Here is a 72,089-nt window from a genome sequence, read left to right as displayed (position 1 = left end):
GCAAATAACCCCCAAATATTCGCTAATTAATATAAGGGTTCGGTAAGGGATGTGTTGCCAGGTTTACGGGCTGAGCATTGTTGATTTATTTTAATGATATGCCGTTGTAATAAGTTTCGGTGAAGTTTTAACAGAATCTTGAAGATTTAACTTTGGTAAAATATGAGCTAATCAGTGAAAGTAGGCTAAGGCCAGGGTTACACTCGTAAGTTTTACTTACGTAAGTAGGGACAAAGCTATTTGCTAGAATGAGATAACGATATTCATATCTCATTCTGTAGTATAGCTTTGTCCCTACTTACGTAAGTAAAACTTACAAGTGTAATCCTGGCCTAATGTCGTTGAAAAAGTAGGGGATTGAAAGGTAATACGAATAAAGTAAGATTTTATTTTACTTGGTCACGTCAAATAACCATTATGGCTTGGGTTCATTTGAACAGTGTTGGTTTTTTTAGGGTTCCGTACCCAAAGGGTAAAAACGTTACCCCATTTCTAAGACTCCGCTGTCCGTCCGTCTGTCACCAGGCTGTATCTCATGAACTGTGATAGCTAGACATTTGAAATTTTCATAGATGATGTATTTCTGTTGCCGCTATAACAACAAATAGGTAGGTACTAAAAACAGAATAAAATAAAAAGTATGTAAGTGGGGCTCCCATACAACAACTGTTATTTTTTTGCCGTTTTTGCGTAATGGTATACGGAACCCTTCGTGCGCGAGTCCGATTCGCACTTGGCCGGTATAGATGGCAAACGAGCAGACGAATCGCCTGATGGTAAGCGATTACCGTCGCCCATGGACACCCGCAACACTACTACTAGGGTTTGTAAGTGCGTTGATGGCCTTTAAGAAGTTCAAAGATCCACTCAGTTCAATGTTTAATATCTAAAGTCCCTAATCATCTCAGTAGACTGAAGAAGGTGCTCAATGTGCTTTCCGTAGGCAATAAGCACTCAAGCGCCGGTCAAAGCAACAAATGCGTGGATTAACATATGTTTGAGCAAGTCCCCGGTGACCGGCCATTCATTATTCAAGGGCTCGCTTGCCCGGGGAATAGAATAGAGGAGATATAGTATGTCAAACCAATTTTGTCAGTAGAAACATCGGAAAATTTGAGGAATTTTGAATTTCGCGTCTGTTTCTAATGAAATGAAATGAAAAATGAATGAAAAAACTTTATTTTCAGGCAACTAATTGCTCATATACATAAATACCTTGAAACTAGCAAAGGTACATATTATAAGAAATATATTTTAAAACTAAAAACAGCATTTAACTGATTTGCAAGACCGAAGTGATCCCATAAGTGTTCCGTTTGTCAAAACAAAGTTTTGCACGGAACACTAAAAACTAGGTACGCGTTACCTATTACGCAACTCCGCAGTGACACGCAGCGTAGTACGTAGGTAGGCGAACAACACGCGAACGCGAAGCGAAGCGATGCGGCGCGGGGTGAATCAATCCTTTGATACCTACCTAATATAGAAGTGTACGTCCTACGTGGGCGATCTCGTTGCGAACGCGAACGCCGTGAGCCCGCCGCGCCGCGCCGCTTCGCTTCGCGTTCGCGAGTTGTTCGCTTACGTTATCGTTTTTAAAGCCAGTTCTTGAGAATAGGTTGCCCAAGTGGACCCCAGGCTGCAACCGGGTAGAGGCAATGAGGTAATAACTTCAAACGAGGGGAAGTATTTAGTTCCGAAATTAGGCATGTTGTCGACAATACTGTACCGTTTAGGTATATTCGTCCCCTTATTTATAAAAAAGAACTTTGTTAAATTTTATCCCTAATAATAATAAACACAAATAAAATAAAAATCGCGTATATTGAATTTATAATACATCCCGACGTTTCGAACCCTTTACAACGTTCGTGGTCAACGGGTGACCGGAGGGGGGGGAGTAGTTTTGTTTCATGAGTAACTATCGCGGTAACCGAAGACAATATTAAATAAACACAAATGACGCAATAACGCCATTACATCATATTCCATTTTGATCTACGGTCTGTTTTCGGTCGGTTACCGTATAGCCTATGAAGGCTCGTTATTACGAGTCTCTTTTATTGTTTCCCATATAGTTTTAAGTCATAATGTATTGTTTGTCCTCATTTTCGTTAGTCATAATTTGGGTTTTCTGAGAAACGCGTAACTTTTCAGGACTGCCATAAAACAAACCTAACCTAACCTAACCTATTATCTATAGGATAACCTTACGAAAATCCTGAAAAGTTAACGGTTTAAGAATTATAACTAACCATAATCTGACAATCATTACAATTATGACTTTCAATGATTGTGACGTTTGGTTGAAAATGGCACAATTATGCCAAATACAGTATGGGGTTCTTAAAAAAAGGAGTGTACAGGTTTTTAAAGGGTCGGCAACGCGCATGTAATATCTCTGGTGTTGCAGGCGTCCATAGGCTACGGTGACTGCTTACCATCAGGCGGGCCGTATGCTTGTTTGCCACTGTCGTGGTATAAAAAAAAATAACGGGATCTCCGTTATTATTACAGGTGTGACACATTTTCTAGCATTTAATCTGTACATATACACTCCTGTTTTGAATAACCCCCATACTGTTAGACTTTTGAGAAAACTTCGTCAGGGAGTTCATTCTGAGTTTTTAAAATAGTAGCTTCTGCTCACGACGTCGCGTGCGTAGAATTATTATTTTCATTTACCACTTCCATAGTAACTTCCATCCCCCTTTTCACCCCCTTAAGGGCAAAATTTCAGGGTAAAAACGATCCTATTATACGAAATTTTATCTAAATCGGTTTAGCGGTTAAAGCGTGAATAGGTACCTAACAGACAGACTGTTACCAGACCAGTGTTACCTTCGTATTTATAATATTAATATGGACTTAGGTTTCTTTCTTCGGTACTAATACAGAATACCTACTAATGCAGGCATACAATAAAATGTTTATGAAAGAACATGTTATGATGTCAAACAACATGATATCTAGGCTCGCCCAGGTGCACTATCCTAAGCACTAAGCATTTTTCAGCCATCGATCCACTGCGGTCACAGCTACACTTAATGAAATAGAAATCACTCGAAGAAGCTCCTAACCCTCTCCCGTCCCGCTCCCACCCACCGCAATCCACCCCTCAAGTCCCGCGCGACAGAGACAAAATATATTTATACAAAGTCAAAGACGACCGAGTGGGATAGCTGTATTCATTATGAATATAATGCGGTCACGGTTGTGTCCGTGCGTCTACACGTGGTGGCTTCTATGTGTGCGTGGAGCTTTTCTCAAAGCTGAATCAATATTCCATCTTTGTGATGAAGGACGGTGGCCAGTTCAGATATTATCTGCTTATTAAAAGTTAGGGCGTTGTTTTAAATTAGTTTCTATTCAAACTTTTTAATTTGAAACATGTAGTTTAATACTGGCTGATAAGAAAATACCATTGAAATTGAAAGAAAAAAAGAATGACTGTAAATAACCAACCGTGACCAATTTGAAAAAAGAACGCGGGTTGACTTGAATCGATAACGAGAAGTGAACGTCTCGCGTTGTGGTTGGTTTGCGGTTAGAAGGGCGTGGTCTGTGGTTTTATTTACGACCGCTGATTGGTCGATCAGCTGACCTTTGTGGTTAGTCCTGCGGTTTCTAAGATTTTCACCCTTGGAAAAATAGATAGAGGAAAATATATGGTTAGGCGGGCTGCGATTGGTCGGCCGATAATTTTGCGGTTAACCGCGATACGCGATTCGTTAAGATAATAATGGGTTGTGTGGGCTTATTGGGAGGATTGTCACGGGTTGTTTTAGGTGCCGCAATCGCGTTGTTGCCAAAAGGGAGGTGTTGATTCGCGGTTTTGCTAACAAATCGACACACTACAAGACCCCTTCTCTCTCATTGGTCCAAAAATCTTAATAACTATTATTTCGTCTTCACCCTCATTTTATCACACAGAACTGTTGTAATAAATATTTTTATATAAAAAACGGGAAGTGCGCCCTCTCTGGGCATCGCGCCGAACTCTCAAGTTACTATTTTTAACAAAACTCAAGTGCGAACCTTTCCGCTTTCTTCGTGTTCTTAAGAACGCAAACGTCTTGTAAGAAAGCTCGCTAGCCACCCTAAATGGCACACAAAGACATCTCCACTAAGGGGAATCGCAGTTCAATTCTAAACAGTATCTTTCTACAACTTACTTAGACACTCTTAAGTCTTATTAGTTCTAAGACGTTTGATCAAAAGCGTTTTATTCACAAACGTTCCATTTTTGAATATAGAGCGTCAACTTACGCCGTTTCGCTTTCCTTTACAACTTTTCCTTCTCCGAAACTCATTCCAAAACCATTATCTCCGTAGTCGCGTTATTAAAAACAAAACCTTAACAGCATTACTTTAAGTTTAAATTTCATTGCGTAAAAGCTGAAGTTGCAATGAAAAGCGGCCAGTAACATTTTTGGCTTCTTTTCCACTACGTTAGTGTGGGTGAGTGTACGTATAGGGGGTTTTAAAGAGTGGTGTGCGGTGGCGCTAGTGTGTTGGCGGTTCTGCGTGAAACCGGGAGATGGCGCCACGGGTCCTCTGTGGTCGCCGCGGTCGGCCCGTCTACAGATATTGGGTAGCTTTTTGAACCAAGTGGAGTACTTGGAGTATTGAGAATTATTACGAGAGGTTTTTTTTTTGCATTGATAGGAGATTTGGGAGAGTTTGAATGTACTGTACGTATATATGACTTTTTGGCGCGCTTTGCAACCCAAACGTTATTTTTATTAGTTTTTTCGTCGACGGCGAAGGCCTTTCTTAAGGATAGCTGGGTATCTACGCTGCGTTTAGGTGCATCCACACCGCAGTTAACTTAACTTTTGAAGAGCAACTGTGCAACACGGTAACATTTGGTAACTTACCTATAGTTGGTCAAGAAAATCTTGTCAGTAGAAAAAGGCGGCAAATTTAAAAAATATATGTGCGAAGGGATATCGTCCCATAGAAAAATTGAATTTCGCGCCTTTTTCTACACAAGGTTTGTTTGACCATACCTATGTAGTTAGTACTGTTACACAGTGTTGCTCCACAGTTGCTCCCAGTTGCTCCACAAGTTAATTTATTCCATTCATTCATTCATTCAAAAACCCCATACTCTTAAAATATATGTATACCTAATAGTGTGGTAGATAACTGTGCATGGCAGTTGCAATGTCAAAGTGAGGCGATGTCATCATTAATGTCAAACTATGAAAATATGTCGTTTATAATGTCAGTAATGTCACTCACTCTGTTCTACTTAAAGGCGGGGCAATATTTAGCTTAGGTACCTACTGTACCTAGACGAATTCTATTAAGGACTCTATTGTCCCAATTCGAACAATACTAATTAGATGCCACAGCGATACGAGTTGAAGAGATGTCTCTTTTTATACTGCCAGATCGGTATCGTATCGCTGCCAAATCTTATAAGCATTGTTCGAATTGGGCCGTATATCATGTCTAGTTCCATGATAGTTACAGCCCGGTATAGGTAGAAGTATAACGGCGTGGATATGGGATCCGAGTATAAAAGGCACTTAGTATAACATCGGGCGGCCGAGGCCGGGGTTGGTTCCCCTTAGCACTGGACTCGCACGGTGAAAGCGATTTGAAAATAATTGTATCAGATTTAGCTTAGACTGAATCTTCTAAATAATACTAGTTCCATAATAGTTAGAGCCCCTGTATAGGTAGAAGTATAACGGCGTGGATATGGGATCCGAGTATAAAAGGCACTAAGTATAACATCGGGCGGCCGCGGCCGGGGTTGGTTCCCCTTAGCGCTGGACTCGCACGGCTGAAAGCGATTTGAAAATAATTGTATCAGATTTAGCTTAGACTGAATCTTCTAAATCATACTAGTTCCATAATATTTAGTTACAGCCCCTGTATAGGTAAAAGTATAACGGCGTGGATATGGGATCCGAGTATAAAAGGCACTTAGTATAACATAGGGCGGCCGCGTTCGGGGTTGGTTCCCCTTAGCACTGGACTCGCACGGCTGAAAGCGATTTAAAAATAAACGTATGAAATAAAGACTGGTTTTAACTTACTTAATACATAAATAAATAAACAAGGCGTCTCAATAGTCGAGTGCAAGCGTCAGTCTAATTCTTATATCTGACCTTTGTGTTGCTTTAATGCCATGAGTTTTATATAGACAATTGATCCTCAGGAAAATCAAGATCGATTGACATAATTTACAAAAATCTGTCAAGTGGCCAATTATGGCATTGGCACACTTTGTCATTGCAAATGCCATGCACTTGCAATTAGCTTGGCCTGACTCTATGTTTAACTGAATGATATGGATATGACTACAATTGGTTTATTAAGGGAAAACATACTTTTAGTTACTAAAAAGTTCAAAGTATCGATTTTATTTTTATAAGTTGGAAGTAAATAATCATATTTTTTCTATATTACATGTTTTCAGTCCGTTCCGTTTATAATTGACTATCATAGGTATCCACTCAAAGAGAGAAAATTACATCTTTATATTCGTAAAGTGATATTTCAACATTATCTGGAACTTTATTACCATGCATTATATATTTTTAATAAAAAAATACATAAATATTACCCGAAAATTATAAAAAGTTTTATTCATGTTCTGCTTTCGTCATCCATCGGCCGCCCTTCGCTTCTCATTCATACATAGATAAAAAACACATTTATATTAGGTTTTAAGCGAGCTTTGCTAAAACTTTTTTATTACAAGAAGCTAAGAAGAAGTAAGTATAAAGTTTTAAGCAAGTTAAAAACTTATTTAGGTAGGTAAGTTACGTAGGTACACCTCGCATAAGTACAAGGAAATCCATACATGGAGTGAGCAGTGAAAATGAAAATGAAAATGAAAAGCGTTTATTCGTTACAATATTGTGTACAGCAAATTATGGTTGGAATCTCCAAGTAAGTAAAATTATACTTGTGGCAGGAGATCCCGCTCTTCCTACCAAAGTTACATACAAAGTAACCGAACATATACTTAAAATGAATATCTTACAAACTAAACTAAAATTAATTAAAGCTAAGAGTCTTGTCACAAGTAGAGAAACGGGAGCCAAGCGGAGCGCGCCAGACGGGCGAACAAGTAATTTTCTGGACTATTTATCCGCTCTGGTCGCATTAAATCGCGACTCGCATGTTTTAGTGCCGAACCCTCATTAAAGCCTTTGTCTGAACCTCTTTGTTTAGATCTACGCAAATCTACGAGTTTAAAGGATAAACCTTTGAAGACGTGATTAATTTCACTGTAAAAGTAATGTTTATGGCCGGGTATAATGAAACTTCTTGAAACCTACCATTTCAAATAACTAACAACTATATTATGTATGTAGAATAAAAACTAAATTTAATCAATCCTTTTTAAATCATAATTTCCCGCCGTTATCATCTTACCAGTGTCATTTCTAATATCAGACGGTGAAAGGTTTCTAACAAATTGGAAACAAATTTTTCCATGTGGAAATTTCGCAAATTTGGAAACTTTCAAATTCTTAACTCTTTTTTTTCATAACTCTTTGATTGCTTTCATAGAGTACTTAAGTAGTATATTAAGTTCTGATAGGAAACAGCGCAACTATAGTCTTACCTAAATCTAATTAGGTATGTATGTACGATTGTGTAAATTAGGTAGAACAATAAAACTTTTTATTTAAATATAGCTTTATCATCCCCACAACTGAGACGAACTAGCTGACACCTTAGCCATCGGGTAACTATTTATGTTTTCGTGAATATATATAGCTTATTTTCATTTATATTTTTCTTTGTACATACTAATACTTAACATACAACAACATAGGTTCTCATTAGCAGAGCAACAAATTACCATACATGAATTGTATCGACGCGTCTTCTGCCTAATCACAGTTTTTAATACCGTTTAATGATGGATGTCAATTGAATTCATGTCAAATAGCGACCAAAAGATAGTTTTTTATTTTGTTATTATATATTCAAATTTACAACTTACTTACTAAACATTTATATTCTCGCCAAGCTGTTACGTTTTATAGCGAGATGCGCTCAGTTTTCATACACTTAACCTATTAAACTAATTTTACATGTAATGATTTCTAATTTTATATGTAGTGATTTCGCACGACTTGCCGATTTTCACAATCTCTCACAAAAGCAACTTCAGATGTTTTGTTATTGGTGCAAACAATAAAAAATACGTTTAAACCGAAGAATATTTACACTCAACAGTATCTTATTTCATTAAAAATGTGTAAGAACTGCAAAATACAAGATAGAACAAGGTAATTTCTCATTAGTAAACAAATTACCAGACATGTATTGTATCGACACGTCTTCTGCCTAATCACACTGTACCCTTTTAATTACCGGCCTTTGTGAACGGCAATTATTGCAATAACGCGACGCTCGTCTCCGGTGACAGTTCAGTTCTTTGTTCTAATGAACATAATTAGGATGTTGAAGAATGGAGTTATTTGCACAGGTATAATATAAAGGATCTGTCACGGTGGTTGGAGACAGTATTGTATGTTCATTTTGGATTTAGTTTGCTTATTTGCCTACTATTTCATTAAAAAAATGTATGTCCATTTTTAAAATAAAGAAAAAAAAACCGAGTCGTACTCGCCCACCGAGGGTTCTGTATTTTTTAGTATTTGTTGTTATAGCGGCAACAGAAATACATCATCTGTAAAAATTTCAACTGTCTAGCTATCACGGTTCATGAGATACAGCCTGGTGACAGACAGACAGACGGACAGACGGACAGCGGAGTCTTAGTAATAGGGTCCCGTTTTTACCCTTTTGGGTACGGAACCCTAAAAATGAATACAGAATTGATGCAAATATTCTACGCTACCGAGTACTGATGTGCCGTCAGAAAGTTTACGAAATTGAAACCTTCCACATCGAAAAAATTCTTAAACATCTCATATTTTGTGTGGAAATTAAAATTTTCCAAAATGAAAGTTGCCTTTGTTTCCCGTGAAATTTTCCTGATATTTCAGAAAAAGTTTAACAATATGAATATCTGTACTATGGGGTAAGCTTTGGTCAGTTTGGTCACTCAGTCAGAGCAATGGGTCAAAAGTCTCAGATGGTCAGATGGGTGCAACGTCCCAGATGGTCAGATGGGTCAAAGTCCCAGATGGTCAGATGGGTCAAAGTCCCAGATGGTCAGATGGGTCAAAGGGCCAGAGTCGCGAGTTTGAATCACTTTCGAATCAACAAATTTTTTGATTTTCGTTTATTAAAAAAATGCTGGTTAAAACGAGCTAACTGTATTTACTATGCCACAGATTTTCGATCTTTCATCCATTAAGTAATTTGTAGTTAATATAAAAATATCTTCTTCGCTATTTTTAGGACAATAAAAAGCTCCGTTGAATTGATTTGCAAATACGGTATAATAAATATGCTTGTATTGTGGCAATTAAGTAATGTAGTACTGAGGAGTTGGCAAATCCCTAGACGAAATGTGCATTATCCGTAAAGGTACTCCGTGTGTGTTAAGGGAAAAGCTAAGGAAGTATTCCTCCCCTTTCGCATACTTGAAGATTGTGAAGCGTTCCCACGTTCCAGGGGACTGAGTAAAGAACAAAAGATTTACCGTTTTACTAAATTTTTCTTGTATATTACTCATATCGTTTTTTTACTTATTAGGTTAAGTGAGAAAAGTAAATCTAACTGCAATAGATTTGACGTAAAATTGATGTAATTTTGTACTCATTCGCCCGTGCGTCTTGTTCGCGCTAATACATGTACGGAATGATAACTAAAATGCATCATTTATAATATAGTTTTTTGTGTTTTCATAAATAAATAAAGGAAAAAGAGAGTAAAATTTAATTATAGTATTTATTTTCCCCCTGGTTGGTACCTAAATAGATTATTCAAAAACCAAAAGATATACCCTAAGCATGTAGATATCGGTCGGTACCTACCAACATAATATTATCTATTTCTTTTATATCTTGCTCTCTTTCTCTCCTTAGCAATAATTAAAACCAATGTAATGAATAGAGATTAGTGTATTTAATCAAGAGCGGTGTCATGAACTGTTTGAATGGGGATATTTTAATTACGCCCGTATTTCCCACGGCTGCGATAAAGAATAAACGGCTGTCTTGAGCCTCTGCTAAAAATTGCGGGGGCTAGGGTTGACACTCGCTTTGAAATATTTCTTCTTTTATTTTTTACAGTAGTTTATTTACGTTGTTTAAGGGGCACACTGATTGCCAGTCCGCCGGACGATATCGGCCTGTCAGTTGTACGGAACTGTCAAATTTTTGTTCTACCCGACAGGCCGATATCGTCCGGCGGACTGATAATCAGTGGGCCCCTTTAGTCGCCATAGCCGGCACGTTTAGGACAGTATTTTTTTTTTTTTTTATTACAAAAAGGCAAGCATTTGACCGCAATCTCACCTGATGGTAAGTGCCGATGCAGTCTAGGATGGATCATGCTTACCTAAAAGATGTCTATTTTATTATTTTTATGAAATTAGGATTAAAGACAGTTAATGCCAAGAAACGTTTAGGACTACTCAGTTTTAGAACATCATTACAATATGGCATATTAATGTTATGACTAGGTATTGAGCACTAGGAAATAAATAACAATTTTGTCCCTTTAGGACAGAACAGAGTAGGTGAAGTGCTTTAAGATAAAGTTATTAGGGATTGCGTGCGATACCCGTACTAATTTACCTATACTTTAATGTTACTGTGGTAATTACGGATTTTGGAAGCCTTCAAATTCGTCACTTGATAGTTCCTACAATTATCATATTACTGCCCACATATAAAATAAAGTAACTGCAAGACCGTGGAGTTAATACATACCTAGTGATACTAAAATTATATTTTTCGGCACGAACACAACGAATTAGCTTAATAAAATCAAAAAACCGGCCAAGTGCGAGTCGGACTCGCGCACGAAGGGTTGCGTACCATTACGGAAAAAAACAGCAAAAAAATCACGTTTGTTGTATTTCCCATTTAAATATTTATATTATTCTGTTTTTAGTATTTGTTGTTATAGCGGCAACAGAAATACATCATCTGTGAAAATTTCAACTGTCTAGCTATCACGGTTCATGCGATACAGCCTGGTGACAGACAGACAGACGGACAGACGGACGGACAGACGGACAGCGGAGTCTCAGTAATAGGGTCCCGTTTTTACTTGGGTACGGAACCCTAAAAAGGAAAACGTTGCAAGCGTAACTGAACACGCTTTTAGTGGAGGCCTTAACTTGTCAATGAAAACAATATGAAATCTCTAGCAGCTTTTGTATTTATTGGTACTGTAACAAGGTACGAAATGAAACAGAAATCAAATGAGGGCTACCGTTTTTGTGCTCACCAGTTGGCGCCACTGTAGATGTAGGTCCAGAAAAACAGATCTCAAAATTCTTCTATGCTTATTTTTATAAAATCAATACGTTCTAATATACACAAAGGTAGTTTATCGTCTTAGTGTGCCATTTTTTCAACATGTTTAATTTTGCATATATTTTAGTTAGCACTTTTTTTAAATCACTTAGGTACATTTATTGAGCTATATCTATTGTTTACCATGATTATTCAAAAATTTACCACAATTATGAATAAGGAGTGAAAATTCCCGATAAAAAAGCTTGAAACCCCCAAAACTTCTATGCATTTGACATTTTTAAAGACCTCCATCTACACTAGCGCCCCTAGCGGAGAAATTAAACGCGGTAGCCCTCATTCCTTGACTTTACCAGTTGGCGCAGCCCTAGCAACCGTCTCAAGTCGCGGGTCCCTCGGGCGCGCTCCGCGGTCGCCGCCTTATTACCGCCTTGATTCAACCCTTCACTACCCGGTTTACTCGCTACGCCGTGTCTGAATATTTATACCGCCTAGTCTATGAGGAATGAAATAACGTACGTAAGAACAACGAAATATTACAGTCGTCTTTCTATGGAAAGGCAGTGTTCCATAAGTAAAGTTACTTATTCCAGTCATAAGTAAATTTAAAAGTGGAAAAATTACTGTCTTGGGTGAGACTTGAACTCACGTCGTCTGGATCGATACTCCAGCGCTCTGCCAACTGAGCCACCAATCGCCAGCTATCCATCGCAACCGTTTCTGCTTGTTAAAAATTAATTTAGTCATAAAGTAATATTGAAAACTTCACTTCTTAAACTTGCAATTGAATGAGTTTTCGAACATCACTTGAACTTTCTACGAGGCATAACAATCGCAATCATATATATTTACGGAAACGGAAAAGGTGCTTAAAATATATGAGCATGCACTAAAATAGCTTGACAATAGGGCGCTTTTCAGATATTTGTGAGCAGCTTGACAGCATCTTCATCATTGCCACTCTATTTACTTCCCATTGCTGAGCACATAATGTTTCTTATACGTGTACAGCCAGCCAATTTGATTCCTAGGCCACTTACAACCATGTAATAACCAATCAATTTGTTTATCTTCTACGACTTCTACGACAGTGTTTATTGAGTGTTAAAGCGACAAGGTTCTATAGTGGCCTAGGAATCAAATTGGTTGACTGTACAAGAGGGTTTGTGGTATAGTCCCAATGCTAAATACGGATTGGGAACTTTTTTTAACAAAAGTATTAAAACACAATTACAATAATATGGTTTCGCCAAACTGCTTTACGGTTTGTTGACATTCTTTACTCTTTACTTAAAAAATATATCTATTACATTAAGGTCTAATTTGGGTAGATTATTTATATTCCCAATGTTTTATTTTTACACTGTAATTTTAACTTAACCTAACACGCTTCGAGTGTCTGAACGGGGCGCGTAGCCAACATGCCAATCGTTAACGCATCGTAGCGTATCGTAGTCTTCTCTCTCTATCACTCTTCCCCACTAGTGCGATAGCGGCAGTTGCGTTTCGATCGCTTCGGAGCGTTAACGATTGCACGTTGGCTACGCGACCTGGGGGCCTAGCCAAGATAACAATCGTTGATACAAAACTAATAATGTATAGAAATAATCATGACTTTTCTTAGTCGACAGATGTCTTCCCGATACATTTTTTCTTTACGTTTGGCGTTTATCGATATACGATTGTCATTTTGGCTAAAGGCGCCCTGATGTATGACACTCGTATGCCTAAGTCCTTTTATCGTCCGATTTCATAATTGTTAATTTGATTGTCTTTAGAAAGCATATCAAACTGCTAATATAAAAAGAAATACATTTCCAACTGATTACCGCTTTAATTTAACCCTTTACTATCTGGCTAACCCTTTTCGCCCGCTCGCGTAAAGCAACGACGTATAAAATATGTATTACCGGCCCACACCAACACAAAGCATACCATTGTGTCTGTTTCATAATATTCATTAATTATAGTCTTTTTTTTTATGAAATAGGAGGCAAACGAGCAGACGGATCACCTGATGGTAAGCGATTACCGCCGCCCATGGACACCCGCAACACCAGAGGGGTTGTAAGTGCATTGCCGGCATTTAAGATGGGAATACGCTCTTTTCTTGAAGGTTTGAAGGTCATATCGGTCCGGAAATACCGCAGGCGACAGTTCATTCCACAGTTTAGCTGTGCGAGGCAGGAAGTTTCTAGAGAAACGCACAGTTGATGACTGCCAACCATCTAAGTGGTAAGGATGGTAATGTTGTCGCGTAGGGCGATGGCGAAAAGAAGCGGCAGGGATTAATCCGAACAATTCCTCGGAGCATTCCCCCCCGTTATACACGCGATAGAAAATGCAGAGCGAGGCCACATCTCTACGCAGCGCCAAGGAGTCAAGCTTTTCCGGAATACGCTGGCAGTCGACAATTCGAGTCGCTCTTCGCTGGATGCCCAAACTTACTCGTATCCATAGGCTTGTTATAAAATAATTTAAAATTATCGATTTAGATATTTGGTAAATTTCAAGTTACACAAGATAACTTCTGAAATAATAACAGATTTAATTTTGGAGGAAAAAAGCAACCAATAGTTTTGAGGTTATAAAAATTCTAATCTGAAAAAATAAACTGGGTACCTATAGTCCTTATAACACTGGTACGTTGTTGCCCCGGAAAACTGGACTATGCTAATAAAAGTCGCCTTTATCCCATTCCGATCAATTTATTATTATTTACGAGCTGTTGAGAGAATTCCAACATAAAACAGGATCACCACAGCTAATAACTGCTTTTAATACATAATACTATGTAATATTAAAACATAAGTATGCAATAATAGTGAGCACATTATTTCGTTATCAGGCGGCGAGCAGTTTGTGATGTTTTCGCTCGGCGGAGCACGAAATTATTGATTTTGCAAACATTCGACTGGACGGGTGATATTAATTTTGTAGGAATGGGCATTTTAATAAAAAGCTCATTATAATTTACATCACATCATAGGTATGGAGTTTATTGTTATTTTGTTTAAGGTGATTCTCTGTTGTACAGTCGCCATCAGATATATCGGAGCGGCGGAGGTGCTCAAAAATATCTGAACATGCACTTAACGCCTTGTCAATAGAGGCGTGTTCAGATATTTGTGAGCACCTTGGTCGCTCCGATATATCTGATGGCGACTGTACCTACAACAAATGTTTGATTTTTAATTAAACATTGTTACGCATTAGTTCCATACACATTTGTATTCACCCATTGGCCTTTACCAGGCGGGCCGCATTCTTGTTTGCCAGCGGCATGGATATGGTAAAGGTGGCAAAGCTGTGCTTAAAAAACCGGAGTGCGAGTTGGACTCGCTCACGAAGGGTTCCGTACCATCACGCAAAAAACGGCAAAAAAATCACGTTTGTTGTATGGGAGACCTACTTAAATATTTATTTTATTATGTTTTTAGTATTTGTTGTTATATCGGCAACGAATATACATCATCTCTGAAAATTTCAACTGTTTAGCTGTCACGGTTTATAAGATACAGCCTGGTGACAAAAAGACGAACAGCGGAGGTCTTAGTAATAGGGTCCCTTTTTTACCCTTTGGGTACGGAACCCTAAAAAATGTAAATTAATATAGATATTAAAGAAAAGGCAGACCAAATTTGCTGCGGTTTGTCTAATGGACACTCCACTGCAGCTTAATATGTAGCATCGACGCGCTTCACCAAATGTTAATGTCGTAGAGCTATCAATGATAATATTTGAATAATGTGTTCAGTTTGGATTATTTACAACTGAAGGGTACACGGAAAGAACATGTCTAGTCACTTTTTTCGGAAAATCATATTTTCATTTCAAAATGTAGAGCTCTTAATGAACTATTAGTTATATAATATATTTTGCTACCACTGTATAATATATGTAGGTAACACAACTTTTTTTTCAGTTAAAAATGACCTCGTCACGGAATTTGACATGGTTCTAAATTTTAAAACCGCGATTACTCAAAATGTTACTTAAGTGACTAGACATGTTCTTTCTGTGTACCCTTTAACTGTGCAATAATATTTTCGTTTTGATCGAAGACAAAAAAAAGTGTGTGCGTGTCTTTAAGAGCGATTTGAATGAAAACTTCTTTGACAATGACGTGACGTTTATCGCTATATTGGCACTTTGACGTGTGTGCTATTGTGCGTGTGTCACTACTGAGCGTGACCTCCGTCAGAGAAAGAGACCCTCTAGTCGCGCCTAAAGAAATTTTACTTCAAAAAAAATAGTTTAATGACATAACTTAAAAAAAAATCACAAGACTGTTGTACAAAATGCCACCAGTGGTAAGTAAAGTAGCCTTACCACGACTGCCTTATCAGTGTCAAACTGACATATTCGTTAATGTCTGCATAACTTAATTCTATACATCTCGCTCGCACTAATATGCGAGTGCGAACGAGATGCATAATAGAACTTTCTATTATGCACACGCTAGCGAATATGTCAGTCTCAAACTGGTGGTTAGTCGTACAGATGTAAATTTTGTTTTTAATTAAGTACCTAGTAATTATCATTTCAGAAACAACGAGAGCACTTAAACAAGTCACGAGGGATAAATTAGTTTTAAATAATAATTACAGCCAACCAAATAATGTAAACAAAAATAATATTGAAATACAGTACTTTTTTAAGCTACCGCAATAGATACGACCGAATATTTAAAGCAGGCTTAAGCTTTCAAAGGCTTAGCTCTCAAAAACTCCAACAATTTCATATAATATCCAATTGTATATTCCAGATTATCGCGGCGTCATTTCAGTTTTCAGTAATGCAGGCGTGCATTTTAGCCTCTGCATTATGCAGCCGCGGACACAGCGTATTAATTACATACAGCGCTTAATTATTGATTTTTAGCATTAAATACGGCAACATTTCCTCTGCTCACCCACAGAACCTCGTATCTTACTTCACTGATTTATTTTAAAATATACCTTAACGTACAAATAGAAGATTCAGTTTCGAATATAAGATTGGATAGAGATAAGATAATGGGGGAATGGCGTGTAGATTTTGGCCCGCTCGCTACCAGATTTATGCATCGCTTAACGGCGAATAGTTATATGGAAAATAATGTTTTATTTATGCGGTGTCCTTCGTTTTGTAAAAATAATCATTACGGCTGCGTCCGGAGCGTGAAGTGCGTCCGTGATTTTGATAGGTAATATAACGTTATGTTATGTATCTACTATACATGAGTTAACCATATTGTTACTAGATTTTGTAAATTATTTCATTTGATTTGTGATTTTGCGGTATTCAATAGCCAGCTAATTAATTTTCTAAATCAAGGGATAAAGATGACCGTAGTGTACAAGATTCTTCTCTTTAAATTTGAATCTTCATATTTTTTTAATAATGAAACAAACTATATTTTGGAAAAAATGTTTATAAAATACCTCGTCTGCTTTAATAATCAATAAGAACAATTCTAAACAAACTACAATTGTTGTTTCATGCTTCAGACTTAGTGTCGATAGTTTGTACTGTAATTTGAAATTTTAAATTACCCCTCGTATGCTGCCTGTCAAATTTGATCATTGAAAAAGTGACCTTGACATTTAAAACAATAGATTAAAATTCCCACGCACGGATCCGTGTCTAAGCATACGAGGAGTTAACTGTACCCCCTTTTTTACAAAATAAATTACTATTCAAGTCCAACAGCAAAACTCTATTGTCTACCGTCTTACACGAAGCGTTCCAAATTTAAAATTGAAACTATCGAACTAGACTGTCGAACGGCGACGCAGCGTAATTTAAAACCGCACCACACCCCTGCGAAATTAAGTGCGAGGCGGCAGGGACGTGACACGGGCAAATGCCGGTGTGTGCTCGCCTTAATTGTGAACTCCATTTTGTAGGCCTTTGAGTTGTAAGATTTTAATTAGACATGTTTACTGACGGTTGGTTATTGCTTGGCTAGCTATAGCTTCGTGATAATTGACAACCTTGTTACTTACAACTTATTGTACCTAGGTAAGAGTAGTTCAGCGAATTTCAAATATTCTTTTATAACTAGTGTTCTAGTAGACACTTTACTGGTAGCAATTGTGGTAAGTTCTAGAAAAAGTGTCAAAAATTATAAAACTGGTATAACTAAGGGCCGGTACAGACGGACTGCAACCCGACTAAAACTTGTATGGGAACTGCACGCCGGCGTTGCAGTTGGCTTGCAGTCGGCGTGCAGTTTCCATACAAATTGCAGTCGGATTGCAGTCCGTCTGCATCGGCCCTAAGAAATACTACTAGACGTTATATTTTACGTATCAAAGCAGCGTCGGGTAAAGTCGCAAACGTCGTAACTCCTTTTCGAGCACATTAGGGATTTTCTACTTTAGCCAACAATTCCTAAAGTTGAAAATGTCTTAACTCGTTCGGAGGATTTACGAGGTTTGCGACTTTAGCCGATGATAAGTAGGTTGGCTCAAGTATGCGATATAAACTTGTATAGTTAGTTATCGTGGGTCATATTTATGCGTAAAAACCTATGTTTCTATTATCAGTAAACATGTTTTTTTAGCCTATAATATTGCTCCATCGTTGAACATACATGAAAAAAAATCCGAAAAGATCAGAACTATCTCCTAAGAGAGCAATACATATAAGTATGTACCTAAGTATTTACAAAATTCTCAATTTTTTTTCTCCGTAAACGAGTAACAGAAATCCAGTAAAGTATACCTGTCCGGGAAGTGAGTCACCCGGCCGGCAATCCATCCGTCACGAGCACTAATCCTCATTAATTACTTCGCAATTTTAAATCTCATTATTGCCGGCAAATCGGTCTGGCATCGATTTTTCCTTTCGGTGCAGATGGCATGAGTCGATTCGCATACATTATCGCCGGTACCTGGTAGGGTGACGATTATTTAGTGAAAAATAAGGAATTTAGACATTTTTATTTTTATTTTTTCATTATAATAAATCAAAAGCTGTAGAGTTCACAAACATATTAACAATCCAATGTCCCAAAAATATATTTAGCGCCTCTAAGAAACTGACATTGACGTCATGTAAATATATTTTTGCAACGTTGGCTTGTAAAGCGACCGTACGAGTCTGTTGAAGTCATGTAGGCAAAGTTCTAAGATTATCTCATTTTACTGCCATCGACTCGCTAGAAGGACTCTGTTCGTATTCGTAATAGGCGCTTTTCGCGAGAAAGCGCGTTATCAGCTACAAGCGTAGCGCGTAGCAATAGATCCTGTGTTAGTGAATGCGTTAAGCTTAAGATGAAGGTGTAGGAACCGCGCGAAATGGCCTTTTCATACAAACGTAGTCCTCGTTTTCTTCTCTGGATGTGGATATTAACTCGGGAATGTAAACCGGTTTTAATTAGTATCAAATTTCGGTTAATAACCGATTATTAACCGGTTTTGTATGAACCGAAGCGGCCGTCCTCTTTCCTCTTATTGCATCTACCTAACCTACGGGCTTATAGGTTATGAAATACCTGCCTACTAGAACCATTATTATCGCTGACTGCAATGTCAATGCCATAAACAAGAATACATTTCCTTTTAGGCGAACACAAACATTAGCTACGTTACAGAGAGAGAGGTGCCCGTCAGATATACGGGCAGACGTGGCTGGCAGAAAAATCTGCCCATCTATAGCGACCCTAATTAATTCACCCAACAAATTAACAGTCCGTCCATCAATCATATCTGCCAGGCATATTTCAGGGACTCTACTAGTAAGTTGTTAGCATTGCAATTAGGATGAAAATGTCAGTAAATATCTATTTTTTTAAATTCCTTAAATGCTCGTAAAGTCCCATCCTCATTCAATATTCCTGGAGTCCCTACGCTCAGTGGGCGTGCGACCGTATGTCCATCGTTTCGCATTGGCGCAAATTAATGAGGGAGGGATATTTATTTCAGAGCAGCGATACCCATCAGAATATCAATTCAGCGATATAGGTAATTATGTGATACGTAATATGTTGCTAGGTGACGGCTGCGCGGATATTGCTGCAAAACGCATCGAACTCAACGTTTAATTTCAGTAGAACTTTAGTTTTTTCCTTCTATCATCTGTTATAGAAGAATTCATTGGGTTATCTGGAGAGGCGTAAGCTTGATAGGACAGCCTTGAAATATGCTACGTATTCAGCAAGTGTAAGCAAACGACGCGAAGGTAGCTAACTCAGCGTATTAAAGTGTCTACCAAGAAGGCTCCAATGGGCAGCGTAGCACTACAATAAAATGTATAGTCGGTTCCCTAATAACAACTTTTCTATACAGCTAGCAGGGCGGCTACTTGGGTACTTTAGTTGTGGCACTTACTGTAGGTACTTAGAGCGTTTTATGATTCTGACATAGAAGAGTATCATTAGCATATTTTATTTTGAGAGCCTATTTCAGCCAAAACTAATGAATAATACAACTCAACTAGTAAAATTTTAGCTAAGGGCCGGTACAGACGGCCCTTCGGGACGAGGATCGGCCCAGGGTTAGCTCGCAGTTTTGACTACGAGTAAAAACTGTATATGTAAATGTAATGTATGTCAAAGACAATTCTGAATTTTTTTATGTAGAACGGTCAAGAATTCCGTTAATTTCAATAGTGTTTCATACGCAGTAGAACATTCGAATCGTCCTGTATGTGATTCACATTGCCAAGTATTAGTTCTCTTAAGCCGTCCTGCATGAGATGATATTTAAAGCATAGAGGCTGATTCTGACTAAACAATCACTTCGTTTTGTTATGATACGACTCGCAGTGCGTCTGACGCTATACCAATAAGCGGGAGCGAGATGTCTGATGTCCTATATGGCTCCAAAGTCCCAATGCATTTCGCGCAACATCGTATCATAACAAGGCTGAAACTAAGGTTAACAAACTATCAAAATTGGCCTCCTAATCTCAAAATTTTTATAGGGTAGTAAAAAATACTCAATGAGGTACTTGTAAATTTATTAATTTCAAATTAATTCTGCTACTTGCAGTAAACAGAATATATTAACAACAACACATTCAAAAGTATATCATTAAATTATTATTATATAAATATATTTTTGAATGATAAGTCATTGTGCGCTTCGCAAAGTAAGTATATATTAATAAAACATATAATATGTATCTAAACTAAATATTTTTTATTTTTTATTGCACTAAATAAATCTAATCAATGATTAGCTAAATTAAATTAACATACATTTGGTTCCGGCTAGGCTGGCACAATAATTATTTATGTAAATTATCAATAATTATAATATTATAATTTGTGTTTAGGTTCATAACTAAAGACATACTTAATATAAATAAAGAGGACAGTCAAGCCTACAAGCATTTAATGTCTCCTAAAAATGTAACAATTTCTTATGTGCTCTTTGCCAATGTTCAATTTTACCAATCTTTTATAAGAAATGCCGAGATCGAAAAGCGATAACTTGAAACAATATCAATATGACACTGAAGGAAAAATATATAAATATCTACTCAAACTGAAATGGTATCTACAGTACTACGAATAAAATTATGTGCCTCGGCAATCTTTTTGTTCCGTAAATGTTCAAAGGGACGTGTGGCTCCAGTGCAAAAAGGGTACAAGTTTCATGCAAACTTGTACCCTTTTCATGGGCGCTGCGTCAGACTTGTTAGTATCCCTTTTGAAATGCTTCAAGCAACCGTAGTGAAGTTTTTACCGTATCATTTCGACACATTATCCAATAATACAATAGCTATCTATTAGCTACAGTGACACTATTACTATATCGCTCTTTCAATCGATTGTTGTAATAGCGAAATAGATGGAAATGTAATTTAATTTCACTATTTAATAGCACGCCTTTGTAGAAATAGGGTTCTAGGTTTATTAAATATAAATCCGTTGTATAATCTGTGCTTGACGAAGAGTGCTGAGGCGCTTAACTTTATAAGTAGGAGGGTACTATACAACTATGGACTTACGTCACATTTCCAACAGACAGTGTCTCTTAGTCTATCAGTATACATCTACTCAACGTTATAATTGCACATCTATTGCACTTAATATTACGCATTTACAACAAAGTATTCACATTCTTATTTACAAATTACACTTTTGAATAAAATTCAAAAACTCACGACTACTTTTGAATCAATGAAATCAAAGTCGTATAATTTTAGGACGGGAGCGAATTTTAAAGAACATACATTTTTACTAAACAAATTTACCCGTACGTTTTTATATTTTACACTTAATTACATTCTATAATTCGAATTATATTTCGTTGCAATCGTATTGTTTAATTTTATTGACAACTTCTTTCTTCTGTACATCGACATGGACTTTTTGAAAATAAACTGCCCGTTTGCTATGTTTAATAAAAAATATTTTATTCATTGCTCTGAACTGGGGTCTTTGCTTAAATATTTCTTATTAACCAAGAAATTCACGTATCTACACAGCACTGCACAGTGTCCTTTACGGAAACGTCGCTTCAAAGAAAGAAGCGTCAAATTGACTTTAGTAAGGTCGCCAAACAGTATTGCTGTCTGGTTGTGGGTTTCCCCGCTGTCCAAGATTATTTACTCTGCCATCCTCCCCTCTCGCCGCGGCGGCAGCACAAGAATTACCTCCACCGAGCAACAACTCTTGTCCGTGATTCCCGTGCTGTCTATGATTATTCGTCGTTGAAGATATTTGATCCATCATAGTCTGTAACTCGTTGTGGTGGTTTTGTGTTGAATGGATCGAGTTCGAGTGTAAAGGATGGAAGTTGTGCGTCTGGTTCGCTGCTGTATAGAGTTGGCTATATAGTAGACTTGCTGGTAAGACAGGATATAAGGAGTTGTTACAGTTACTGCTGCCGTAAGAGGTATTCTGACTGCCCATTAAGGAAGGAAAGTTTGAGCTATTAGAGTGATTGGCGATGTTCGTGGTTGTGTTTGATGTTAGTAAGTCGTCTTGGACAGGGCTCTCTGGTTGCGAGCTGTTGTCGCTTAGGGAGCGCGGGCCGGTGGAGAGGCTGTAGTCGGTGTTGTTGTTGTAGCGGGGCAGGAGGCTGGGGTGGTGCGAGGGCGATGACCCCACGAGCCCGGACAACTGTTGGTCCAGGTCTACAGCTGTTGTGTCGGGGAGCACTGACAAAAGAAAACACCGGTTAGTATTGTGTTAGGCCATAGTTAAAACAGAGATTGGAGTAAATAATATCTAAATACCTCTATTAGAATAGAGATAATGTACAGCCCGGTAAGTAGTTTTTGAGATACATATATGAAACCAAAATTCGACATATTTTAATGGAAACGCGTGACTTGGACATGTCGTAAGAAAATATCTATGAAACGCGTTGACGCGCAAGTTGCATCTACCTATTATCATTAATCTATATAAAAAGATAAGATGACACGAAATATGTTAATATCTGGTCTAAAATCAATCCAGAAATCACCCCAGTATAATGACATTAATATTTAAAATAGACATTTAGTCACTTTTACTACCTCTTGTATTAGAAAACTTCACAAAATGTAGACCTACATCTGTTGTTGTTCTTGGCTTCCTACATCTCCGAAAATACAGTGGAATGTTTTGTTAGCATCGTTTAATATGGTGATATTTTTCACGTCGCGCGGCGGGCACGCATCGGCGATAAATTTATCGGACGATCGGGCGCGTCCGAGCGCCTGTAAATTATAATGAGAGCCGATTTAGAGTGGGTGCACACTGTTGACTCGCTTGCGGCCATGAATCCGCTAACGCTTTCATAATACAATGGCTGATAAATCATTTGGACTATTGAGGACGAAGATTGAAGAGAGCCGATTTATGGTTTATGGTTTAAGAATTTATTTCTCCAAAAGAATATTACAATCCACTTACTTAACTAACAGCTTTGAATACTCTAATATAAATAATATTTATAAGCCACTGCAGGCTGGGTATAAAAGCTTGTTACAAAATTAATGTAGATAATTCTTGTCTTGCGTCAGCTTCGACTGTATTCTTAGGCTGTTACAAATTGCAGTTGGTTCGGCTAGCGAGGGGCGGTATAAATTCTTGTCATGCAAAAAACTGGTGCTTATAGCAAAAATCTTAGTATTTAGTTAATTTTATTCCGTGCTTAAGAATATAACAGTTATACTTGTATTTATTGACCGAGCGTTAGGGAAGATTCCCGTTTCAGGCTGGGCAAAAATGCTTTCGTAGGTATGTCCGGATGTTATCCTCTACAGGTCGCAATTCTCAACCCATTCTCGTGAAACTTTGTAAGCAGGTTCAATGATTTGTTTTTTTTTTCCGATTCAGTTTAAAAAAAAAATCAGAATGGCGGAGCCATACATTTGTTCAGTATTATGCTCGTGAGATCTACAGCTCACAGAGCTACTAGTTCTTACGTCTCAGCCAGTTGTTTTAATGTTATATAAAGCATATTAGACTGCTCACTCCATACCTACATCAGTTTTGTTACCAAAACGAAAACGCTTATTATTTTCATAGTCGACATCTAGCGTCAAGTAGCGGATTTATCAGTACTGCTACTTGACACTAGATGACACGGTTGTCGCGACTAACGAAAAGTGTATTGCTCAACAATTTACAATTAATATTACAAGCAGAAGGAGTTGAAAATAGAGTGCCGGTTAATCCGGTTATAATATTAACTGAAAATTGTTGTGCATTAGACTTTTCGTTCGTCGCGACATCTATTGTCAAGTAGCGCAGTAGCGTAGTATAGATTGCTGTGCTGAATAGATTTAGAGCGATTCTCTTCGTGAAATGTTGTGGGTTATTTTACCCCCTTCTTTAAAGTAGCCTTTTTGGGTAGTGCATTCGGTAAGTATGTCCTGAGCCTTACGTCCGCTGCGCCGGCGGCCAGGACGCAGCGGGCGGGGAGGGGTGTATCAAGGAGGATGTCGCTCGTAAAACATGTTGGTGCGTTTTATTTCACCCTTTTGGTTTATTATGGATGAATTACGCCTAACCTTGCATCGTAAATCGATCATTATTGGCTAACTTTAGAAATATTTCAGGGGAAAGATTGAAGCAGCATATAGTTTGGATGCAAGATACGAATCATTATTACCGTCAGCATCATTGTCATAACAGTTTTTATCTCGTTGGGTACCTACTCTTTAGTAACTTTTTTTCCATTTCAATCTAGGTACACTTGATGATTAGAACGTAGGAGTAGCCTCTATTAATATTGTTACAATTGAGGAAAAAAGGGACCTAGTTATCTGTGATATTAGTATCAAAGTTCAAGCACGCTCCCACCAAACCCTTAAGCTGGACGATTGGACTGTAGCATTTTCGGAGCCGCACTTGAGGAAAAAAGATTTATCGATAATGCAGGCAAATGTAGATATAGTGCTGCAAAGGTTCTTGATCAGTTCGTGGCCCTCAAATGGTCTCGCCGGAAGATCAGCGCTGACTTTTGGGTTAGCATTATGCTGAGGCGGGACCATTTCGTGGTAAACTATTTATTTATTTTTATGTTTATGTTTCTTTGTTGTTTTTATACTTTTGTATGTTATAGTTTATCACGAATAAATGCGATGATTTCTGATTTCTGATCAGGCACGCTCCCGCCAAATCCTAACGTTGGTGAATTGAACTACACGGGAAGAGAGGTTCTCAAGGTATGCGCTCGTTTCTATAGATCACTACTACGAGTATATATCAATATTGTAGAAAATGCTGGCAATAAGGGACCTGGTTACCTGTATTATTAGTGCCAAAGTCTGGCGCGGGCGTCTGGTCAGGCACGCTCCCACCAAATCCTAATGCTGGTGGGTTGAACTGTGGTGCAGTAGGGGCCGCACAGGACGAGAGGTACGCAGGGTATGCGCTAGCGCCTCCATAGCCCCAGTGCGAGTTGCTTGAGCTGATACCAAATTGGCTCATGTCTGTGGGGAAAATAAGGAAATTAGTATAAGTAGGATAGGATAGACTTGTCTAATAGCAATTAGTATACAATGTCAGCTACTACCCACCGAAGCACAGTTTCTATGCGTTGTGCATCAGAAGTAGCAAACATAACTACGCATGCAAACTGTCAATAATATTCATAAACAATAGAAAATCCAATCTCCTGCCAACAAAACGCAAGTTAGTTATACTCGTACTGCCAGCCAGAAACAACACGCGCATAGAGATATCCCGGTCTCGTCCAGTTTATTTTTCCGGGAGCATTACCGGCTTTTATTTTTCGGTATCACGGTTCCGTTTTTGGCCGGCGATCGGCGGAGTAGGTTTTTATACGATACGCGCCCGCCGCGTCGATTTGTGAATGTTTTTTACCCGTTTTGAGCCGCCAGTTAAGTTGTTTTGGGGGCAGCCGGGGATTTTAGCGGTGCTTGTACATGCGTCCGGATTCCGGTCAGTTTTTTCGGTGCTGATTGAATCGCGCTTATATGGTTTGGCTGCTCATTCAGTTTTGAGCGAGTGATAAGGTTTGAGGTTAGATTGCATTTTCATTATGATTTTTCGGCTGCCTGCATGTAACGTACAGCTGTCAAAAATTGCAAAGCTTTTTTTGTTTCCATCTAAGTAGCTTATCCAGTTTTTTATTTAGTTAACGTTTGCAATGCACACAAATATACAAAAGAGTCTTTAATCTGCACCAAAAAGGAATGTAATTATTAAGTCATAAATTAAACTATTGTAGATAACAGGCAGTTTTGTTGCTAAAGAGTGATCAGCCTAATTAATTATTACTAATTAATATTTGTTTAATTACTTTAAACACATTCCAACTACCTAATTGTTTATTGCTCTGCAAAAGATATCAACTTCATGTCAATTTAAAAGTGGAAAAATTACTGCCTTGGGTGAGACTTGAACTCACGGCCTCTGGATCGATACTCCAGCGCTCTGCCAACTGAGCCACCACAAGACCTCATCCATAGTTTGCTGACTATTCCCACTATATGGATCTAGGGGACCCTAGCGACATCTACCGTAAGAGTGTTACACTTCTTAAACGGCCACCGGAGTTCCAAGTCATATTGGAAATTCACCAGTTACGATGTGCTACCCATTCTAAATTAATTTTTAACAAGCAGAAACGTCTGCGATCGATGCTATTAAGCTTAGAATAAATTTAAAAGTGGAAAAATTACTGCCTTGGGTGAGACTTGAACTCACGGCCTCTGGATCGATACTCCAGCGCTATGGATGAGGTCTTGGTGGCTCAGTTGGCAGAGCGCTGGAGTATCGATCCAGAGGCCGTGAGTTCGAGTCTCACCCAAGGCAGTAATTTTTCCACTTTTAAATTTATTCTAAGCTTAATAGCATCGATCGCAGACGTTTCTGCTTGTTAAAAATTAACTTCATGTCAGTTTTCCACGCTTGATTTCCATCAAAACCTAAGCTTTTGAAAATTAGGCATGGCAAAATGTGGTCATGAAAATTCAATAACGTCCACCTTAGTCCATAATATCTGCTAATATAATCGCTTATTTACCTTTTACCAGCCTAAGCAAATTAGATAACAAGCGCAATAAAGCAAAAGCCGCAGACAGGTCAGGCTGGAAGATAATTAGGGTTCAATTATACTTACTTTGGCAGGTAGTGATGGGCGGCATGCGAAACCCGCCTAGCGGGTCGGGCGGGAAGGGGAAGGGCCGCTGCCCGAACGCGAAGTGGAACTGCTGTTGCTGCCCTAGAAGCGAAAGCACTATCAGTACGATACTAGCTGTTCTTTATGAGAAGCATTCTGGGTTAAATATGGTCTAAGATACGGCTATATATTTGATTCATACCAATATTATGTTACCCCACTTGGCCCCCGTTTTAACTAGGCAACTCATGTGCAATTTTTCAGTGTACTTATGTATTTATTTCTTTAATCTTACATATTTATTTCTTTAATCTTTAAACAAAAGAAAACACAAAACAAAGCATCATAACATTCATAACTCATATGCAGTGGAACCTCGGTAACTCGAACCTCTATAAGGCGAAATCCTTGTTAACACGAATAAAATGCCATTCCCTTCCCTTCAAAGCCCAAAACCTCCATAACTCGAAATATTTAACCTCATTAAGGCGAAGTAATCCACGATTCCCTTCACGTCTATACAGTTCAATTTCTACCTCTATAACTTGAAAAATGTAATTTGACCTCTACAACTCGAAAAAATAGGAGTATTGTTTTTGACACATCTATATCTCGAAGTTATTTAATAACAAACCTCTGTAACTCTAAAAAGACAATAAGACTACCTTACGCGTTTGTATTCATCATCATCATCATCATGTCATCAATCTCTTTAAGACGAACCAAAACCTATAGTAACCTCCCTAAGTCAATGCCCTCTATAAGACGAAACCTCGTTAACACAAAGTTTTTGGCGTAAAGATTCGTGCTATCGAGGTTCCATTGTATGTATAATGGATCTACTACAGTTACCTACATAAAATATGATTTTGAATAGATATCTCTAAAACCTAATTATGTTATACACTCAAAATTAGTATTTCAAAATTAGTTTTATGGATTTTTTATATTGTATTAAATTATTTAGTAATTTGATTAAATGTATGTCTATACATACCTATTTCATATACATATATTTTTATAACTAAACTAAAGCATTAAATACCTATTCATAGGATCCAAAACAATAGAATATGGACTACACCCCAAACAACAATCGATTTCTTTAAGTGTTTTGTTTTGTTATGAATCGTATTTGATAGATAAAGATAGAAGATTCATATTAAAACGTACGGGTATAATTTTAAATAAAGTATAATAACAACAAAATAATGTAGAAATATTCTAACGAAACTTATTTACCAAGCACTTCACCTCGACGATTAAAACAAATTGAAATAACAAAATTGGAACCGTCGAATCCAATAAAGGCTGATGTGAACTAACGTGGGTCCTTATTTTAATTCGAACACATGCTGCATTACGGGGGTGGCGATAAATTATCGACTGTCTCCGAACAAATCAGGGGGTGGATTCTGGAGACAGGTGACTTGTTTCACTGTGTCTCCTTTAGGTGTCATTGGAAAATAGATAAGTATTTTTTAAAGATTAAATCGATTATTAAATAATGTTACGGTGTAAACACTTGTTTTATCACTCGCGCGACATGTGAAGGAGAGCCTAGGTCTCCTTTCTCAAGCACTTTAACAGTGCGAGCAGCTTTAATTATTTAATGTTAGTATGTCTCACAGCAGTTTAAATTCGATGATTAAATCGATATTTCAATTTAATCAAATACCATAATTTACCAACACCAACTTGCTGTTAAATTGTAGTATACTATTAAATTATCCTCAAAAAAAGAAGGATTGCGTAGTATTCCAATTGTCTAAAATGCTTTGAAATTAAATTAGTTGTTGACATAACATGAACTAACATTTTATTTGACTATACATACCTATATATAGCTTACGCACATTATTGTCATGTGTAAGCTGCTTGTAGCAAGACTATCTCAGAGCCATAATTATATAATCTTATCAGGCTCTATTCCTCCAGTTAAATATTCTTTATTTAAATCACGTTGAAAGTTACCGATTCCAAAAAACGGCTCAACTACACCATTAGTTAAACACGCATGAAAAATCCACTGAAAATCGAGTTCCACAACGATTTCCAAGATTAATTAACATTTCTCGGAGCAAACTGGGACTATTAGTCAGCGCCAGGCGGCACGCACCACGGGCGCATTCCGTATCGACGCGCACCTACTACCTCCTCCTACTCCACGTAACTACCGATAGTATTGATGTCGATATCTGGAGCCCAAAGAGGCTACGTGAAACTTGCTGCAGTCTTAAAAGTCTGGAGTTTAAATTACATTCTTGTTAGTTTCTATAAAGGAAATTATGTTGCATATGTTATGAAGTAATGAAAAACGTTCAGATCCGGTAGGTTCCCGTAGCCAATTATCGTTTCACGATATTCGTTCCTCTGTATATTTATAGTTAGTAATATAAAAAGCTGTATATTATTGGCATAAATATACTTAAATACATAAAAATTACGTCTACGAAGTGGTTAAATAAAATCTTGAAAATAACTAAACAATTCAAGTGGGGAGATTTTTTGCTCCAACTCCATAGCATAGTGTAGGGGTGAGGGGGGTCGTTAATATATGTTTTTGAAGTATCTATCAGTTTTCGAAGAATCAGTTTGCTACATAAGAGTGGGTTATAAACGTATCACGTGCCAAAGCCAATCAAATGTTAATTTAAGGTTACGTGAAGAAATAAAAGTAGTGTATAGTACACATAACTACACATTTAAGTAGACTTAATTTCTTACCAAGTTCTAAATACTCGATCGATAATAAAAAATATATGATTTTCTTGCCCTTGCACGAAGAGCCTGCAAATAACAGGGTGTCTACATATTACATGGGTAGGTAATGTAGGTATGTCGTGTCAATGCTCCGTGTAAACACGCATCGGTCCGGTCGACATCCCTAATCACGTAGCGTACCGGTTAACCCTAAACCCACAACCGCTTATGATGAAGCGGATTTTTTCACGTTTTTCACATGAGTCCGGAATATAAGTTATTTGTTGTGAAAATTAAAAGTTAAATAATAAAGACGGTCGGAAAAAAAATTTTTTGTAGATTTTGACTAAAAAATACGCTTTTACCTACTTCAAGCCTTGCATTGCATGACGAGCTACTAAGCTGTGCCTACATATTTCATGTCAAGGCTTCAGTGCAAACACGCTAATCACGTAGCGTACCTACGGTTAACCCTACACCCTACCGCTTGGGGATGGTTCACGATTTTTTTTACATTATTAACATGTGTCTAGAACAAGTTATTGTAAGGCATTTTTTAGTTTGTATGTTAAGTTAACATACAAATAAATAATACCCTACAACACACACATCTTAAACACATTTACTAACACCTACAAATAAACTCGTGTCACAGTTTACACGTGACACAGGTGGGTACGTAGGTACGTACCTTATATGTACTATTGACGTTGTACCTATCAATAGGGAGCTAATAGTCGAGCACCCCTCTACCAGGTGCCGATCGCGAAATTCGCGAATAATTCACGTGACAAGCCCGCATTGTCTACACGACGTAATCCAATCGCAGCGGAAGGGTTGAAATTTTAGCAGTTGGGAAATAGGTTCTTTCATATATGTACAAATAAACAATTTTATTTTATGTGAACGTAATTATGAGTATTGTTGTAGTAAACAATATCTAGTAAGTACTTCTATCTACAAATAGGACTAACATACTAAAAAATTATTCACGTGTTTATGAAAGCTTTATAATATGATTAAAAGCGGTACAAAGGCTTAATTTGTAATGTATTCATTTTGAAGAGCCATTATTTCCTTAATATTAAGACTTTCCCTTGAGTTTCATATTGATTGTGTTGGTTTGGGTTAAGAAATATTTTATTAAAATACAACACCAACGAACTTATAATCTGATTTAGGTATACGATTAATTCGCACTTAAGGGTTTTCTGTAAAAAAATCTTTAAATTATAAATGCTAGATGTGAAAATAATGTGAATCCTTATTCCATAAAAGCCCTTTTTAACTAGCATCATACAGAAAAACACCTCAATGTAACATGGGTAGGTGTACTTTGAACATCGCATTAAATTTGACAAATGCTTGCACACACGCACACTACCTAGTCGGAAACACACACATACAGCACACATGCTGCTTTCCCGCGCTTCAAGTGTATAAATCAACGGGCCAACAATTACACACTTTCATGGCAAGTTGGAATTAGAAACTGTCATTTGCACCGTTCGAGGGACCAAAAAGGGGGGATACAAATGGGAGGGAAAAATCTGCCGTAATCTCTGAAGCTCACATATGTGCTCTTGCCTTTTTAAAATTTAGATCTTATGTCTTAATGGACACGGTTGGTTTTTCAGTGGTAAAGAATTGTTAGATAAGAGTTTGTGGAAGTGATCAGTTGGAATAGGGTGCAGGCAAGGGCTATTGCGAACCTGATTAAAGGATTACACGGAGGGGCGCCGTCCAGTCTCGTTAGATTTATAATAGCAAGTATTTCCACTAGTTAGCCTCGGTCCGCCGCTTTGTGATCTAATATGCATTGGGAAGGGATGGTAATTATTTTCTTGGTATACATAATAGTGTAGTTTATGAGTCTTTGATATAACAAGAGGAGCGATATACATATATGTAAATAAGGAATGGTGAAATAATAAAATCACTGATTGTAAAAATCGATTCTGAGATAGAAGGTAAAATGTACTTGAGTAATTGAAGACATAGTTTTTGAAAATAATGCTTTAAAATTGAGACATGAATGTCATAAATAAACTTTAGTAAATAATATAAAATATTTGTAAAGCATAAAAAATATCGAGATAAAAAAACTGGATCCCTTTATCTATATATAGGTATATAAACGTAAAAGTCCTAACTGACTGACTGACTCACTTAAATCAATGCCCAGCCCAAACCGTTGAACCTAGAGAGCTGAATTTTTCACAATAGATAGCTTTTATGACGTTAGTATCTACTAAGAAGGGGTTTTTCAAAATTCATCCCCTAAGGTGGTGAAAAAGGGGTTGAAAGTTTGTATGGAGATCATAAATTTTTTTGAGTGCGGTACTTGAAACTTTGTATAAAGGCATATTATTAAAATACTAGAAAAGTAATTTCAGCGTTTTTGAAAATTCATCCCTTAAGATGGTGAAAAAGGGGTAGAAAGTTTGTATGGAGGTCAAACATTTTTTTAAGTACGCGACTCGAATCTTTGCATAAAGGCATGTTATTAGAATACAAGAAAAGTGATTTCAGCGTGTTCAAAAATTCATCCCCTAAAGTGGTTAAAAAGGGGTCGAAATTTTGTCGTGGTCCTAATTTTATTTTAAGCTAGGTACTTGAAACTTAATAGAAATATATATAATTAAAAGAGAAAAAAAAAACTTATTTCAGCATTATTGAAAATTCATCCCCCAAGGTGGTAAAAATGGGGTTGAAAGTTTGTACGGAGATCAAATATTTTTTTGAGTGCGGGAATTGAATCTTTGTATAAAGGCATATATTATTAGAATACAAGAAAAGTAATTTAGGCGTTTTTAAATATTCATCCCCTAAAAGGGTTAAAAAGGGGTTCAAAGTGAATCTATTACAAATACTTTGAAACTTCTTAGAAAGGCATTGTATAAGATTCCAAAAAAGTTATTTCAACGTTCTTAAAAATTCAAGGGGTTAAAAAGGGGATGTAAGTTTATATGTGGTACAAATTTTCTTTTAAGCTAGGAATTTGAAACTTGGTAAAAAGGGCATTATATTAAAATAGACGAAAATTGATTACTTACACCGTTTATGAAAAGTTTGTATTAATACTTTCGGGAATGAATATTTTTTTTAAATAGTGGACTTGTAAATCTTCTAAGAGGAGGGAGGGGAGGGATTATATCGGGAACAATTTTTTTCAGTTAGGGTCTTGAAACTTCGTAGTTTGTGAAAGACAAATTTCATGCGTTGTATAATTATTTACAAATGATTAACCGTCCCTACTGATATATTTTGCTGCATAATGTTCTATATTATGGTCATGTAGAATATATAACCACCAACATACAAATCCACGCGTACGAAGTCGCGGGCAACAGCTAGTTTGACATAATTATTGAAAGTCATACCTAATGTAATGATTGTCACATTATGAATAGTCATAATTCTGAAACCGTAAATTTTTCAGGATTATCGTAAGGTTATCCTATATATAGGTTAGGTTAGGTTTGTTTTATGGCAATCCTGAAAAATAACGAGTTTCTGAGAAAACGCAAATTATGACTAACGAAAATGCGGACAAACAATACATTATGACTTAAAACTTTATGGGAAACAATAGAGACCCAAAAAAACAAACAAATCACTTAAAGTAGTTTTTCCTATTTTAAGCATAAATTCTAGCGAAATCCGACAGAAATAATAAAACTTGACATTCATGTAGCTTATACAGATCCGGAAAATATGAAGTAAAAGCAAGTTCTCTGTTTTCTCATGTGCATTTTTTTCCCAATCCCATCCGCTCCCTAATAGAATAACGAACTCATCAAACTATATTCCAGACCGTTTAACAAAAACAATACACAAACGAAACAAAAAACAAACACAGTTACGAACGTAAACAAAACGTAGCCAGTAGCGCCGCCTGCGGGTGGTCTGCGTTTGCGCATCGAAAATAGCAGCAATGGCCGCTTTAAGAAAAACATCGTTAATACACACGATTATTAAATTGTAGGCAGCTACTGCGCGGAGCTGTAAAACGAGCCCACCCGGCTGTAAAAATAAAAGGGTTATAGGGCTCAAGACTGACAATAGTTAAAGATAGTTTCGGAGGAAGCTCAAAAATTGGAGGAGTGAGTAAAAAGTTTATAAAAGTAACTTTCGTAACTTTATGATTCCCCTCGAAAAAAAATTTGAAATCAATCTGCAAACTATGCAAAGACCTGGCACACATTGAGCTACTTGTAAAACGCGTAGTATCACTACACCTTTTAAAACATAGTCCCCCGCCGCGTCTGTCTGTTTGTGTGTATGTATGTTTGCGATAAACTCAAAAACTACTGAACGCGGTTGATGCGGTTTTCACCTATCAATAGAATGATTCTTGAGAAAGGTTTACACGGTGTATAATTTGTTAAGGTTTTGTGTAACAAACACAAGTCTCACCAATACAGAGTTAAAGAATAAGTGATAATCATCATGAATCTACTCTTACCTGAAAAAAATAAACTGGACCCACATTTATCCACGACGAAATTTTTATATTTACAAGGTAAGTACAAGTGCATAAACTATATTTCAACAAGAACTATCAATTTGTGAATTTATAGAACCTAAATCGTTTCTACTTACCCACATACATCCATACAGATAAACCTACTTACGTGTTATCTATCAGCCCCGACACACTCACAATTAATCCCGATACATTTATTACTCCGACCATGTAAACATAAGTCTGAACTTTCTAGAATTTAATTATTTATCGCCTCCGCATAGGCAGCATAATAAATCAATATGCAGGGCACATGCATACGGAGAGGGGGAACCCCCCAGCCCTTTCTTGACTAATTAATTAAACAACCGATTCATTACATCAGCCTCCTTTGTGCCCTCACATTCGTCTAGCGGGTACGGATAGCAGATATGTCTTTTAAAATGTATTAGGGAAATTTTATCCTATTTTGGGAAGAATGTTGGCTTAATTTATTCTATAAGACACATAGTATAGAATTATTTTATGCAACATTAATTTTTGTAATATGTTTAATGTTTTTACTAAATAAATATGTTTCTCATATTAGAATCTTGTTATACGAAAGCGTCAGTTTCTATGAAGGGATATATTATACCTATTATACCTATACTAGTAGCTACATGAGTGTCAAAAACAAGACAAGTTGTCCCTTGTTTTAAAATTTTGTCTCAAACCCTTGCTGGCATTTTCACAATGTTACAACTAAGAAATAATGCCTTATGAATTCGATAATATATATTTAGATTTTTATTTAGTAACAATATTCAAAAAACTTGAGCAACTTGCAGAAAATTTGCAAATGCAACATATCCAGATCCCAGAAATACAAAAATTGCATAATTTAAAACCTGTTTTCTTAAAATAGATAAAATTAAACTCAAAGCTCATTAACCCCTCCCGCTCTGACGCTACCGACCCTTTCGGGCCGCACTATCCCGTAGCGCGCAATTATTTTAATTTCTTCCACGGGATTGATCGACCGAGGTGTGATTTGGACCCGACATTTGTTCCTGTCACTGCACATACAACTATACATGTTACAGGCATAGTTCCGATTCCGTAGCAATTGTGTGAAGCCTTGGTATGTTGCGTATTACATTTAGGCGGTTCCCTGAGCCCGAAGGCGAAAAATCTTATATGGTCATGTTTTTCTAAGAGGCGTGGATATTCGTAGACGTGGAAAAATATATGTAGTTCTTGAATATATTATCTTTAAAAACATAGCTTCCGATACACGAATTATGACAGTTCGCTCGATACAATTAATTTCCAAAGTAACCTCTAACTCGGACTTTTAATCAAACTTTAGTCGCTTATTTATTATGTGATACTATGCTATACTATAAACAAAAAAAGAAGAAAAAACAATCTTAACTTAAATAGTAATTTAATAGCTTTCGAATTTCGATATTGTAAGGTAACGTTATTAAAATAAATAAAAATCTACAAAATTCGATCAAAATTGACACTTGGCGCGCATGATCTTTCCCGTTCTTTCTTGCGAAATGTAACAGTGACAGCGGCAAACCGATGGAACGGCCTCAATAGATTCTTCAATGGGTTAACCGAATCTTGAACTGATCCTTGTAACTGAAACTGATTCTATATGTATAACTCATTTTCTTTTGTAATATGAGCAAAATAGGTACATTACGAGTATTGCAATTGTTTGAAATAAATCGTCCTATCTATTGTTTCATATTATTTATGTATGTACTCTCACAGTTAGGGCGAAAGCCTTTAAATTAATGACACTGGTCTTTCACTGTATGATGTATTAATTCGAGGTGGCAAGTTGCTTAATAAATAAGTAATGTAATATTTTGTAAACGTTTTTTAAGTCTTTAAACGAAAAATACAATCTCAGAACTTAAAATCTAAAACAAACACGTACACAAAAGAAACATAAATACAAACAAAGACACTAAAACTAACCCAAAACAATAATCACATTTTCACTTAATAAATACCGTATGTAAAATAGGTAAAAAACACACACGATAAAAATATTGAGGTAGAAATATGAAATAAGAAATACTTAATCAGTAAATGAGTAGGTAAAAAAGTGGATTGTTCAATATCAAAAGACCTTTTATAATTATAGAGTAGACCGAGGCGAAACGGATCGAGATGGAAAAATCCTTTGATACCTATTTGAAATATTGCACCGTATTTCTCTCATCCTGCGACGCAAGTCCTAAGAATTTTTTTAATATTAATAGAGTTGTTACTCTGATCCGATTCACCTCGATCTCGGTTTTTTTACTAAGCATACGGCCCCGGGCCGTAAGCGGACCGCCCGCTTGCTGCTAAGTTATACTATGGTACGAGTATGGGGGCGTATTTTTCAGAAGTGTCAACTACTTTCTCAGATAGGTACTATTAACAGCAAAACGCACTAGGTCTTGAGTAAATGATTTATTTTAACTTGATACACAACAATGCTTGACCGACGCTTCCGTGGATCCGGCGCCAAGCCATCTTGACAGCTCGCGCTCATGACAACCGTCCTGTCAGTTAGGGGCGCGTTCCGAACTCCGCTAACGCTAACAGTACCTAAGTACAATATTATATTATTATACTAACTGGTTTTGGAGCGAGGTTCCCGGGGTCCGTCCACCGTCACCTTGATGGCTTTGTTGTACGTGGTGACCTGCGGCGGCGTCGTCGATATCGTTATCGTCAATGTGAACGATTTGCCTGTAACAATGAGAGAAAATATTTCAATACTTACATATACAGACAGTGTAGTAACATTATCGCAATCAGCATAATATAAGCATAAACCTATAATCTCTCTTGAAAGAGTCTTCATGGCAAACTAGTCTAACAGGTCGTCGAAAGGTATTTTGACATCAAGATGTGGGGAAATCTTTTTAGTAGCACTTCTAAAACGATTGGAAGACCTTTTTAGATAATATGATACACTATGTAGAAAGGTTTAATTACGTCATATTTTTAGCAGGGAGCAGGGCAGTGGCAGGGGTTTTTACTATTTTTACAAATATACTAGAGCCTATAAACAAAATGACGTGAAGGACTACAACAAAGTTGCAGTCAACAGTTTCAAACTAGTCAACTGCACTGAAACTGGATCACGATCACATAATGAGTGTTAAGTTAAAGGTTAGAATGAATGGGGCTAGTATGAAGTTAGAATATATGCTACTATACTTATGTACGAAGGCACGCTGACAGTTATGCTGAGCATTATTAAAATGGCTTAATTCAATTCAAAATATTTGTAAAGTTGATACCTATAATATGACAAATATGCTACCACTTTAATATTTTTCTTACGAAATGACCACTTCGTCCTTAATAAATTGGTTTTTAAAACAAGTTATTAATAGTTACAAACAAGTTAAAATTTAAATGCAAACTTTTACTCATTCGGAGCGTCCATAAATTCAATCTGTGGTCGGCACTCTTTCCCGGCGCCACTTTTTGTAGTTCGATTTTGATCACTTGTTCGAAAAGTAAAAAATTTATTGCCGGTTTGTTTTCAATTTGTGTGTCCGATAAAATTTACCCGGATACATGCAGCTCTATCTACGACGGCTACAAAAATAATTGTCAGCCAAAAATATTTCCATTTTCAATTTATCGCGAAATTGGTTTTGCTACAAAAAGAAATTCAAACCGAATCCGTCCTTAATTTACAAACCGATGACTAATGAAATTAGTTCACATAACAACATACCGATAAAATGCCCAAGTGCCTTTTATAAAAACATGTCGATGAATACAAAAAAAGACTCAAGTGAAACAATCTCATTCGGAGTGGTTAAAAGAGCAACTCATCCACAGCACATCAGAACGCGTCACAAACAACGGCCCAACCACTTCATCACAACGTTACGCCGGCAATAAAAAAAACATTTCCATCTGCGGAAAAACCACAGTTAATATTAAATGACCGTCCGTCAAAGCTGTATTGTAGCGCTTTGCCGGCCGCTCGCTGCGGGATGCAGCCAATACCGATTTTGTGATTTTTCCCGTCCCCCCGTGGGGTGGTGGGAGAGTGACATGTAAGCTTTAATGGGGCCTGAACCGGCGGTGGCGGGCTACACGCGAAAAAACTGAAAAAAGCCTCATTCATACGTGATTTCATGTGTAGGCTACTTTCTGCGGGCCCGGCGGTGGGCTCGTTAAAAATGGAAGCTGCAGGGTTGTTGCGGCTATCGGAGTTTATTAACGCGAGAAGCCATTCACACTTGTTTGCGGACCGCTGTCTGTTCACTGATCATCATTATGGATTCATGATATGCGGGAATTATGTATTAAACGGGCATGCTTTAAGGACGACATGCGTGGCATGTCACATACTTCCTACATTTCTATGGAAATTGATGTAAGCCGATGAAATGCATTAAACGGTTTGCTTCGAAATATTTGATTTTTGAAATTGTTAACTAAATAACCTAAGACATAATTGTAACGCATTAAGGCAGTTGCCAGGTTAAAATGCAATCCCAGATAAAACTTGTATTAAAGAAAAAATTAAATACTCAGGTATTTCAAGTCAATACAGCGACTTTAAAAACAACTTTGGTTACCTACATTTTTGAGGTGGTAGATGGGTGATAGGTGGTTGATACGCCATGGGGCCAAGCGCGCGTTGGCTCTACAAGGGTTTAGCGACGCGCCTTATACAGGATGTCCTTAGCCATTGGACAAAGCCGAAATGTACATATGCATTAGGGTATTTAGAAATCAGTATACAAAGTATCATAACAACCGGTGTGAAGAAATTAACAAATTATGATTTTTTACTTTGAGCAGCATGTGTTAGTAGCTCCTGAAGTCATAAATAGTATGAAACTTTCTTCGACCTTTTTGATTATCTTTTTTATTTATGTCACTAATAAGATTCTGACGTTTGACAAATGTCATCTTTGCCGCACCTTTTCGAACAAATTGTCAAAACACTGCCAATGATTAATACAGTATGTTTCTTTTTGTTTCGATTATTGGAAATAACTTTTGTTTGAAAATTAATTTTTTTGTCTTTTGTTTTAATTAAAAAAATATTAACGTTAGAGCATTCCTGAGAAGTAAGCCTACGTGGGATTTCAGGGTTTGTCCAATGGCTAAGGTCACCCTGTATATCAATTTGTCTAGTCGTATACCTATATTGTATATGTGTACTGAATAAATCACTCAAACCAGGCTTTTTTTAGTGTGTATACGGAAAATATTGACCGTAGTATCTATACATATATCTATTTACTACGCGCATTTTTTTCATGTAATTAACTACAAGTAAATGTATACAAATAATATAAGTATAACCCTAGATCAATTTTAATACACGGCAACCACTACATAAAAACCCACTCGTGTCTCACTTTACTTTTACATGTTACTGGTTTTCATTTGTTTATTTTTCTCTACGCTTATGCCGCTATCTCCATCCATCAACCTCATCACATCACTGTCAACCTTTCCACCTGTAAACTCTTTGCGTAATCCACATTAGCGAATATAATTCCCGGTAACGCTCATATAGTCGACGTCCAAAATATGTTTGCAGTTTTGCACCTTACTCCTTTGTAATAAGGTGAAAAATGTAAACATATCTTTGACGTCGACGTACAGTGATGCCGTGCCAGTCGCGGCCCGCCGCCGTCCGCGCCTAAATAAATAACCCCCTACTTAATGCCGCGAATCACGACACCAGCAAGATTAAGCAGATATAGACTGTACTTTTTTTCATATTGAGTATTATTAGGTAATCGGACTAATCCAAATAAGTTCTAATTTCTGCTCTGGCTGTTGTTTTTGTCCTGCTTGGGATTAGGTTGTCAAAGCGGGCCTCGAGCTCTTTTCAACGGGTATACCTTAAGTTGAGGAAGAGACAGTACTTCTTTGCGTAATGCAGGAAGAAAAGTCAGAAAGTGAAACCTGGATTACGAAGTAGCAGCTGAGAAAGCGAATGGCATAAACGTTAATATATAAGTAATTAATTAGATTCATTTTATTCAATAAATGTCAATACAAAAATAAAAACAATTCAATAATAACTTAAGACTCAACTTAAGCCTAGTCAAAAAGTCCCCCCGAGTTGTCCCTGGCGCAAAGGTGCCCATCACACTAGCCGCGTTACCACGTTAAATTGCGATGACCTTTGCACCAGGTACGAACGCGCGCGGGCGTCAGACCCCCTCTCCCTAATGCGACGTTGCCAGTAATTAAATTGTATATAAATTATTTTTATGTTTTAGAATTAATTGCTATTTTTTTTTATTAGTTTTTAGGTATTTATTATTAGTCGTATAATTTTTGATTTTGACAATGTATTTCTGTGTATTCAAGACTCGTGTCGTGTGTGTTAAGTTAAAGAGATAAAGTACCTACGATAAATAGACACAAAAAAAAAATTCTGAAAGAATACCTCCAAAGACGAGACCTTATTTTGTTGCCTTTAGGTCCCGTGGAGCGCTATATAATTAAGTGGGTGGCCTGAAAAGTATGTTTTTTTTTTTCGATTAAGGTTGAGTGCAGTCAGTAGGTAGGTACCTACTGACTGCACTACCTACCTACACCTACCTACCTACCTACAAAGAAACGCGCGAAAATGTATGACACGTTCTTACGGCTGTGTGGATATGTTTGCGCTCATTTTGTTCATGATATTATTTCAGCAAACCGTACCCACAAACACGCTTTACTATCTGCCCGAAGAGGGGCAACGTGACGTCTATAGTAAAAATTGTTTTTTTTTTTGGTATTAGGGCTCTATGCAGATTAAAAGTTCCCGGAAGTTGACAAAATGAAACGCTAAGCGCCACTTGCACCATCCCACTAACCTGGGGTTAACCGGTTACGCCTTGGCCACAACATTGCGCGACTGGCATCGGCTAAGGCGACAACCATAGATGGGAACGAAAGGTTCGATCGCTGTGTCTCGCTCTAACCTATGGTTGTCGCCTTAGCCGAAGCCAGTCACGCAATGTCGTGGCCTGGCCGTTAAACTGAAGTTACCATGGTTACCCGTACAATTTGACACTGTTTTAACGGTTTAACCGCTTAAGTGGGCCTTATAGTTTGTGCAGAGCCGATTTCGGTAGCAAAAGGTTTGAAAGTGGCGGAAATAATTTCTGTTCTACGACTTTTCGTAGATGTTTTCTGGAATAGAACCGTAGCACTCCAAGCCTGAGGGCCTACCGCGAACCACGTTCGACACTTACGTACGAATTTACAAGTGCGACAGAGGCAACACGTCGAACGTGGTTCGCGGTAGGCCCTTTAGCTTAAAAACGTAATTTAATTTTTTACATACATGAAATAAAATTACATTTTACAACTAGTCGGAAGTGGTCAGAGGTCAGACCAGTAGATATCATATTTGACATAATATCTGGGAGAACGAGCTTTGCTCGGAAAACAGATCGATTTTGCCCCCCGAAAACCGACGAAATCGTCAGAGCCGTTTCCGAGATCCCTGAAATATATAAATATAGATAGATACAAGAATTGTTCCTTTAAAGGTATAAGATGTATCATCAATACATTGTTGCGCCGCACTCGTCACCACACAATAGTTCAACCACTGTTTACAGTGTTTACACCCATGAGCCTCACTAACGAATGTAAACGTGTCGATAATCCTATAAATAAAATACATTTTATTCATTATTTTTGTATGCGGGTAGTTTGGACAATGTAATTTTGACAGGTGAAAGTGGCTCATTATTTATCTATAAAGCTGGTTAAAAGATACGTTTCGGCCCTAGGGCATTTTACTTTCCAAAGGTTACGTGTAGGTATACGTTTCGGCAAACAATCTACTACAGTTGTGCGTTCCAGCCATCTCATATGAAATATGAAGATCATGTAAGAAGGTACTGATGATAGAAAAAAACCTGCCAAGTGCGAGTCGAACTCGCGCACCGAGGGTTCCGTACTTTTTAGTATTTGTTGTTATAGCGGCAACAGAAGTACATCAACTGTGAAAATTTCAACTGTCTAGCTATCACGGTTTATGAGATACAGCCTGGTGACAGACGGACAGACGGACAGCGGAGTCTTAGTAATAGGGTCCCGTTTTTACCCTTTGGGTACGGAACCCCTAAAACGGCAAAGAACACACTTTTTCAAAGCATTGTAACCTCTGTACCTTTTATTCTGTAACCGGCCAATTTTTATGAGCACCCAATTTCCTCGCTTCAGGTGTACGTTCAAATGACTGACGGCTCTGGAAGCGTTCCTTGTAACTGTGAAGACAAACTCGCCCTTCACACGACATCTATCGACGGAGTTCGGTTCGGTGAACGTGTAAACGCGTTTTATGGGGTTGTATGAAACTTTTTACTGGGAAAGTGATGTTTTCTAGTGTCACTTTTGTTTCTATAGCTGCCACTGCAAATAACTAGTAAACTATCTACGTAAAACTGCTCTCATTTGTCACTGATGTCAAATCTATAGGTCTAGCAGCAACTGAACTGGTACGACTGGTAAAGTAGTTGTACTGTCGTTTTCTAGTGGAATATATATAATAATATATACTGCATCAATAAATTGCTTTGATATTTAGATTAAGGTACTATTTGTAAAACTTGATAATTTAAAAGTGCTTGTTGCTAGGCCTATTTGAATATAGTACATTGTGCAACGTGGGGGGGTAAGTATAATTTTGCAAATGCAGGCTGGAGTGCATTAGACTCGAATTTGCAATATTCTTACCCCCGGAGTTACACACAATGTTTTTCATCACACTTGCGAAGAAAAAACTAAATTTTAACCGAAATCATTCTTAAATACGGTGACATTTCAAACATTCGTCCGCCATTTTAATTTTTAGGCAGTTTAGGCATCGAAGGCACAGACCCATCGGCATTCAGCCACAATTGAAAATTGTGTAAAAACGTTTTAAACGGCTATTAAATTAATTTAAATTAAATATTTTTAAACATAAACATATAGGCATAAGGTCGCCAACCTCTGGGACGGAGAAGGCACTTGAAGAAGAAGAAGAAACATAAACAAAAATATGAAGTTATAAACGTCAGTATTTTATAAGTAAAACTCATTTATACCTAGTTAATTCATATGAATAAGTAACATAATTAAAAAAAAGCTATAACTCACGAGTGTGTTATAGCATTTTTTCCACAATCCATAACTCACGCGGGAACAATATAGGCCTTTGTTCTTCAGTACACCTGCATGAAATAAGATCTTTTTGGAGCAAGTGTGATGAAAAAGAATATTTTGACTTGACTATATATCTTCGTTTTAAATCTAGTTCTGGTTTTTAATCTTTGTTCTCTTGTTATCATGTAAAATACGTTGAACGCAGCCAATGTTACATCACTGGCATTTTTTATCCGACTTCAAGATTTCAAAAGGAGGAGGTTCTCAATTCGGTTGTAGTATGTGTTTTTTTATGTGTGGTACTCCATAACCGTTATTTCTGGACCGATTTTTAAAATTATTATTTCCTGTTTGTGATAACTTATAATATGGAAACTCAAGTCGAATGTCTGAATTAGTAAAAAAATATTATCAATGCTAGCTTTGTTACTAGGTATTTAGATTTATTAGTCAGAAAAGTTACAAGTTCAATTGATGTAAACTGTTCTTGTAAATATTAAAAGAATTGGTGAAACCAAAGCCTCCTTCCACTCCCTGTCACTAAAAATACTTCTGCTTGTGTTACATATTTTATGAAAATGTCCCCGGCTCCCACTTCTTATCAACCTGTACAGGTTGCGATAGTCAATTTGACAGGTGTCAACGGCCGATTACAGCCGGTAACGATGTGCTAATGCCGCGCTAATTGCGCGAATTAATATGCTGATGTAAGCCGAGGTGTCGCGCGATAATAGACGGTACCTGATATAGAGAACAGTAGTAGCTACCTACCTATCACTTTCTACCTAGTTTGCTTTACTGATATCTTACCCATGATTAAAAAAGTAAAGTGACAGTTCTGTTGCGATCGTGTATTTTATGGGTTTACATGTTACACTTAAATTAAATTTTTTTGTGGACATCACAAAAGTTTGGATTTGGATGCTTTTAGACTTTCATCATTCAAGTAGGTAGGGTTTCCCTTATTTTACGATTTTCGGAAATTAATAACGCATACCTACCCCTTACATCGGTTTCTTTTATCCCAAATGCCAAAACACTGTAAATAAATTTCAGGTCATTCCTGTAACTAACCCGTGCCGACTTTCATGCGATTTTTCCCATACAAGTGTATATGGATTACATTGACATATTTATGAATGGATTTTTTTTCCTATCTACCTTGTATAATACTGCCATATAAACATTATTTAATAAAAAAATCCCGATGCGAACACAAAGCCAAAGAATAATTATCAAATTAGTGTCTGAACAAATTTCTCGATAGTAATTTGTATGGGAATTTCAGTTGTAAGTCGGCACGGATTCCTGTTACAGGAATGGCCTGAATTTTAAATTGATTTTTTTTTCAGTGAATTTTTTTGATTTTTTCTTCAGTGTGTGAGTAGTACCATTATATTGAGGGGGTATGCGTTGTTAATTTAGGAAATTGTCCCATACAATGTATGGAAATGTTTTTTTTTTAAATAGTTTTCAGTTACGTCTAACCTAACTACTACTAGTTCTAGGACCACGGGAAACGGGAAGTAATTTACCCTTACCCTTTAAATTAAATTTTGATCCCCTTGAGATTGCGAAATATACGTTTTTTGCGGCATAAACGCCCGTAACTTTTTTTTGCGTTCACTTAGAAAATTGATTTTTTCACAGCTTCAAGGGGCTGTAGACCTGATTATATATGGTGCTAATTTCAACCCGATGCTGTACGCATTCCCGAGATAAAGGGTCTTGACAGACAGACGGACGAACGGACGGACGAAGTGATCCTATAAGGGTTCCGTTTTTTTCTTTTGAGGCACGGAACCCTAAAAAGAGACGGAAACAGAATTATACCTAATCAGTAACTAATTAGGTATAATCAGATACTCGTAATTTAAAATGTATATACATATACACGAAAAGCTCTGTTGTAGCCTATCTTTTAAACTAAACAATAGACGCACCTAATTTCCTTAACCCGAAACAATCTCGCAATCGATACTCATATCGCGTCAACTCGACCATGAACTGGCATAGTTACGCAACTTGCGGCTTACTTACTACCCCGAAACCAAGGGGCGACCTTAAATGAAACGGTAGTTTTCCGCGGCTGCCCGCTAACCGGTCTGGTTAACCGGGTCGCCCGGGTCTGTGTGCGCCATACACGCTGCGGCCGCGTTATGGTTGACAAGAGCTGTTACGGCTGACGCGTGCGTTGAGGTTGCGTGTCTACGGGTAAGTCGATTGCGTGTTTTGGTTTACGATTTGTGCTATTGGTTTTGATGTGTTACGTGACGTTTTTAATGTTAATTTTAGTTTACGGATATGGTAAAGAGTTTACACGTAATTTAGTTTAGAGGACAGTAAACTTTAGCAGTTAGTTGGATACGTAGTTATGTGACATTACGAAAAAGGTCGGCAGAAAAGTATTAGTATGCTCAAAATTTAATATCCTTTCAAATTTTTAACGTTTTACCTGCTTATTATTTAACCACGCCATTAAAAGTGAATCAAACAAACTAGCATCCCATCATATCAAAGCGCTCGAGATAGCGACCACAATATAAATTCAAATAAAGAATCTTCAAAGGAAAAAATGAAATGGCTTCAAGACCGCAGGCGGGGCCTTTCCGCGCAAGACGCAGGAGGCGCCTTTCATTGGCTGTGAGCCGAGAAGGCGGTTCTCAAAGTCTTCGACTAACTTTTCATTTGCACAACTCTAAAATATTGCCTCAGATTAAAAGCACGGAAGTTCGCGCTGCGGTTTCGCCGGCAGCGTTTTTTGTTGAGTCTAAGTAATATGTAGTAAATCTTTTCCGTGGATGCTTGGATAGTTGCAGGCTTGCGAGCATTATTGGTTAGTACCTTTTATTTATTAAGAAGGAAGCTATTTAAAGCAGTGAGATGTCTGTATATGTTTCTAGTTATGTACCTAGTTAAATTTTTGAATTTTAGGAAAGTTTAGTAATTTGGTATGTATTATTTTTTTCTAGAAAGGCAGGTCGGAACAAACACTACAGAAATCCTGAAATTTGCTTGCTATAATTCAGACAATATTGATATATGATTCTCGGTTTCTGAGTTCTGAGTAATAATTTGACGCAAATTAATTTGACTGTGCCTACTGAATTAATCAAGAAATACTGTCAATAACATGATAAAGCCAAACAGCTCAAAATTCACTATTAAGCACTAGTATAAAATTGTTTCTAACTACTCAAAATACCATATAATATAACAAATGCAAGTAATTATATAGCAATATATATTAATCGACGGTGTCTCTCCGGTATCACACCATAAAACATCTGCAATTAAACAAGAGGACCAATGATGATGATAATATTAATAGCACAATCGGATTAAGTCTAACCTCGAAATCCTTCCAAAGATATGAAATTTGGTATGTATGTTAATTAAAGGTCTCTTTTTCATGTCCACACTATTTGACATTTGGGGACCTCGAGGAATCGCAGCCATCTTGGAAAATGTGTACCATCCTGGAGAAATTTGCATGTTACTCTAAATATACGTTCTCTATGAAAATATTGTGTAAGGCAACATTAAAGCTTATTAAATTATACACAAAAAAGTCCTAGATACCTATCTTTGCGGAAAAAATACATCTTGTTATAGAAAATAATAGCTGAATCCAAATTAAGCGCTTATACCCTTTCAGGGGATATTCTCTTAATATGAAACTTGGAGAAATATGAATTCCACTTTTGTCTATACATTTGTATACGTTGTACCCCAATATCAACATTTTACTCGCCTGCGACTTAAACAGAAAGTAGGGTTATGGGTTTAAGTACTGAAAATCAGTACAACCTGTAGCTCAGGATACTGGACGGATTTTTTTAAATGACATATCGGTAGATTCCTCTTGCCCTTAACAACCTGTTTACATTTGTTTTATTAAAGAAAAATCAATACAGCCGCCTTAAGAGGACGTCGAATAGTAAATCATATTTTTACTTGTAGCGCCTAAACTATTGAGTGAATTTCAATAAAATAGACATCAGTAGATCCATAATTGGCACACAAGTGCTATGCAATACAAATTTACTAAAATAAATGAAGGAAAAATGTTTAGGACTTAAAAATGTGACTGCAAAACAGATTTTAAGTCTTAAATGGGGTTCAAACAATAGTGACAGTAATGAAATTTGACACCTACAATTTCCGGGATCCCTGTTTGCGTATTATAAAATTGGAGCTTCGGGGACCACGGGGATCAAACGCCATCTTGAAAAGTATGTCTTTTTTGGTTTTTCTGTTTTTCTCGGAATATCTGGCTTTAATGTGAATACTGCGTATGGCGAAACAAAAGCTTATTAAGTTCTACACAAAAAAGGTATAAAACACCATGTCCCTAAAACGGAGCTTTCTTCTAGAAATATGGCTCAGAAGTCAAAAGGTTATACTTAATCATCTCCTACAAAAAAAATATTTTAAGACGTGTCAGAAAAAAATACTTTTATAATTTTTTTAACAATTTTTGGAACACAAAAACATTATCTACCCAACTACGAATTAAAAAAAATGTTTTTGAGACATTGTGGTGTATACCATTTTAGTGTGGAATTTAATAAGCTTTCGTTTCGCCATACACAGTATTCACATTAAAGCCAGATATTCCGAGAAAAAAAGAAAAACCAAAAAAGACTTATACTTTTCAAGATGGCGTTTGATCCCCGTGGTCCCCGAAGCTCCAATTTTTTGACACGCAAACAAGGATCCCTGAAATCGTAGGTGTAAAATTTCGTTACTGTCGCTATTGTTTAAACCCCATTTAAGACCTAAAATCTGTTTTTGCAGTCACATTTTTAAGTCCTAAATATTTTTCCTCTATTTATTTTAGTAAATTTGTATTGCATAGCACTCGTGTACCGATTATGGATCTACTGATGTCTATTTCATTGAAATCCACTCAATAGTTTAGGCGCTAGAAGTAAAAATATGAATTTAATATTCGGCATCCTCTCAAACCGGCTGTATTGATTTTTATTTAATAAAACAAGTGTAAACAGGTTGTGAAGGGCAAGAGGAATCTACCGATACGTTATTTTAAAAAATCCGTCCCGTATCCTGAGCTACAGGGTGTACTGATTATCAGTATTTAAACCCATAACCCTTCTTTCTGTTTAAGTCGCAGTCGAGTAAAATGTTATTATTGGAGTATAACGTGTACAAATGTATAGACAAAAGTGGAATTCATATTCCTACAAGTTTCCTATTAAGGGAATATCCCCTGAAAGGGTATAAGCGCTAAATCGGGATTCAGCTATTATTTTCTATAACAAGATGTATTTTTTCCGCAAAGATATCTAGGACTTTTTTGTGTAGAATTAATAAGCTTTAATGTTGCCTTACACCATATTTTCATAGAGAACGTATATTTAGAGTAAAACGCAAATTTCCCCAGGATGGTACACATTTTCCAAGATGGCTGTGATTCCTCGAGGTCCCCAAATGTCAAATAATGTGGACATGAAAAATAGACCTTTATACATAACAAATTTATACATAAAATTTATACATAACAAATTTCATATCTTTGGAAGGATTTCGAGGTTAGACTTAATCCGATTGTGCTATAACCGATATAGTAATTTTCATACCAACATTTCCATTTATATTTAATCTTTAATGTTTTTAAGCATCCAAAATTTACAACTCTTCTTCTAAAAATTATTTAGTACTTTAGTACACAGCATTTCCACTTAATAACTATCTGTTATCTTAGCGTTCAACTAGATTATGAACCGCTGAACCAGCCTAAATCCGCCATCAAATGCTCCATACATGTCTATTGTTATGTATATGGATAACATTCGGATTGTCGATCACGAACTACAAATGAGACGGGCGAACTAATGAATGGTGCAAACTGTTCAACGGGGTTCACTTTGCCGAAACGTGTTGTCTATTGCAGTGTATTTAGTTCGGATTCAAGTTCACTTTTATATGTAGATACCTAGTGGTTGACAGGAAAGCTTTAAACATTTTTCTACCTTCTTAGTTCAAAACTGAAAACGCGATTTAGAGATTGGATCTACTGCGGATGGTGTACCGAGACAAACCTTACATGTTTAACGGTCCTTTTGTAATTAAATTGTATATTATGTGTATTTACCTGAATAAATAAAAAATAATAAATATAAAATAAACTAAATTTATTCTGTTTACGTTTTTTCTCATAACAATGCTGTTATTATTTAAAGGGGTGATCTGCAAAACAATGTATAATAAGCTTAGTTAAGGACCTGTTATATTATGTGTCTTAAGTTAATCGATCCCATTCTGTTACGAAAATTAAATATATAAATTGCAATTGCATTGATTGTACCTAATTATATGTACTTAAGTTTATAGCATATGCTAACACGCTTTCATGAATGTGAATTAAGAAATATAAAAAGCTTAATTGTTAATAGATTTAAGTAACTTAAGACCAATTGCAGGTCCTTAACCTACGTAGGTACATTTTTTTTTGCATTTCTAATTTTACTTAGGACCACTTGCGCCAACCAGGGTTAGCCACTAACTCGGGGTTAACCGGTTAAACCCGGAGTTACCAGTACAAATTTACCCTGAGTTAACGGTTAACCCTGAGTTAGTGGCTAACCATGGATGGTGCACAATCCCACTATCGCGGGGTTAAGCGGTTAAACCGTTAACACAGTGTTAAAATTATGCTGGTAACCATGGTCACTCCAGGATTAACCGGTTAACCCCGGGTTAGTCAATTACTGTTAGTAAGTTACTGTCACAAACTACTGTTACTGTTACTGTAATGCTTATATATTTTGTAATAAATAAAAAGAAATATAAATATTAAGAGCTTCTCAAGAAAAAAGTAAAAAAAGTACCACGACATATTTTATTCTCTGTCTAACAATTATTGTTATTTTCCCCCGTTCTGAGTCATCAGCTTGTTCAACAGGTCTCCAACGCCATAGCGGGATAACGCTGCTAGTGTGATGGGGACCTTGGGACCCCGTATGGCTCAGAACGGGTTTTAGTTTTTTAAGGTATAAATAAATATTATTGTTATTATATGCATGATATCAATATCCATGGATATGTGCATTTTGCCTTCATCGACGTAAATATGCTAGTCCAACCTGGGTGCTTACTACAAAAATAAAATCAAAAATAACCACATGTCAAAGAGCAATGGAAAGAAGCTTAACAAACATTAGAAGAGTGCAAACAATACCTCACATAAATATAAGAGCAGTAACAAAACTAATAGACGCTTTAAAGCATGCCAAAACGCAAAAGTGGAGATGGGCTGGACAGGTTGCCAGGCTGTCCGACTCTCGCTGGACCTTACGAGCTACAACCTGGAGGGAGCCCACAGGAAAACGTCGTAAAGGCACACCACATAGCCGCTGGGAGGATGACATTAAGAAAATAGCCGGTATAAACTGGAAATATACTGCATTAAATAGGGGAGGGTCTGTTCTTGGACCCCTGTTGTGGAACATAGGATTTGACTGGGCCATCAGAGCGACTCTACTTCCCCGGACGACCGTTATTTGCTACGCGGATGACACAATGGTGGCTGTCAGGGGAGCTCAGTTGGAGGAGACACTCAGGAAGGCCGCCGTTGCGACTGACCAGATGGTCAGTAGGATCAGGTTACTGGGCCTAAAGGTGGCTCTGCCCAAAACGGAGGCTATCGTCTTTGGGAAGAGAGGCTGGAGACTCCTAGCCATCCCTGTTAGCGGCGAGATGGTCCGGGTAATGCCCCACATCAAATACCTGGGTATCATCCTAGACAAGAACTGGAATTTCGAAGAGCATTTCCTACAATTAGCTCCCCGAATAGTAGGCGCCGCCTCGGCTCTGGGTCGACTGCTGCCTAACGTAGGAGGCCCAGGCGCCCCGTGTCGCCGCCTATACGCCGGCGTGGCCCGCAGTATGGCGCTGTATGGAGCTCCGGTATGGGCACACCGGATGAACTCAAAAAATAAGGCCCTTCTCCGGAGACCACAAAGGGTGGTGGCTATCCGGATGATCCGGGGCTATGTGACGGTGTCATGGACAGCGGCATGCGCCGACGCGCATAGGGAGAGGGTCAGGTGCAGGGCCCTAAATGAATTTCCTGCACCCGAAGAACTGCGGATGGAGCGTCAACAAGCGCACGTGCGGATGCAGCAAAGGTGGAAGGAGGACCTGGAGAACTGTCGCTATAGAGCTCATACCATAGAGGCACTCCTCCCGTCCTTCATGGAGTGGCTGGGGAGATCCTATGGGACCGTAACATTTAGGCTGGCACAGGTGATGACCGGACACGGATGCTTGGGTCATTACCTGTGCAGAATAAAGAGGGAGGCCAACCCGGCTTGCCATGAGTGTGGCGCGCCGGATGATACGGCACAACTCACGCTTGAAGAATGCAGTCGTTGGGCCGTAGAGCGCCGCACCATGACTACGGCTCTTGGAGTGGGAAACCTTTCGCTGCGCAACGTAGTAGCGGCTATGTTGGGCAGCGAAAGGAAATGGACGGCAGTTGCCTCCTTCTGTGAAACCGTCATTTCACAGAAGGAGGCTGCGGAAAGGGAGCGTGAAAGTAGCGCTGACGCGCACCCGAACCGACGTAGACGGCGGGGAAGAAGGCGGGTACAATTTGCTGGCCGTCTAAATCCCTAGCAGCGCCAGCGGGCTGTGGGGGCCCGCACAACACGGCGTTACACGATTGGCGGAGGGTCCAGCGTCCCTGACTTTCCTGTCCATCGGTGTGGGTACTCTGGCGCAAGATAAGCCAGGGCCGCCGGAAGGAGTCACGGTAGAATCTCAGGCATCCCATGGCTCCTTCAACACGGTAAGACGGGTGACGCCGGAGTGGCTTTTAGTGGGTATACCTTCTCTCCTCCTCTCTTTAGGAGAGGATGGCTGCAGGAGGGAGTCCCACATATCCCCCAATGGCTCCCCAGGCCGGAGGAATGCGTAACGCATTTTACCACTCGGTCAAAAAAAAAGGCCACCCGATGAGGGGTTTTGGCCCCGTAGACAACATGCCAATCGCTAACACTATTACGTAGCGAACGAAACGCAACTGTCACTGTCACACTAATATGGAAGAGTGATAGAGAGACACAAAGCGATTCGAGTGCGTAGCGTAAGCGATCGTCACCTTGGCTAGGCCGCCTGGTCCGTCATAAAAATAGACTAATTATATAATTGTAAATACCTAAATAAAATGTAGGCGATATTTTTTTGACATAAATAATTATAATTCTGACATAAACAATGTAATATAATATTAAATAATCAGATATTTAGATTATATAGTTGATGTACCTATCTTAGACGACTAGAATGAATAAAGGCTTTTTTATTTTTTATTTATGCATGATATAAATTGTTTTTTTTTTCTATATGACGTCTAAAAATAATAAAAATGTGTAATTTATTTTAATGCTCAATATATTTTTAATTAATCTTTTTGAAGCATATATCAACTGGACACAGATCCCCCTCCCCCTCCTATCCTTCCTCTCTCCTTCCAGTATCCGACACGAGCGCACGCATATTTACTCAAACTGCAGTTTAGCCAGAAACGTGCACATGAACGGGCACGGATCGCACTTGACGACCTTGTTTAGCTTCCCACAAGCTCACTCAAAGCGCCAAACCTGCCATACTTCAGCCTTTTCATTCCCTAACATCATGTATCCGAATATTACCTCGACCAACATATCACTTGACCAAGTTTCATAATAACTGTGTGTGTCTGGAGTTTAATTTATACTAGACCAGCAGTTTCAAAGTAGTCGAAGAGTGTTGTGAATAAAATTCCAACACTTCATGCTCGCTAGTTGATTCACGCTTCATGCGTAATTCGATCATACCTATCTTTTGACGTTGCGGCCAAGTTAGTTTTAGAGACACAACAAGTTTCTGATAAAAATCATTTTGGATACAAGGTTATATTACGTAGTCATCTCTCACTCAACCAGGCTGTTTAGTTTTTATGTTTAGCCATCTCTCGTTTCCACCCAGTACCAGACCAGATGGAAGTGTATAAGATTGTATAATAAAATAAACTTTTAAAAATGAATTATCCTTACTAATATTATAAATGCGAAAGTAACGACAGTTGCCTCTTCACTCTTAATACGCTAAACTGATTTAGTTGGAATTTGGTACAGAGTGTGAGGCCCTAGGAAGGACAGACATCCACGCAGACGAATACGCGGGCAGATAAATTCAAGAATTGTGTACAGTGTAAACTAATTTTACTGTAAAATGATTTTACTGTTTTCCACATTTACAACCCATTTTTAAGCTTAAACTTATTTTGAAACTTATTACAATTACAGAAGACTAACCTGTAAAAATTAATGATAACACAGTGGTATCTGGGGACACTAAGTGTCCGCGCCAAGCCAAGCGAAGCGCAAGGGCACTCACTACCTACTTACATTTTCTACTCCTTCCTTTGTTATAAATAATAAAATACATAATCGAATTTAAACTATCGTGAGACATATTAACTTAACTAACATAGCGGAGCGGAGTGACTAAAAACACGTGAATGAAACCGCTATGTTAGTTAAAATAAAATACATATTTCAGGATTTTTAGTAAATCACCGAAATGGCCGAGCCACATATTTGGACTAAGGTGTAGAGTTTGTGAAGTTAGGGCTTGTAGATTAGGAAGCTTGGCTCTACATGAGATCTGAAAATATTTTGACAGTGCTGCGAGCCATATGGTGAATGGCAACATTTTACATGAAAATGTTTTTGGTGGGATTAAGGTTAATTACTGAAAATAATGAATTATTTTCGTATTAAATACAGAGGAATCTCGATGGCACGAATCTCAAGGGAAAAGCCAAAAAGTTCGTGATAAAGAGGTTTCGTCTTAAAGAGGGCATAGACTTAGGGAAGTTCGTATAGGTTTTGGTTCGTTTTAAAGAGGCTTCGAGTTAAAGTGGTAAAACATATAAAGTAGTAGTAGTAGTAGTAAACTCTTTATTGTACAAATATACATATTAAAAATTACATGGTACAAATAATAAGATTAAATAAGATTAATAATTAGATTAAAGTGCTCTCTTATTGCTTTTTTCGAGTTATTGAGGTTTTTTTTTAGTAAATAACTTCGAGATATAGAGGTGATAAAACAATTCGTTTATTTTTCGAGTTATAGAGGTCAAATTCCAAGTGTAATCCTTAGTCTTCTGTAATTCTAATAAGTTTCAAAATAAGTTTACGCTTAAAAATGGGTTGGAAATGTGGAAAACAGTAAAATCATATTATTGTTATTGTTTTTTTTACATAGTTTTTATTATTTGTGATCCTTGTATTAATGTATTATTTTTAAACTTACCTGTCTAATTTTAAGATGTGTGTGTGTATTATTATTTCTAATATGTATTGTTGTGATCTCTGTTCTTTTTTAATTGTATTTGGATGCATTTTTATGTGTTTGACGCAAATAAATAAATGAAATGAAATGAAAAAATTCAATTTTTCGAGTTATAGAGGTAAAAATTGTACTGGATAACCGTGAAGGGAATCGTTTATTACTTCGTGTTAATGAGGTTAAACATTTTGAGGGATGGAGGTTTTGGGCTTTGAAGGGAGGGGAATGGCATTTTATTTCGTGTAAACGATTTTTTTTTTAAGTTTTGTTTTTTATCTTAATGTTACTTTTTTGTATCTCTTCTGTTTCTTTTGTTTTAATATGTGTGTATTGTGGCAAACGAATAAATGGTTTATCTATCTATCTATCTATCTACCTATTTCGCCGTAACGAGGTTCGAGTTATCGAGGTTCTACTGTATATTAAACCGGGTCACTCACGTTTATAAAGTCGACATTTTTCGCTCCATAACGAGGAGCATTTTCATAGAGCGCACGCGTTATATGTCAGTGTCTCATGTAAGTTTTGTTATTAAAATTATTTTCATTGTTACATATTTGATATTTTATGCATATTTGCATGTTTGTCGATGTTATTGGGAAATTCATATTATTGAACTTGACATCTTTACCACGATTCAATTTTTTTTCAAATAATATGTAAATGCATCAATAAATTGCTTTGAAATTTGTTACAGACGATTCGAAAGTGCCTGTTGCTAGGCATACTTGAATAAATAATGTTTTGAGTTGAATTTACATTTGAAATGACGCATATACCACGATTTGTATTGAAACCAAGCGTACCGACTTTTTCATACAAAATTTACGCATAATATAATTTTAAAATTACTTATGTGTGATAGGAAATATGTTCTTGCCTTTGGGTGCTCGCAATTTTTGGGCTGTTGCAGTTCATTATCATGCAACGAAACATTTTTTTAAGTTTTCGCGGACGTCCGGCTGCAACAACTGACGCGCGTGGACTGTAAAGGGCGACGGTCAACCTCGACGCTTGGTCGGGGTTCGGTCACGCTTAGTAGATGCATTTGCGTCTTCTATGATATATTTATTTCTGTGGAATCATTTATTCTTATAAATCTACAACAATAGACTTATATTGACCGGGATATGGACCGTGATTACCTTTTGTTTTGTATTGTACTGCGTCGTAATATTGGGAGCTCAAAACAATACAAAAGGTAATCACGGTCCATATCCCGGTCAATATAAGTAGTGAAACTAACCGTGAATCATTCAAAACTCTTAATTTTACAACAAACAAACCCATAGCATAGCTAATGAAACCTATAATTAAGATATCAAATATTTTAGCGAGAGCAAGAAAATATATAAACACCTCCATGTCCAAGGAATAGTCAAGTATACTCTAAGAACAAATTAAATTATTTTCTATGAAAATATTTTAATTTGTGTTTTTTCAAGTAGACACACTACTATTTAAACTATAAACTGAAATAGTCAAGTATGGTCGACATTATTTTCGTTGTCTTGCTTCTGACCATTTTGCCACTTTTATTTGTGTCTTATTTCAGTAAATATAAAAATACGGTTCCATTGTATGTATTTCTAGCTGTTATCTACAGCTAAAAATACATATTGTTGGTCTTTTATGTTTTTCATAAAGTTTTAAGTCATAATGTATTGTATGTCCGAATTTTCGTGTCATAATTTGGTTTTTCTCAGAAACGCATAACTTTTCAGGATTGCCATAAAATAAATCTAACCTAACTTAGGTATCTTACAGGATAACCTCACGAAAATCCTGAAATGTTAACGGTTTCAGAATTATGACTAATGATAATCTGACAACCATTACATTACGACTTTCAATAATTATGTCAAATAACGGGATCCCTAATATTTTACATACAAAAAGTTCCAGCAGCTACATTTTTTGGGGATAAAAATAAGGCAACGAAAAGTGTTTTGACCCACTAACGCGTTGAATTCTTTGATTCACATTTGCAAAAAGTAAACTTCCTTAAGACAGGGCGGGCACTGTAGGGCGGAATTGGCCGCCCAAATATCCCGCCCTCCCTATTTGACATTCAACTTTCTTAAGTTACGCGAAAAAGTTTTGCCAAGTTTCCAATGTCATGGACTTGTACCCCAGTTGGGAGTTAAGCTTAATGTTATTGTTATGAGTTTTCAGGGAAAGTAAGGGTTGACCTTGTTTTTATTTTTCTTGTTGTGTCGATGCAATTATCGAATAAGGAAACACGAGTATACCTATGCATTTATTTAAATATAATTAAATAAAAATAATTTAAAATACTAACTAGATAGAATGAGTGAGTATTTCCATATAACACTTCCATAGTCAGTTTCACCCCCGTTTTCATATTTTTAAAGGATGATTTCCGTGATGCAAATGTCCTTTATTAAAACCGTTAAAGCATGAAAAACTAACAAACAGACAGTCTATAGCTGTGACTGAGCTACTTTTGCACTTATACCATTAAATTTGGATTTTTACAAAAGCAACATTAATTAAATTGTGTTTTGCGCTTAAAATCTTTCACTTAAGAAAACCATACGTTTTCCGTAGCTAATTAGCTACGGAAAACGTATGGTTTTCTTTTATGGGAATTTTCAGATCATTTTTTTGTCCCAAAATTTGGATTACGTGTTTATTCCGACCAGATTAAGGAGCTTTTTAAACATACCAATTTTTATCAAAATCTTACAAAAAAATAAAATCAACAAAAAAATAAGAAATGGCCCATAAACCATATTTAACTTGTTATTTTCTGTTCGTGGTCAAGTCCTTTTGTTATCCAACGTTACTAGTCAAATACTCGGATATTGTTGTATTTATTAAAAACCAAATAATGTCCGTACCGTACCAGTCCGTAGTTTAATAGTTAGGCCTATTTAGCCGCAGTTTAGTTATGACTAAGAAATATTTCTGATTATTACCATAGGAAAGTACAGGCACCGAGTTTTATATTTAAGAATTGCACAGGAAAAGCATTGTTTCATATAATTAAACCCTTACTCTTGTAGATTTCATCAAACCCTCTTTTGAGAATTAGATGACAAAATATGATAGTAGATGAATAAGATGAATAATGTCTAGTTAATATTATGGGCAAGTAGTAGTATAAATTGAATAATTTGGATCATAATTTGGAATATTCTTGCATACTTATTTCATGTACCTAACTAAATATATCTGCTACAAAATGCATCATAACTGTAATTATATTAAAATGTACCTATATTATAATACACATCTGGGCTAAATGTAAGTACACGGAAATATTTATTAACTAAATAGTTAACATCATTTGCATGCTACTTATGTTTTGAAAAACTTGAAATGAATAAATATAACATGCATAATATATAGTGTCATACAAATCCGGGCGTCGAGAATTTTAAACTCTGTTTCTATCAAGCGACGGCACGAATAATCATACGTTTCCTACATATGTAAGTATAGGTTCTTGTTAGTAAGTAACCAGCAAATATTTTTACTTAAATAAAAAACTTAGCAAACAAGGCAAACAATTTTCCCAGTGTTTTATGATTATGACATTTGAATGATATTTGGACGAACAAAAAAATCATTTATTTACTAATTTACAGAATTTCTTTTGGTTAAATAAATGACTGACTGAATTGATACGTAATATTAAAAGTAAAAACACGTGCTCATATGCTAGGAGTTCGACTTTTACTTAGGTTATGATTTTAATCACTTTATTTAATGACAGGAGAAATTGAATAAGCTCCGAAGGTAATTTAAATTTCGTTTTCGTAACATCGCCACCATGAAGTGATTCAATTATGTTTCATTTATATATATTTCGATGATTACCGACTGCATGTTTTTTTTTGATAAAATGTGTACTAATTAGCTCAAATTTCATTAGTTACCTCGATTTACATAAGTACTATATCATTCGGTTATTAATAAATTGAATATTGATGTGATTTCCTAATACTTATAATTTGAATATATATTTTTCACTGACTAGGTATAATAGGTGCTTATTGGTTATTATTCATATTTTTTTTAGGTAGGTACCCTGATCTTATACTGTAGAATGTAATGGAATAAGTATGTATGTAATTATAATGGGATAACTGGAATAAGTATTCATTGTGTATCAAAACTGCACCTTCAGCACTCACCGCGACCGCTGCGGCCGACGAACCTCAGGTCGTTAAACTTCGCCACCTGGTTCTTCATCACGGCCGAACTGTTCCTCAACTCCGCACAGCAGTTTTCGTCATTCCCTGCTCTTACGGTCACCAGCGTGCCGTCGCCCACATCCCCAAGAGCCACCACCTTGAAGGCAACAGGGAGAGTCTTGTTTGATCTCCAGTGTGGAGGTAATACTGTGCAGACGAAGTGAGGACTGCCCGTCCTCACCAACTCCCCAGGGTGCTCAGACAGAAAGTCCCCCAACGTTCGCTCGGCCAGAATGTCCGACGTCATCTTCGTGTACGTCTCGTGCAGCAGCGTCGAGCTGGTGTCCGGCGACACGGCGCCGCTGCTCGCACCCGTCAGGTGCATCCTCGCCACCCGTCTCTGCGTGCTACACATAGAGTCAGCTGGCTCCTCCTACATCTCACTGTCCACTCACTGTCAACACACACGTTGACCGCAACACACCATCACTACTATAAACTACGGAGACAACTAGTTGCTAGGGAACGCACGCGTGGCCACTTGACGCGGTGACGTCACGGACGGCCTTGCCACACTTTTTTCCTCGGTGAATGAAAAGTTCGGCGGGGGCGCGCGAGGGGCGCGAGGCGCCGATTTTTTCCGCCGCCGAGGGGTGGCTCCCCCGCGCTCGGCGAAAAAACTTTTCACTAGTTTCACTGACGGCACTTTTTGCGCTCGGTATTTACGCGATTGCCGTCACGCGCGTCGCTCTCGCTTTCGATGTGAAGTTTTTTTAAATTTTATTTTAATTACGTTTCGTGTCGTGTTTTCGTAGTGTCGTGTTTTGAAGGGTGCGAGTGTAAATGCGTGCGACGTGCGGCGTGGTTGTGGAACGACTCGTGGGGGCGGCTCGTGCCGCGAGTTGGTGCGGTGTCCGGTCGCTATTAATACGCGCGTACGTCCGCGCCCGTCGACTTCGGACAAAGTTTCGCGGCAGCGGCGGCGAGCGAGAGGCGGCGACGGCGCGGGCGCGGCGGGCGCGGAGCGCACTTTGCGGTCGGGGTGGGTTGGGTTTAAAGCCGCTGAAGGATAAAACATACAAATAAACACGTGTTCGCGCCGGCGCGAGCGAGAGGTGCGGGCGACGCGCGGGAACGAGCGGGATGGCGCTCGCCTGCCGCGGCATTTAGCACCCGCTGCTCGTTGCCGTCGCCGTGGCCGTCGAAACCTGGAACCCTTTCTAGCAAAGAACCGCCACTGAGGAACCTAGCTGAAAAGTTGTTCGTGTAAAAGTGAATGAAAAATAAGTGCCAGCTAATTAATACATAATTTGTAAATACTTTTTAATAATTAGTTTTGTGTACGAACCTACATGTAGGTATATTTATCTCGAAGTGCGACAAGTATATTAAAATTAAAATTTGGACTAGTATTTAGTAGGTATATATTTTTAACCGACTTCAATTCCAAAAAGGAATGGTTGTGGATTTTTTTTTCACCGATTTTTTCGAGCACAGTGGTCCGATTAGATTTTTTTTTTAAAGGAGTTACATCCAAGGTGGTCCTATATTTTTTTACTATGTTTTCTATGATAATTGATAACAAAAATTAAAACTTACTTAGTTTTATATCGATATATCCACTATAACCAGTGATCCAATGCTCTTCTATTCAATAAAATACCCAGTGAAATTGCAAAGTAATGTTACGTTGGGTAATATGATAAAGTACTAGGCTTGTTAATCCATATTCCTCCTTAATTCCTTTAAACAACAATACTTATTCTTAAGCATGACAAATTTTAATGACGAGATATCGAAACAAACAACCCAAATCACAAATCAAAGATAGATATAACTCCGTAATAGATGGATACAGTCTAAGGAAAAAACGTGCCTCGAAAATCAAGAAAATTTGATTCTCGATCAGAGGGCGCTACTAGCTTTGGCCTACTGTCGTATAGATGGCGTTGACGGTTTCGTTTGTTATTTAACAATTTTAACGCATATCAGTGAAAGAACATGGGTCAAAATTATAAAAATAATTAACGCAAATAAAAAAAAAACATTTATCCATATTTAAATAAATTATATCGTTTTCGTAAGTGTGTCGATAGATGGCAGTGAATTTACTGTGGTTACAAAATCTACTATGACAGTACCGCTCTATCTTATTATATCCTCTTGGTCACAAATTCACCAAAGTATGACATCAAATGTTTATCCCCTTGAAAGCAAAGTAAGTAAATATAGGTAAACCAGGTATAACGCGGGGTTTTACCCTGGGAAAGATCACGTTAATGAAGTCGGTTATCTCATGCCAATCAGCTTAGCGGCTGTCGGCAGGCTAGAGGGTTACGCGAGATCTAACTATTATCATCTCTATTGCCGGGGCCACACTAACGGGAAACGGCGGGAAACGCCGTTGATTATCGCGATAATCCCAGTATGGCCGTATGAAAAACGTCGAAATAGGGTAGTTGACAATTTTTCGGGTTCCATACCCAAGGATCCCGACCCTATTACTAAGACTCCGCTGTCCGTCTGTCCGTCTGTCTGTCTGTCACCAGGCTGTATCTCATGAACCGTGATAGCAGACAGTTGAAATTTTCACAGATGATGTATTTCTAACAAATACTAAAAAGTACGGAACCCTTGGTGGGCTAGTCTGACTCGCACTTGTCGGTTTTTCTTTATAGTATCCGTCGATCAGGTTTGTTTATTGTTAGGTTGTTGTTTTGAGAATCAAATGTCTGTATGGGACCCATTGTCTTAAAGCAACCCAACTTGGGTTGCTTTAAGACTGGGGACTTGGGTTACCCAAGTCCCCAGAACCCAAGAACCCAAAAGTCACAAATGATGGTCAGTCTGGCATCGCCACTTAAGGCGGTTCCCTGAGCCAGAAGGCGAAAAATCTCCTTATATGATCCTGTTTTCCTAAGAGGCGTTGATATTCGTAGACGTGGAAAAAATATATGTAGTTCTTGACTATATTATCTTTAATATCATAGCTTCCGATACACGAATTATGACACTTCGCTCGATACAATTAATTCCCAAAGTAACCTCTAACTCGGACTTTTAATCCAACTTTACTCGGTTATTTATTATGTGATACTATAAATAAAAAAAGAAGAAAAAACAATCTTAACTTAAATAATAATTTCATAGCTTTAGAATTTCGATATTGTAGGGTAACGTTTTTAAAATAAATAAAAATCGACAAAATTCGATCAAAATTGACACTCGGCGCGCATGATCTTTCCCGTTTTTTCTTGCGAAATGTGACAGAGACAGCGGCAAACCGACGGAACGGCCTTAACTGAGCAAACGCTCTAACACAAATGGCAACACATCGTGACGTCACTGTGTCGCTTTGCTTAGAAGAGTTAGAAGCCGTTTCGATGTGTGGAAAACAAGGAAATTGCGATTTTGTCGGTGAAATGTTGCGTTTATGCATGTTGTTACTATACAATATTTTTTTTAAATAAAATGTAAGGAACCGAATGGTACCGTTATTTTTTTCCTATTTGAAAATTTAAAAAAAATGTTTTTTTTCGAAACAGGTATTTTTTATTCCCATATATTTTTTTAGTTAAATATTTTTTTTATATTTTTTATTGAGATAAATTGCTCATCTTTTTAACTAGATTTAGTTATAAAATTCAACATGTGTCAACTACCCTATTAACGCGTTTCCCGGCGTTTTCCGTTAGTGTGGCCCCAGCATATCGTGTACACTAAACATAAACAGTAGCGAATCCGACTTCGTGTCAAAACTATCTACCCTACGAATCTATTAACTTAACAAAAATAAATATCTCTATATGTAAAACAATTAGACTGTAGCATACTTTTAAATGTGAAATATAGTGATATAAATTTAAAAGTGGAAAAATTACTGCCTTGGGTGAACTTGAACTCACGGCCTCTGGATCTATACTCTCTTACGGTAGATGTCGCCAGGGTCCCCTAGACCCATATAGTGGGAAGATTTGCTGACTATGGATGAGGTCTTGGTGGCTCAGTTGGCAGAGCGCTGGACTATCGATCCAGAGGCCGTGAGTTCAAGTCTCACCCAAGGCAGTAATTTTTCCACTTAATTTTATTCTAAGCTTAATAGCATTAATTGCAGACGTTTCTGCTTGTTAAAAATAATATAGATATATCCATATTTGGAAAAATTATGTACTTATTTTTCCAAATATGAATATATCTATATATCTCTTTACGACGAAGTCAGTAAAAAATTAACGGGCCTGCGAGGTAAAGGAAGGAAGGGTTAATAATGCAGCGTTAACGAAGCTGCTTATAATAGCGAGCCGGCTTAGGGTTGAGGAGGGTTCACGTATAAGCAAAACTATTGCTGGAGCTACGCACCGTTAACTATAATGGTTATGTAGGTTTTTGGTAAGTTTAGCCTTAATGAGTCACATTTACGCAGGTTACAAACGTATTAAATTAGCTTCTTGTCCGGGAATCGAACCGACTAAAAATTCCAAAACTAGTCGATGCAGTTAATTGATAATGATAACATTTCTGCACGAAACATTAGGTCCTACACTCGTCTGTCGTACAAAATATCCATAAAATCAAATGTTTAGGACTCAAGAATATTTTTAGACAAGCTAAATTGAAAACAAAAATTAAAAATCTTTGAATGCAGTTATGTTTCTTTTTAAAAATAAAAGAATATTTCCTTTAAGTAAAATGAGCTAACTTAAGGTTTTAAGGCACTTTCCCTCAAGGGCCCATTAATTTTTCCACACTGTATATGTATGTACATGTATACTCATAGTTACTTTCATACGTTTGTAACCTGCGTAAATGTGACTCATTAAGGCTAAGGCAACTTACCAATAACCTAATTTATTTTTTCTATACATTTTTTCCAACCTGTATTATGTGGTTGAGATCGAAAACTACAGTTTTGGACTAAACATTTGAGCATGCATGAATTGTTTTGTAAATGCTGCCAGCTATAGGTACATATCTACAAATTAAATAATATACATCAAAAAGAAATACTGCTAAGTATAATTACATTTTATTTCTTAAATGTTTATGGCATTTTAGTTAAAGTCATGATAGTATTATTTTTAAACGAGTAGGTAGTGTTTTTAATATTATTAATGACAAAATATATAGTCCTTAACATCGATTTCGATGACGGCGACCTCGGCAATCAGGGATTTTTCCTCTCATGATCTCTTATGTGGCTGGCCAGGCCAAACTTGCTCTTAAACACCCTTTCACATTCATGGCAGTAGAGTTGGCCGTATGTGTTATATTATATTTAAGCATATATTCCTGGGGTTTATTTCGTCATTAAAACTCATAACACCCCAATATTTAACTAGCAGTCCTACACTTCAATACTAACTATATTCGCACTAAGTTTCAACGTCCAGCCCAAGATCATCCATCTGCCAAACAATTTAAAATTTTATTACTACCGGATTACGGTTCATAATGGCTCCTAAATGGTAAACGAAGGGCCATTAGTGCCGCTTGCACCGGCTGTCAGTTCCCAGCCTTCGTAATAGGTACGTTTTATCCCGTGGTTATGGGGTACCTACTGTTTCAGGGTTTCTCAAAATCGGGCCCTAGGATGCAGTCATTAATGTCATTATGTGCTGTTAATGAAAGCTCATTAGTGACTTAAGTGGAATTGCGTATGAAATTACATTTAGGTGATGTAACGTTCAATTCGTATTGGGCTAGCTTGGACTGTAGTCTTCGGCTTAGAACTTTTGTGAGAACAGTGAGGCTACCGCGAAAACCAAAATTCGCAAATTTCGGGGATCTTTTTCTTTTACTTCAATGAAGAAGTAATTAGAGTGACAGAGAAAAATGCTCGCAATTTGCGAATTTCGATTTTCGCGGTTATAGCCCTGGCCTGTGACCTGTGTAAGTATGCTAACAAACTATTAAATATTATTCACAACACAATAACACAGCAGCACAACACAACAGTCACAACAGTATACTCAAGGTCATAGCTGACAGGGTGGATTGTGCCTCCCTGAAATTTTGGGTCGAGTTAATTATCTAATAACTATCTAGGTGCTTTTATTTTTAAATTAGACTAGCATTCATCTACGTCCGAACTTCGTTACGTGAGCCACAAACGCCGAACACTTCACAAATTCACCTCGATACCCAAAAAGGGTACCTACACTTTTGCCGACGCTCTCAAAGCTATGCAGATCGGTCGGTCTCGACAAATATTGAACCGGGCTCCCTTACAACACAAAATCAAACCTTTTATTTAAGTCCGAGCACACAAGGGAGCACTGTTTGCGGGGCCAGAGGTCAACAACCCTTCCAGATGACCAGAGGATAACCAGATTCGCTATTAGAACAATATATGATGCTTTTAGATCGTTTGAATTGTTTTGAATAGACCTTTGAGGAGCGGGTTGAAGAATTTTCGGAGATAATGACCGGGGTAGAGGGTATATGCATACTTTAGGTAGGTATAGTGTCTTTGTTTGGAATAACAATAGGGAGGATTATTTTTTAATAATTTTGTCTGGCGGACAAGTTAGACTGATTAATATGACTGTGTTACGGAGCGGCAGTTACTGATGATAATATGTAGTACAAAGCACATGGAATATGTGCCTAGATTTAATACTTAGAGAAGTACCTCACAGTTTATGATTTTGACTTACCCATAAATTTATTAAAATTTACCTAAATGGTTGGTTACGTAACGTAACATATGGTAATAACTCGCTTAGAGAAGCGATTCGATTAGAGAATAAAACCATATCGTTGAAATTATCATTTCAGCCACTTGATATCGTCAATCCTGTCGATATAAAAGGGAGGACGATTAATCAGTCTATGAGTGATAGGCGCCAGCGGATATGCTACGCTACGTCAAACAGCTGATTGTGAACAGGAAAGAGCGGTGCTGTAGCATTTAGCGAGTGTACGAGTGTGTACAATACGTTATAGTAAAGTATTTTTACAACTTGCGCTAAAATTATCCTAAGATCATCTATAAATTATTTTTATACTTATTCGAGTAACTTGTATCTCTTTAAGGTTTTTAAAATTACCAAATTACTAATCGGTTACACGACTTCATAAAGTTCGTTCGACGTATGTATGTACCTAGGTATAATTCGATTCCGAAAATACCATCAATCGGCTTGAACATATATCAAGACATATGTTCCAAGGCAAGTCTCAAATCCAAAAACGCGGTGTCAGTGGTAATATAATCGCACGCATTAATTTACAACAGGTAGCGATAGCGACTAGCGTCAATTGAAGCAAGAGCTAGAGCGAATATGGGACAGCGGACATGGCAATTAAATTTAAGAACAACTAGGCGGCGTCAGCAGGAAAATGGGCAGCATTAGTTTATGATTACTGACAGCGACATGCGAAGCTGAAACGGGAGCGAGCGTAGTAATTATATTTCAGAACAACTGAGCCGCGTCATCGCGAGAAAAGCTGATTATTATTTATGACTAGTAGCGACAGCGACAAGCTGAGCTGAAGCGAGAGCGGGCACGGGACATCGGGCATGGTAATTAGATTTAAGAACAACTGGGCGGCGTCAGCAGGAGAATGGCCGGCATTAATTTGAGCTCCTCTAACGAGGGCGACGGACGGCGACTAGGGCTGCGACAGCGGCGTGTGTGGAGTCGCGCAGTAAGAAAGTTAATATGATACGACTTAGGGAACACAATTTTTTTTAGCATTAGAACAAATGAAAGTATTTTTGAAAATATTTCAATTTGTGTTCTTTCAAGTAGAAACACTACTATATAATTTATAAACCGAAATAAATGTCTTATAAATGTCTGAGGCTTTGGTCACTATTTCTTTTTATAATTTTCTTTTATTTTTTTTAATTAGTGTACTATATATACATAAGTTATAAACTAAAACAGATGTCTTAACTAAAGGGCCGGCCGTAGAACGTTTGCCAAGTAAGGTGAAGACGCCGGTTTAACCTTTGGTAGGCGCCTTACACTTATTCCGATCCATTTCTCTCTGAAGCTCAAAAATTTTAAATGAACTGATCTATATGCAGACATATCGTGTCTGTGTATGTACAGACAAACTCACAAACTGACGTTCCATACAAAATACGTATCTACTAGAAGATCTACACGCATTACAATTGATACATACAATTAGTTTATGACTTTTTCAAGCTAATAGACCAAAAATCTAATAACCATTCTAATCCTGCTTAAGCGACCATATAACCATTCCGGTCGCAGAAATCATCTAAGTAGTAACTAAATGTCAGATATGTCGTAACGTTGTCGTAACAGCTACTACACTTTGCGACTGTGTTCAGTTTTGGTTACTTAGTGTGGTGACACTGTGTAGTGTGTACACAATGCGACCAGAATTGTTTCAGTCCCTAAGTGTGGTCGCAGTGTGTACACTTTTCGGTCACAAAGTGTCGAAACATTTTTATACACTGCGTTCTGTTTGTGACCAAATCTATACACAATGTGTCGTAATGTCGTAACTGTTTCGAAACATTATGACCGAAAAAAAAACAGGTAACAATGTGTCGACTCTTCCCCATTTCTGGTAGCGGTGTCGTAACGGCGACGACACTGCGACCGGAAAAAACGGAGTAGACAGCGACCGAAAATGAAAATGGTTGTATGGGCGGCTCCCTGCCTCCCCTGTGCTCTGAGCCAAGCTGTGTCCGACGTAGCAGTGGACTACGCGTCCACTCCGCTATGTTTATTGCAATCTGGCGGTAAATGCCTGCTTACCCCTTACTCCCCCTTCCCTTACCCCGCCCTTTTGTTATTGCACATTTAAATCCCTAACCTTCCTTCTAGCTGAATCTAATGCCAGAATTAGCCGTAGAATTGCCCAGTTTCGGTTGAAACGCGGCCAAGGAAATGCTTGGCTTACGGAGTTTCTAATTTTGAGTTTAATAGATAATACTGTGGGTAATGTTAGTAAAACTGGGTGGTTCAGAAATACTAACACTGAAAATGAAAAAAAGAATCAAATTATTTATATTTGTTACGTATTTAAACAACGTACAGTAAGTTCAGTGACAAGTACCTGCATAGAAATTTGTTTGCAGAGGGGTCACTTATGACACTTATCTCAGTTATTTCTGCAGCTTACTGTACTTTTAACTCTGATATAGACGTGAAAGTGTTTACAAAATGTACGATATAAATGAATAGAACTTGCAAACAAATAAATACGATTTTGGTGAACATTCCCGATTATAAAATGCCTGACAACCTACAATTATAGTGATCCTAATAAATACCTATTATGGATTCGTAAACTTTGTGTACCATAATTTAATTAAGCACACAATAGTTGTGAATATATTTTAAATTTAAATTTATATGCTAACAAAATATTTAATACCTATAGCGACATGTTTTACTTGTTCTCGCGTTTATCTGTTAAATTGAACTACATCGAATAGTTCTAAGCATCTGATATCGGTCCGTTATGTCTGATATTAATAGATAGGTACTTACAAAAAAAAAGATTTCAAACGAAACGACATTGATAAAACTTCAAAATCAGGCCAAAAATCATGCAATATGCAGACAATTTTTTTCAGTTTTTCATTGCAGCCCAACAGCGCACCGCACTCAAAGCGTAAGCACTCGGCAACTGCCAATAAATCCCCCGTTGTTAACTCTTCTGTAATGGTTTTTCGTCTCGTTCCAATTAAAATATTCAACCGTTTGCGGGCACGAAGTGAAACGAATCGCCCTGAAGTACGCTCCAGTGTTGCCTGGTCCATGGAAAATTCTGTAGAATACCATAACTTTGCCAAAATTCGAAATTTAATTATACGAATGAAATTTTAATTTTACTTATTATAATGTGGAAGATATGTTATTTATGCTGATTTAAAGTAGACTATCATGTTGTAACATTCAAATGAGGTTGTGATGTAAGTTTTCATATATAAAAACTCTTACAGCACAATTACCCAGTGGGAAGCAAAGTAAGCATTTAAGGTACAAAGATCCTTAGGTACTTACAGAATTCGAGCCTAACACACAGAATTGAAGAAATAAATACAAATTTGCTTTTGCATTGAAAATGTATTGTAATGAAATAATAGTGTCATGATGCAGACTAGATTTCTTTGTAAGTTAGAACTTAACAGAACTGTTATTTACTGTATCTGAATGACATTGAAGGTGAAATTTATTGAAATTGAGTTTATTTAAAAGTGAGGTATTCAAAAATTTGCATTAAAGAAAATAATATATTCAAATGTAATCTAAATCAAAATCGTGTTTTTTTTTATCTGTGGATCTACAATTTTTTCGAAAGACAGTCTATGATGATCTAAACAGATTTATAAGTATTAGCGTACAGATTAAACATAAATGATATAGCAACACTGGTCTGCAACAAACTTTTTAAACTTCCACAAACATGTGAGGGCGGCTAAAATAGAAGTTGTTGTCGAGTTTAGAATTGTTTCGGCGAAAAAAGAAACTTTAATTTGGACGTTTTAAAACAAAAGTCGGGGGATAATGGCGAGGGCGTGTGTCCTTAAGTGCCTGCGTTTGCTGGCTTTTGTTTAAGCCTTTGAGAATTGAGGAATGCCTTTAATAAAACAAATAAAAAAATTCACATACGTCGACTGAATACCAGGACGGTATTTGAGATATCATCTTAATTATGTAAAAGATGTGCTAGTTTTTTTTCTTATTCCCCAAATAATAAAAGCGTAGGTATAACGAGTGAGGCTACGAACGAGTGCAGATCGAGTTGTCATATTGTAATAGCCAAACGTTATGATTTGATGTTAAATTACTTGATTATGTCGGAGTGTACGTGAATACAACGCTTGCTGGATCATCGGATTGTTTTATAAAACTGTCGTTCACAGTCAACACTAAAACAACAGCAACAACAGTATAAACTCTATTTATAACACATGTAGACATTTAGGATACCTAGGTACTACCTACATGAAAATAAGGAGGGGTTATTAATTTACTATAAGGGTTTATTTATTTGTTTACTTGTCGAAAAAAAATTTAAGCGTACAAATATGTAAAGAGAAGGTATACTTACAAGGAAATTATTTTGGTTGAAAAAAAAATTACACTTGACAAAAAGACAGCTATAGTTAGAAATTGCTATATGAATAAACTCAAGTAATACTTTTGATTTTGTTTCAGTGATTAAAATACATTTTAAGAGTTAGACCTATCCAAAAGACTAGTCGACTTCACTGGCGACCGAAGAGCTGGCAGTTTTCTCTCAAATTTTAGGTACTGTGGAATATATAATGCTCAGTTATAGACTACCTAATGTTACATTGTGTTTGTATTTTTATTATGTAGTTTGATAACCACAAATTATAAAAAAGTGCTGCTTGAAAATGCACATTCATTTAAGATTTACCATCATGCGTGGCCGGGTTTTATCGTGAACAGACTTTACTAGTATTCGTTTTTAGTTTTATTTTATAGGTAAGTTCGTTTTCAGGGGACCCTATTACTAAGACTCTGGTGTCTGTCTGTCTGTCTGTCCGTCTGTCACCAGGCTGTATCTCATGAACCGTGGTAGCTAGACAGTTGAAATTTTCACAGATGATGTATTTCTGTTGCCGCTATAACAACAAATACTAAAAACAGAATAAAATAGATATTTAAGTTGGACTCCCATACAACAAACGTGATTTTTTTGCCGTTTTTGCGTAATGGTACGAAACGCTTCGTGTGCGAGTCCGACTTCCACTTGGCTGGTTTTTATACCACATATTGTAAATCAGAAAATAAAGTGCTGAATTGTCACTTACTATTTAGACTAGTAGTTAAGTAGTTAGCAATATTGGCATTTGTAAGTAGCACATCTTGGATAGACGCTCTAATGTTTTTTAACTCGACTACAGTGTGAATGAGTAGCTGTACCTAATTTAAAATCGCTGTCAGACTAGCCCCGGCACGCCGGGCATCCTTTGCAAGATGCCTGGCGCGCTCCTTGCGGAATGTAGGTGCAGGCAAAAACTGGACGCTTCAAACGGAGGTGACCCGAGCGGCACGACGCCTCAAACTGTGCTTTATAGGCTTAGCCTTGTTGCAAACAGAGATGGGCATTATTCGAAAAAAAATTTATCGGAACAATCTTTCGAATAAACAATAATTCAAGATTTTTTATTTACGAATGATTTATTAGTGAATAATTTTTTCGCGAATAAATCATTCGACCGCTTTTCAAATGATGAATGATATTTTAGTTATTTCATTCGAATAAATCCACGAAAAATATTCAAGCTATGCTTGCTCCACTCAAATAAACAACACGAATAATAACACGTTTAATACGACTCGTTATTGCTGTAGGTATATTTGTTATGACACATTAAAGATTATTCAGGGTCAGGGATAAGCTCAGGTAATAAACAAAGGATTAGCGTGAACAATAAATTACTCATACACAAAGTTAGTAACTTTCTAGCCTGTCCTAGAACGAGATAGCTTTATATAATAGTGAGAAAACCTAATTTTCTTACCAGTTGTTTGCTCCAGAACGAATCTCACAACGCATAATTATTTATATTTATCAGTAACTATTTAGTTGCAGAGCATTGCACATCACATTTGCCAAATCTTTCTAAACCGAGAAAAGTTAATTATTATTCCAATAAACCATTATTCATGGCAATTCATTCGACGAATAAAATATTCGCAAATAAATTATTCGACAAATAACTTATTCAAATAAGAACAATCATCTGACAATTTTATTCGTCATTTGCGAATAATTTTGTTATTCTTATTCGTTATTCGAATAAGTATTGCCCACCTCTAGTTGCAAAAAGAAATATACCAGTTTATAGTAAGAAAGCATTGAGTTTTAGAACTACTTAGTTCTTATAAATGCCCGAAGGCCCTTCACGCTAGGCGCGCCAGATGGTAAGACGCGCCTTCCTCCTCGGCTTCCATTCTGTATTGTAGCGGACCCCCCCGAGCCCGCCACAAGGAAGCCACGGGCGCCAGGAATTTCCCCGGCGCCCGGCGACAGATCAGGTCTATGGTTCTGCCGCAAAACCACAACACCGACACTCCTCTTCCTCTGCAGCCCCACCAACGCCGCTACAGCGGAACGGCCCCGCCAAGTTCGCAGGGGATAGGGAGAGTGGCGCATCGAAATACCATCACTCCTCTTCCCCTGCGATCCCACCTCGGCCGCCGAGGATAGGGAGAACGGCTTACCGCAATACCGACACTCCTCTTCCTCGACGGTCCACCTTTGGCGCATCACAAGCGGGCTTAACCAGCCCACTTGGAGCGTCCTCCTCGGGCCAGCCCGCGCCTCAAACAGGCCGGCCCTGGTTGCCTCTTCGCTTCACCGTGGGTGACCAAGC

The 72,089-nt window shown here is 37.4% G+C and overlaps 1 protein-coding gene and 2 non-coding genes across 4 annotated transcripts; 2 read left to right on the top strand and 1 right to left on the bottom strand.

The window, feature by feature from the left end:
* Nucleotides 1–21,266: 21,266 nt before the first annotated feature.
* LOC134746561 (runt-related transcription factor 3) lies at nt 21,267–59,967 on the bottom strand. 2 transcript variants are annotated; one of them, XM_063680977.1, is made up of 5 exons: nt 58,745–59,967; nt 36,702–36,815; nt 26,903–27,019; nt 25,062–25,247; nt 21,267–22,478 (listed from the first exon to the last, which is right to left on the bottom strand). In XM_063680977.1, exons 1-5 carry the CDS (start codon nt 59,157–59,159, stop codon nt 21,862–21,864), a joined length of 1,449 nt encoding a protein of 482 aa, XP_063537047.1. In that variant the 5' UTR covers nt 59,160–59,967; the 3' UTR covers nt 21,267–21,861. The 2 variants fall into 2 exon arrangements, with proteins under 2 accessions (XP_063537047.1, XP_063537048.1); XM_063680978.1 differs by having other exon boundaries at nt 26,903–27,004.
* Trnad-auc (transfer RNA aspartic acid (anticodon AUC)) lies at nt 26,523–26,595 on the top strand. The gene has a single exon. It is a non-coding gene; the product is annotated as a tRNA-Asp (tRNA).
* A 2,769-nt stretch (nt 59,968–62,736) lies between the features above and the next one.
* Nucleotides 62,737–62,809, top strand: Trnad-auc (transfer RNA aspartic acid (anticodon AUC)). Its single transcript has one exon. It is a non-coding gene; the product is annotated as a tRNA-Asp (tRNA).
* Nucleotides 62,810–72,089: the final 9,280 nt, after the last annotated feature.

Source organism: Cydia strobilella, chromosome 13 (genome assembly GCF_947568885.1).
Source record: "Cydia strobilella chromosome 13, ilCydStro3.1, whole genome shotgun sequence".
Classification (NCBI taxonomy): domain Eukaryota; kingdom Metazoa; phylum Arthropoda; class Insecta; order Lepidoptera; family Tortricidae; genus Cydia; species Cydia strobilella.
Note: the sequence above shows the minus strand (reverse complement) of the source record. Positions and strands in the feature narration are given on the sequence as shown.

Coding starts and splice junctions, on each gene's coding strand:
- LOC134746561 (XM_063680977.1), bottom strand. CDS start 59,159: ATGTGTAGCACGCAGAGACGGGTGGCGAGGATGCACCTGACGGGTGCG. Junction 36,816..58,744: donor CGTCGGCCGCAGCGGTCGCG/GTGAGTGCTGAA, acceptor TCATTGTTACAG/GCAAATCGTTCACATTGACG. Junction 22,479..25,061: donor CTTTGGCACTAATAATACAG/GTAACCAGGTCC, acceptor TTCTTTTGTCAG/TGCTCCCCGACACAACAGCT.